The sequence below is a fragment of the Lynx canadensis genome, chromosome D4, assembly GCF_007474595.2.
Source record: "Lynx canadensis isolate LIC74 chromosome D4, mLynCan4.pri.v2, whole genome shotgun sequence".
In the NCBI taxonomy this organism is placed as follows: domain Eukaryota; kingdom Metazoa; phylum Chordata; class Mammalia; order Carnivora; family Felidae; genus Lynx; species Lynx canadensis.
This window is the reverse complement of record NC_044315.2, coordinates 92210124-92266329: the sequence shown is the minus strand read 5'-3', so window position 1 is coordinate 92266329 and position 56206 is coordinate 92210124. Positions and strand designations below refer to the sequence as shown.

Below are 56206 nucleotides of genomic sequence, written 5' to 3'. Positions count from 1 at the left end.
AAGCCTGGGGGCCACTGGTCGCCTCCTCAGCTCCCCCAGGGCAGTGTGAAGGCTGTAGGGCCACAGCCGTGGAACCAGTGCCGGACGGCACCCGCCACGCTGCGGGAGCTCCATAAATATTTGCTGAACGGATGGGTGACTTATAATAACTCGGTTTTCCCTTCGCTCGCAGGCCTCCCGCAGAAGAACTCAGGCTCTCAGACTGGTTTCATCCTGGGTAAGAATGAACATGCCCACCCCCGCACGAGGATAATAATGCCCAGTTTGGAGCCATAGGCCTCTCCTGGTCACCCAATCATAGCTGCCCCGGGAGGCTTCCTGCGGCCGGAGTTGCAGTTTTTAAGGCCGTCGATATGGACACGCGGTACTTGGTTTAACCGTCTTGGCGCAGTGAGTGACAGACTGTCTTTGGGGGTGGCTTGAAGATGCCGTGATGGCCCCTCTATATTTTGGCACCCGCGCTGGGGAGCCCCATCCCCGTCTGTAACGGCCAAGGAGTGTTGGACTTCAGGGCCATGCACCGTCAGGCACTCACCCTACTCCCTACTGGTTTTAGATTGTCTACGGTTTGGGGCTTTTGCAATGATGTTTCAGCGACACATGTTGGACGTCGATCTTTTCAACTGTCATGTGAGTTGATCTGTGGGACAGATCCCCAAGACAGAGCCATTAGGTCAAAGAAGACAGGCGTAGGGGCGTCTGGGGGGCTCAATTGGCTAAGCGTCCAACTCAAATTTAAAAAAAAAAGAAAGAGGTGACACTCAGTAAGAAAAGTAAGTGTTCCGGCATTATAACTCGCCCTGGACCGGGTGCTCTCTCTGGCTCTGCGACAGTCTTGAGCCAGACCTCCCTCCCCCCACCCTGGGTATGTTTCCTGTTTCTCGTTATGTCGTTACGGTCCTTTGTTTAATGACTTTTATAAAGACTGTATTTTTTTTTTTTTTTTATTTTAGGGAGAGAGAGAGCACAAGTGGGGGAGAGGGGCAGAGGGAGACAGAAAGAGAGAATCTTAAGCAGTCTCCGTGCTCAGCGTGGAGCCCGACTCGGGGCTCAGTCTCACGACCCCAGGATCATGACCTGAGCCGAAATCAAGAGTCGGACGCTTAACGCGCTGAGCCACCCAGGAGCCCCCTAAAGTCTGTTTTCTTTGTTATTTATGGTCTCGCTGAAATCCCTGGTCAGTTAGAAAGAATCAGGTTTCTAGACTGCCACATTCTTGAAATGATCCGTTTCTCAACCCGAAATTACCAGACAGGCAGAGAAAAAGACAGTATGGCCTGTACACGGGGGACATTGCCCCCGGAGAAGACAACAAAAGTGCCCACCCCCCCACCCTCCGTGTGGCCCCAACCGTCCCCTTACAGACTCAGTACAGTGTCGTGGGCCGTATTCCCTGTGCCGTACTTCTCGTCCCGTGACTTGCTTTTCCTATTACTGGAGGTTTGTACTTCACTCCCCGTCCCCTGTTTTGTCAATGCCCCCCCCCCCCCACGGGCAACCACCGGTTTGTTCTCTGCATTTAAGGAGTCTGTTTTTTTTTGTTTCTTTGTTCATTTGTTTTGTCAGATTCCATGTATAAGAGAAATCACATGGTGCTTGTCTGTCTCTGACTTGTTCCGCTTAGCACAATACCTTCTAGCTCCTTCCGTGCCGTCACGAATGGCGAGATCTCATTCTTTTCTGTGGCTGATTAGTACCCCATTGTGTGAACACACCACATCTTCTCTGTTCATCTCCTGATGGACACCCGGGCTGCTTCCACACCCTGGCTGTCGTAAACAATGCTGCTATAAACATGATGAAGCATGTAGCTTTAGAATTAGTGTTTTCATTGCCTTCGGGTAAATACCCAGAAGTGGAATTACTTCTGTTTTGAAATTTCTGTTTTAGGGGGCGCCTGGGTGGCGCAGTCGGTTAAGCGTCCGACTTCAGCCAGGTCACGATCTCGCGGTCCGGAAGTTCGAGCCCCGCGTCAGGCTCTGGGCTGATGGCTCAGAGCCTGGAGCCTGCTTCCGATTCTGTGTCTCCCTCTCTCTCTGCCCCTCCCCCGTTCATGCTCTGTCTCTCTCTGTCCCAAAAATAAATAAACATTGAAATTTCTGTTTTAGACTTTTCTCAGGAACCTCCGTACTGTTTTCCACAGCGGCTGCACCAACTCAAGTCCCCACCAACAGGGCCTGAGGGTCCCTTGGGGCCACATCCTCGCCAACACGTGTCGTTTCTTGTCTTTTCGCTACTGGCCACTCTGACAGGCGTGAGGTGATACCCCATTTTGGTTTTGATTCGCATTTCGCTGGTGATGAGTGATGTCGAGCATCTTTTCACGTGTCCGTTGGCCGTCTGGATGTCTTCTTTGGAGAAATGTCTGTTCAGGTCATCTGTCCATTTTTAACTTTTTAAAATTATGTTAGTATTATTATTATTTTTAACGATTTTATTGTTAAGTAGTCTCCACGCCCAACTCCAGCTCACAACCCCGGGATCGAGAGTCACACGCTGTACTGATGAAACCAGCCAGGTGCCCCCATCTGTCCATTTTTTTTTTTTTTTTGGCAGATAGAGTGTGTGCGCAAGTGAGGCAGGGGGGCAGAGGGAGAGGCAGAGGGAATCGTAAGCAGGCGCCGTGCCCAGCACAGAACCTGATCCCACGACCCTGGGATCATGATCTGAACCAAAATCGAGTTGGACGCTTAACTAACTGAACCACCCAGGCACCCCTCTATTTTTCTTGCTGGATTGTATTTTGGTGTTGAGTTGTATGGGTTTTTAAAACTATTTTGGATATTAATCCCTTATCGGGCATGTCATTTGCAAATATCTTCTCCCATTCAGTAGGTTGCGTTTTCATTCTGTGGATGGTTTCCTTTTTTGTGCCAAAGCTTTTTAGTTTGATGTCGTCCCAGCTGTTTGCTTTTGCTTTTGTTGCCCCAAGACTTAATTCAGCTGTTTCGACTATGTGGCTAAGAAGCCCACGAAAAGATCCTTGACATCATTAGTTATCTGGGAAATGCAAATCCAGATCACGGTGACATACCGCTTCACACCCTACGAGGCGTAAAGACTGCACGATGACTAGATTCCGAAAGTTAGACCACAGGAGATGTTGGTGAGAAAGCAGCGAGTTTGGAACTCTTGCGAACTACTGGTGGGAACGTAAAATGATGCGGCTGCTTGGAAACGTTTGGCAGTTCTTAAAAAAGTTAGCCGTGAAATTACAGTATGACCCAGAAATTTCCCCTCTAGGTACACACCCAAGAGAATTAAAAAAAAAATGTACGTTTACAGAAAGTCTTGCCTAGAAATGTTCGCAGCGGTACCGTTGATGGTCGCCGAAAAATGCGAACCGCTAAAACGTCCATCGACTGACAAGTGAACAAACAAAATCCATGCCTTAGAATATTATTTAGCCACAAAAGAAAGGAACTCCTGATCCATGCTACAATACAGAACCTCCCCACGAGCAGGCTAAGCGAAATAAGCCGGGCCAAAGACCACATGCACCTTCTGGATCTTCTAGGGAAAGGGGAGGGAGAGAAAAAGAGGAGGAAGGGAAGATAAAGCATAGGGACGCAGAGGTAGTGTGCGTGCAGCCCTGGCTTCAGGCAATACCAGAGGGCGTTCTGACTCTGAGCTGCCTCAGTTCAGCTGAGCCGGAGCTCAGAGGAGCTCGTCCCTGGGCCCAGAGGCAGGTGGCGTGGTGACAAAAGCAGCAGGTCCTGGGTCTCGCGTACTGACCCACATGTGTCAGCTCTGCGGTGTTAGGCAGCTCGCTCCACCGATCTGTGCCTCTGTTTCTGCACACCGAGAACAAGGACCATAATTGTGCTTCCCGCACAGACCACTGCAAGGACCGAATGAACACCAACACAGTGCCCGGCACGTGGTAAGGGCTCTGTAGGCGTCAGCCGGTGTCGCTTGGACGGCCTCCGCTGGGGCACCGGCTTCACTGGCTTCTCGTCTGTTAACAGGAAACGCCCTGATGTTGTAGCAATCACGGACTGGCTGGCCCCAGTCATATGGGAAGGCACCTTCAATAGACGGGTCCTGGGGAGATACTACGGGAGACAGAACCTCACCATAGGCTTGGCTGTCCTTGCTACTGGCAGGTAGGGGCCATCGGTTTGCCCCGTTTTATTCTGGAAAAAAAAAAAAAAAATACGAATGAGTGCCCGGGGACCTTCTACCTCCAAAAGGCTGCCCGGAGCTGCCCACAACCACCGTATGTGGCTGTCCTGAACAAAAACAAAGACTCGTTCCTTAGCCGGGTCGTTAAAGCCACTTGGCTGCCTTTTTACAGATACCATGGAGTTCACATTTTCTTTCTTCCCAACAGTCGTTCCAAAACTTTAAAGGCTTTTTTCCCCAGACTCTCCAGGTCAATATGTCCTTTCTCACTGACCAGTGCAGTCGAAACTATAGACCGGGCCTGTCTCCCCTTTCCTGCTGGGGGTCCTGGAGGGTCGGTGACTCATAAGTTAGACGTTTGGGGACGTGCGTTCCTCTCTCGCGAGCGTTCGGGGAGCGGCTTCCTCCGTGCGCGTGTGTGTTTTGCAGGACTGCGGACCGGTACCTGGAGCTGTTCATGCGATCAGCAAACAAGCACTTCATGAGCGGCTACAGAGTTGTCTTTTACATCATGGTGGACGATCCTCTCCGAACTTTCAAGGTCCTCCCCATCAAAGGAGACCGGTGGGGTGACTTTCACCTCACACGCATGAGTTCCCTGGCTGAGCACATACTAGGGCACATTGAGGACGAAGTCGACTTTCTGTTCAGCATGACCGTCAACAGGGTCTTCCAGAACGACTTTGGGGTGGAGACCCTGGGCGCGTCCGTGGCTCAGCTCCATGCCTGGTGGTATTTTAAAAACAAGGACATCCCTTACGAGAGGAGGCCCAAATCGGCAGCGTGCATCCCGTTTGGGCAGGGGGACTTCTACTATGACGGCTCGGTCATCGGTGGCAGGCCCCTGGAGGTCTTAACCCTCATTGAAGGTTACCTGCAAGGGGTCGCTCAGGACCACAAGGATGGGCTGAACAGCACCTACGAGAGGCACCTGAACAAGTATTTTTTCACGCACAAGCCCACCAAGCTGCTGTCTCCCGAATACAGCTGGACCGCGGCACTCCGGCCCCCCGCGCAGGTCTGGTCGGTCAAGGCCACGCGGCTCTCCCGCCGGTACTTCTGACCCGCCGGCTCCTGCGAACGCCCGGCGGCAGGTTCCCGGGGTCACGGGCGTCCTGACGCTTTCCTGGCTTCCGGGGCTGGCGCGTGCACACCACCCAGGGGAAGTGTTTCTCCTTGCCGTTTGGAAGTGTCCAGTTTGGTCCGTGCAGGATAAAGAATAAAAATGATTATTTAATGTCTACTCACAGTGACGTTGGGACCCATGTACTGTAGAGAGCCGGGACGTCATTTCTGAGAAATACAATGATTTATTTTTTTAAGTTTATTCATTTAGAGAGAGAGAGAGAGAGAGACAAGTCAGGGGGAGGGGCAGGGAGCGAAGGAGAGACAGAATCCCAAGCAGGGTCCGCACTGTCAGCACAGAGCCTGACGCGGGGCTCAAACTCACAGACTGCAAGTTCATGACCTGAACCGAATCAAGAGTCGGATGCTTAGCCGACTGAGCCACCCAGGCGCCCCAAAATGATTTTTTAAATGGAGAAAGATTGTAGCCCAGAAAAAGACATACACACCCCAAAGGGCAAAGGGTTAAAATACAGAGGAGACGTTGATCAGCTCACAGAATGTGCATGTGCCTCAGTAGCCAGGAGGGCTAAAAGCGAGGAGGGGGACGTGGGCGGCTCTGGAGGGGGAACTGCCCCCCGTGGGTGGTGGCATGCCATCGTGGAAGAGACCACTGTATGTTTAGGGCAGGGAGGGCTTAGAGAGTCCCTACGGGGGCTGGAGGGCCCGAAGCTTTTCTTTATGGGACAACAAAGAGGGTTAGGTAGCGTCAGGCCTGAATTGTGTCCCCCAGTTCGCACGTGGAGGCCCTGACCCCAGCACCCCAGCACGTGACTACCTGGAGACGAGGTCTTCACAGAGGTGATGAAGTTACGGTGAAGTCACGAGGTGGGCCCTGACCTTTTGAGACAGGAGATCGGGACACGCACGCACAGAGGGGCGACCGTGTGAGGACACAGGAGAAGACGGCCGTCTGCACGCCAGGAGGGACGCCTCGGGAGGTAGCAGCCCCGCCCCGCCTGGATCTCGGACTCCAGCCTCCAGGATGCGCGGATACGCGTCTGAGGTTTGAGCCTCCGGAATGTGGGTCCGTGTGACGGCCGGTGAGCCATACAGTGAGGGTGCCCCCAACGGCAAATAAAACACTGAAATCCTGAGGCTCGGTCCCCCGAGTAGAAGGCACGAGGCTGCCAGCTCGTCCCCGAGTCCACCTGGGGCCAAGCCCCGTGCCCCTTCGACCGCATCCTGCCACACCCACTCCTGTGTTTCGCCGAGTGGCTCTCACACAGAACTCTGTGAATGTCTCCAAACGGAGAAAAGAGATGTTCTGTGAGCCACAAGCCCCGCATGCGCGACGCTTAGCGTTAGCGATCTCAGGTCAGGCCTGAGAGGGGGCCGTGCGGTTCAGTACCTGACTCGAGCAAACAGAAGCGTTTCCCCGACGGGTGGGCAAGGCCAGGGGTCTTACTGGAGGGGCTCTAACCTTCTCCCTCTGATGAAATCACGGCAGATCCGTGAGTTCCTTGGCTTCTCTGGGACAAGGGCAGGTGAACGTGTTCATGCCTAAAAGTTTCAGGCCCAAGAGCAGGTCTGTCCACAGGACACAAAAGCCAGGGCCATCTCTCCGAGCAAGTGCGAGCACCCCCACACAGTGGGTGCTGACTCAGCTGTGGAAAAAATGGAATCTTGCCGATTTGGTAAGTAAAAATAGCGTATCTTTCTCTGGGATCCTTATGATGTCAAAGCTCCTTTTACGCCGTAGGGACGGGCTGTCTGTGTGTGTGTGCCACTTTTCTCACATAGGGGCCCCGGTCATAGGCTTGGATACATATCTTCACAGATGTGACGTGAACCCTTTATCGAGTTTGTCGACGACATTGAGTTCAGGTTTATACGTAATTTTGGCGAGGATGGTTTTGATGCGCCGAAAACATAATTACCATCTTTTCCCTTATGTGTGGGGTAGGATCTCATCCCATCCCATCCGTAGGGTAGGATGCACGGGGTGGGATTCCATCCCATGCTTCCACACAGTGTAGAACTCTCAAGGTTTCTTGCTTATTTGGAATCAATCAGGAATTATTTTGAGATAATGCAAAGAGTTAGGTATCAAAACTTTTTTTTTTCTCTAAATATCTTGGCCATTTCCCCCAACAATGTTTATTGAATAAATAATGCCCCTTAAGACAGGCCCTTTGTACACCACATTGAGTTATTATACTTGTTAGGGTTTGTTTCTTGATCTTTCTTTCTGTCCCTGAGCTAACTCCCCACAATTGTAATCGCTGTACGTTCATATTTTGTTAGAATAACACAGTATTTGCATGACTTCTCTGTCAAACATTTCAAAACTTTTGTTCCTTTTGGATTCTGGTTTGCAGTTTGGGGTAAGGATCCCACTGGAACGTTGACTGGATTGCTCGGATAGACAGGTTAATTTGAAGATTATTAGATATTTACGATGTTGAAGGACTCTGCAGGAATATCCCATATCCATTTTCTCAAGTCGTTTTTCAGCGTCCCAGAGTAAGGATTTAAAAATTTTTTTCTCCCCGTACGGTCTGCAGATTTCTTGCCGAATGAGCAGGAAAGCATCGTGTTTGAGCACCTGTTCGTCTCCAGGGGCTGAGGGAGCCACAGCCAGACATCCGGCTACCAGCTTGCCGTCGTGCCGGCCTCACGTGGCCGTGGATGTTGCCTTGCTGCGAGGCGTGGGTCTGGGAGGCCCTGTCTTTGTCCAGGGCGTATCTGGGGCGGGATCCGGTCATACCTGTCTCTGGCATTTCCAGACGGTAAGTATGGAGGCCCCTGACCCAGTTTCCTGACAGCCTGCCCTGCAGCGCGTGGTCCCCGGCTCACCTGGGCAGAGGGGGACGCCTTCCATCCGGGCACTGCCCTCGTAGTGGCCTTGACTTCCAGGGGACGGCGCTGGCATGTCTCATCTGTGGTGCAGGTGCACGGGCCTGTGTTGACCTGGCTCCTCTGGGGAGCACGGGCTGGTGCTGTGCTCACTCGGCGCCCTCTGACCTGGGCGGGGACTCGTTGCATCGGCTCACGGGGCCCAGGGCACCTCTCTGGAGTCATCCTAGCAGGACCCAGGTGGCGGGAGCAGGTCAGAGGGTACAGTCCAGCCCCTCGCAGGGTCGTGTCCCTGAAGGGACTCCACGGGTGGCCCCATCCGCCAGACTGCAGTGCTGTGTTCGCTGTGGCCCAGACTTCCGGGGGCCACCTGTCCCCTCCTAGAGCGTTCTCACGCCCCTGGGCCGGGCCGGGAGAGGCTGGGAGGCGGACAAGGTGGGGGCCAGGCCCAGGCTGGAGGGGCTGCCTCGGGGGGTTGGGAGGCACCGGAGCGAGCAAGGTGGGGGAAGCGGGGAGAGGCGAGGGCAGGGGGCAGGAGGGCCGGGCAGGTAGCCTCGGGCGGCCCTGACCTAGGCTTCAGCTGGAGGACACCGGGCTGTGGAGGGAAGAGAGCAGGATGGGGATATGCCGAGGCTTTGTCCGTCCACTCAGAAATCACGCAAACACAGCTCGCAGCCCGTCCCTCTCTGGGATCACCTTGCCTCCTGCCATCCAGCACCCAAGGCAGCCACGTCCTGCCATGGTCCCGGGGCCCTCACTTTGACCCCCAGACTCCACGACCCCGCCTGCCCCTCAGCCAGCCCCCCTCGTGGGTGACCCACAGCACGGCCGGGCTCCCCTGCTCTGGGCTCTCTTTTCCCAGCAGATCAGTGAACTGCCCTGTCGCCGCTGCCCTGTCCCCACTGCCCTGTCCCCACTGCCCTGTCCCTGTGAAACCGCACAAGGGCTGGACAATGTGTCTGTCTCATTCCATCTACATGCATCGCACCCCCAAACAGCCTGGCCTGTGTTTGTTGATGGACTGAATGACGCACAGGGAAGGGAGGGTGAGGGGCCCTGCTGTGTGGCCTTGGCCTTATTTCTAAGCTTCTCTGAGCCTCAGTGTCTGAACCCACGGAATGGAGACGGATATTGTGCCCGGGTCACCACGTTACAGGGCGCCCAGCGCAGGCCTGCCCACATGGGCCCCGGAGAGGCTGGCCGTGGTTTTCTGTGCCCTGGTCTTATGCTCCCAGCGCGGCCTGGCGTCGGGGAAGCGTCCACGCACTCACCATCGAGATTGAAGACCGGGGCTTTGTGCAGCCGGAGCTCCCTAACGTACTCCAGGTACTTCCCCAGCCACGTGGGGTCCCCGGGCGTCGTTCTGGCTGGAATCACAGGGTCGGGTTGGGGGGACGCCGAGAGCCCACGGGCCCCGACCTTTCTCAGGGCCCCTCCTCCTACCGTCTGGCTGGTTGCCGCAATCTAGCCTTGGGCCGCCTCCCCCCTCCGAAAGCAGGTCCACCCTGGGCAGCCCAGGTGCAGCCCTAGCCCCTCAGGGGAGGGTCCCCGGGGGTCCTCCCTTCGCCCTGCAGCCTGCTGCCTGCAGGACCTGGCCGCCCCTCCCCGCTGCCCGCCCCCTGGGCTCTGGCTCTGGTGGGGCCCATCCCTGGGACAGCCCCTCCCCTCCGTCTGGTCTGGAGGACGAGGTGCGCCCCCCTCCCCACGAAGCTCACCCTCCACACCCTCCCCCCATGACCCCCAGTCTTCTGTACGCGGCACTTCCACTTTCTGGAGCCTGATGTGACTCGGTGGCTTTTAGGCTCATAGGCTATCTCCCCGGCGAAGACAGGGGAGGGTTTCTGCTCTGGCGCAGTGTCCCCGCTCCCAGGACACAGGCAAAGCGGGCGGGAGATGGGCTGAATGAATTCCTGAGGGATTGAGCGGTGCGGGCAGGGATGCCCGACCTGAGGGGCGCCCACAGGGGTGCAGCTCTGAGTGGCCCGGGAGCCGCTGGCAGTGAGCACGGGGCCCGGCAGACGCCCCGGGGTCGGGGAGAGCCACCACCTACCCAGCAGTGCCCACAGGCTGGTGACCTCGCCGGCGTCCTCGAGGCGGACGTAAAGAACGAGGTTACTGTAGTCGGTGCCGACGAAGCAGACGTGTATGCTATTGCCTCCCTCCCCTGTGGGAGACCCCGGGCGGTGACAGGTGAGCCCTCTCTCCTCCGCTCCCAGACCCACCCCCCAGGACAGCGCTGGGCACCGGGAGGGCATCTCCCTCCGGCACGGCGCTTCCCCCGTGACCCTGGTGCAGGGCATCGGGCGTCCCCTGCCCTCCCCTCGCCCAGCACGGCACCCAGGCTGGGGGCCTGGGCCACTCACAGGAGCCTTGGAACTGGCCTTGGAGCCCAGTCGGGTGGACGGTGACGTTGACTCCTTGGCACACGCCCTCTCCTCTGGGGAAAGAGGAGGGAGCGTTCCGGGGTCACGGCCTCTCCCTGTCTACTGGCACCGGACGGTGCCGGCTTGGGCTCTGCCCCCGGGGGCACTGGAGGCGCCCTGGCTGAGGTCCCAGGTGTCCGCCTGAATCCCTCGGCTACCTGGGTTCCCGAGGGTCACCCAGCAGGGAGGAAGAGGGTGGGCCCCTGAGGTGCCTGGACGGGGCTAGAGGGTAGGAGTGAGGAACCAGGGGCTTCCTGGTTTCTGGAACGGAACCAAAGCCCCCGGGACGACTTACACCTGTCTGTCCTTGGCTCGGAGCCTCAGGTCTCTGGGTGGGTGGCCTGGTCCTGGCCGTCCCCGGTCACCTGGGCTCCACACGAAGACCAAGCCTTTTTGGCCCCCTGCCCCACGGTCTTCCTTTCTCACCTGGGGTGGGCGGGGGTGGGCTGGGTACCAGCAGACCCTGGGGCTGCACAGGCCAGCGCCGTGGTGTCTGTGGCCCAGCGCAGGCAAGGACGTGGCTCTCACTGTCGTCAAGGCCACCGGTGCAGAGTGTTGTAAGTGTCTCTGGGTTCAGCACGGCTCGTCACTGCCGTAGATGTTCCTGACCAACTGACTGCTGTGCTGCCCCGGCCCCTCCAGCTCACAAGGCGGGAAGGGACGCCGGCGGCCGAGGACCGGGACCCCGTGTGTCTCCCCATGGCCCCTGTCGTAAAGCTTTGGGGACTTCTAAAGTGAAACCTCCTACCTCTCAGGACGGTCTCGAGCCTGCAGCTCGGTGCCCCGTGTCCCTCCGGGTCTAACCCCTGGTCCTTGTTCCCTGGGAGGCCCCTGGGAAGACCACCCCGTGAGGAGCTGCAGGGGCCACGCTTACGTCCAGAACAAGACGAACGTCACATCCTCATCCCGGGTCCAGATGGAATGGAGGCCGAGCCTCAGGGGGTCGGCTGGGGAGACCAGGTGTGCACGGCTAGAGGCCAGCTGGATGGTCAGCCAGCGCCCCTCCACCTGCGGGTGTGCGGGGGGGGGGTCAGCGTGGGGGACAGTGGCCCGTCCCTGTTGCAAATGCCCTTCCCTGTCAGGCCGCCCTCTGTGTCCCCTGGGCCCCTTCCTGCTGCCTCTCCCTTCCCTGCCCTCTTCAGCTCCTCCCGTGTCTGGTCCAGGCTCCGTCCTCTGTTGGCCTGGACCTGGGGAGGGGGGACTGTCCTGGGGCCACCACCGAGGCCCGGGGTTGTTCCTGCCAGCCAGCACCAGCCACGACCCCCGCGGTGGTGGGCAATGGGCAGGTCCCTTCCCGTCCCAAGGGTGACAGTGCTCAGCTGGGTGCCTGGTGGCCTGGGCAGATGCTGGGCCTGGGCTGGGGATGCCCCTGCCCCTCACGTGGCCTCTCTCCTCGGCTCCTGCTGGCGGAGTGCCACCACGAGACACCAGGACCCTCATCCCTGTCCCAGGGCCGAGCTGGGACCCGACCCGGCTCGGTTACCTTCTGGGCATTAAAGCCTGGCTGTACGGGCACCTCTTCTAGCGTCTGCTGGGCACAAGCCAGGCCCAGGCTGAGGGCCAGCAGCAGGAGTGGCCCTCTCTGGGGGACCATGACCGCGGGGCCCAGAGCGGGGAGAGGTCGGGCAGCTCCCATCCCTTCCTCGTATGTGTCCTCCAGAGGCCTCTCGTCTGGACAGCTGCCCTGGCCAGTCCTGCCGTCTGGCCCGGGCCCCTGAGCACCCAGAATGCCTCCCACAGGAGGCCGTGGCCTCCCGACACCCACCTGTGTCTGAAGGGCGTGAAGGGTGTCATCTGACCTGGGGGGCGGGTGCTGTCAGAGCAGTTTACCTACATTGCTGGCTTCCTGGAGGCGTCGGCTCACCCCAGGGCTCGGCTCCCTCCTCCTGACCTGTGCTCCCCTGGGGGCTCCCACCTCCCATTCCTCCCTCCTCCTGGTCTGTGCTCCCACTGGGGGCTCCAACCCCCCAGTCCTCCCTCCTCCCGGCCTGTGCTCCCCCTGGGGGCTTCCATCTCCCAGTCCTCCCTCCTCCCAACCTGTGCTCCCCTGGGGGCTCCCACCCCTCAGTCCTCCCTCCTCCCGGCCTGTGCTCCCCCTGGGGCTCCCACCCCCCAGTCCTCCCTCCTCCCGGCCTGTGCTCCCCCTGGGGGCTCCCACCTCCCATTCCTCCCTCCACCTGGTCTGTGCTCCCCTGGGGCTCCCACCCCCCCAGTCCTCCCTCCTCCCAGCCTGTGCTCCCCCTAGGGTCTTCCATCTCCCAGTCCTCCCTCCTCCCAACCTGTGCTCCCCTGGGGGCTCCCACCCCCCAGTCCTCCCTCCTCCCGGTCTGTGCTCCCCCGGGGGCTCCCACCCCCCGGTCCTCCCTCCTCCCGGTCTGTGCTCCCCCGGGGGCTCCCACCCCCCGGTCCTCCCTCCTCCCGGCCTGTGCTCCCCCTGGGGGCTCCCACCTCCCATTCCTCCCTCCACCTGGTCTGTGCTCCCCTGGGGCCCCCACCCCCCCAGTCCTCCCTCCTCCCAGCCTGTGCTCCCCCTAGGGTCTTCCATCTCCCAGTCCTCCCTCCTCCCAACCTGTGCTCCCCTGGGGGCTCCCACCCCCCAGTCCTCCCTCCTCCCGGTCTGTGCTCCCCTGGGGGCTCCCACCCCCCGGTCCTCCCTCCTCCCGGCATGTGTTTCCCTGGGGGCTCCCACCTCCCATTCCTCCCTCCTCCTGGTCTGTGCTCCGCTGGGGGCTCCGACCCACCCGTCCTCCCTCCTCCCGGCCTGTGCTCCCCCTGGGGGCTCCCACCCCCCAGTCCTCCCTCCTCACCTCCCACTGTCCCAGGGGGTGTGGTGGGGAGTGACAGCTGGAAGGCACATAATCCCTGAAGACAGCGCTCAGCACGCCTGCCAGAAACCAGTCCCGGGCGACGTTTGTTCCTATTCATGATGAGCATGTCTCGTACCCAACACCCCCTCTCCAACCCCATGGCCACTTGGACCAGGCCGCCCACCCCCCTCTCCCGGGACCCTCTGAGCTGCACGACCCAGCTGGCTGGACGCTGTCCGATGGCCACCCCCCTCAGTCTAGTCCACAGTGTGGGGTTCTTTCATGCCCTCCCCGCTTTTTCTAAGAAGAAAGCAGCCTTTCAGGGAGCTGTGCCTGCTGGAGTCAGGCCCTATGTGGGTCAGGGCCGGCGCGGGAACCGGTCGGCCTGGGTTTCCCAGGTGGGGCTGCGGGATCCCCTTCCATCCGCCCTCTGGGAGCAGAGGCCACGCAGACGGGCACCCCCATCCCGGGGCTGTGAGGGGACGCCCCAGGGGCGGCAGGAAAGCCGGGGGACCCGTCAACCCTGGGCTTTCTGGGGACACGGCCGGGCTGAGCCCGGTGGCTGGTGGGGCAGGGGATGTGATGTTTCGGCTGTAGTTTTCCAGGGGTTTGATGTCAGATACAGCACGTGGGTGGGAACTCCTTCCGTAACTTGGGGTCCCATCCTTGGATCCGGTCCTGGTCTCCACCCCCAGGTGGCATTGAGTTGTTTCGGGGGTTAGGACCTCCCAGTCACACGGGAGGGCCAGAGTCCCGCTCCCAGAAATCGTCCTGGAATGCGCCCCCCCCCCCCCCGAAGCGGGCGTAGGGATCCGGGGGAGAGCCGTGGTCCGGGCGGCCAGGGGGCAGGTGTGAGGCCTGCGGGGAGCACGTCCCAGGCTGAGCTGGACCCCAGGGCCCGGAGCCCGGAGCCAGGCCGACGGAAGCAGCCTCGGAGCATCTGACCTCGTGACAGAGCCAAAGACGGGCTTTACCACTGAGCCCCAGACCCCAAAGGCGGGGAAGCTTCTGGAGCCGGACGAGGGCCTGAAGGACAGCGATTGTGTCCATCGGAAGGAGAAACAGGAGAACGGCCCAGAAACCCTGACCATGAAGGGGCTGGCGCAGCTGCGGGCCACAGCCTGTCACCGAGCGGGCCTCCGGCACACTCCAGGCAGCCGCGGGCACAGGGAGATGGAGACTGTGAGGTTGACAGACTTGTGGAACTTAGTTCCCGTCTGGGGGCTCCACACAGAGCCACACAAGTGACAGGTCACATGCTGCCCGTCTGTCGGAAAGGGTTGGCCGCCAAGCTGTGCGCTGGGGGGGGTGGGGGGGGTGGGGCTGGGTGAAGGGAGGAGGGAACAGTTTCCGGTGGGTGGAACAGCATGGGTGAGACCCCTGAGGCAGGCAGGGGACGGCCGACTGAGTGAGGAGAGGTCCGAGCGGCGTGGGAACGCGGACGTCTGCTGAAGGTGCGGAGGCTCCATGAGGTCACCGAGGCCAGGTCACAGGAGCCCCTGGACCACGTGCATAATGTGGATTTTGTCTGCGTGGTGGCGGCTGGTGGAGGGACACAAGCGGGGTGACATTTTGGCGATGTTCCTGGGCTGTGAGGCCGTGGGGGTCGCCCGCTCTCCCCAAGGCCAGGCTGGCGGGGAGGGGGAGGTGAGCCCACGCGGGAGGCCAGCCTCCGAGAAGCGGGGCAGCCAGCCGGCCTGGAGGGCCGAGGTCAGAGAGAGCCGGGAACGACAGTGTCCAGATGCATGGTTGTGGAAGCTGCTCACGGTGGGTGTCACGTACTTTCCCGGAACGGGCTCTGTCCTGTCCTTTCCAAAAAAGTGAAAAAACTTACGCAAGCTGGAAACGAAAAGACCTTTCCTCTGGGACAGAGAGGACAGCGCACAGAGGCCCGGGAGGCACTAGGGCGTGTGTTTGGGGGGCTAGACCAGACCTTTCCGTTCCTCTCTCCCTCCATCTCCCCCCATCATAAAGCCGTTGACATCAGAGTTCAAGGCCGGAGTGTCCGCTGAGCTCCGGGCCTGCTCGGACTCCGCCCCAAGGCTGCCCTTTCCTGTGGCCACCTCCTCTCTTGCCCTGGGAGCCGCAGGACTGTCAGCCCCCCACCCCATGGACAGGCCTGCTGCTCTTACCATCATGATGCCCACCTGTGTCTGATGGGGGAGGCGCTGCCCGGCCCTGCCTTTCTGGGGCCCGCCATCACCCACAGACACAGTGAGACCACCAGCTCCTGACCACAGAGAGGTCACTCGTGCCTTCACCAAAGGAGTGTCCCCGCGGGCAACCCCGGGTGGGCCCTGGGATCTCAGGTGACAGCTCACAGCTCCTCTGGGCCTTCCTCTGCCCTGGGAGGGGTCTAGGGTGTGCATCCTGGGGTGGGTCTTGGGGACAGGACGGCCGTGCTGGACAGGACGGCAGGCACCTGGGCAGGTGATTCTGTGCTCACGCACGATGGTCACTGTGCACGCCTGGCCTTGGTGGCCCCGGGACCGTCACGGCCATGTCGGAGGCTAACCCAGAAAGCCCTGGTTGGCTTAAACGCGTGGCTGACGCATCCTGGCAGACTAGAGATCAAGCCCGCGCTGTGGGAGCCGCCGAAGGACTCTAATGAGAGTGATAGTCCAAAGTGGCTGCTTAGGGGAGGGTTCGAGGGTGGCCTAGAGTTTCCCGAGTTAAGGTGCCGCAGGACGTTTGAGCCACTCGGGTAGAGTGTCCCGCCAGTCTCTGTACAGCGCGGCCCAGGGTGTGTTTACGCACTAAGAGGGCTCGGGTGCCACCAAGTGGCCATCCTGGGGACATCAACGCCCGTCACCATGGAGCCACCAGTATCTTTTCCTTCTGTGGGAGCAAGTCTCTGCATTTGAGTTCAATCTTTCCGATTTCAAAGTGAGAAAACCCACGAGATGTCTTGCTTAGCAGTGAGCTGACACTTTCCCCTTGGGTTTGAAACTACTCATTCTGTGCGCGCTTCAGCTCCAGTCCTGCCGATGCTTCTGGTAGGTCACCGATTTCCTTCTTGCGTTAGGGTAACAGAGAGGGCGAGGCATCCCTCTGCGGCGACACCAGATCGTGAAACCCTGGAGGCCGATCCGTCATCAGTGTGGCTGGTGACTCCACCTGTGAGGTCCCGGAGCCACATGCCCCCTGAGGCCCCGGAAGACACAGCCCTGAGCTGCTCCCGAGCTTGGCGCTTAAGGCGGGAAACAGACTTCAATTTTTTAAAAGATAGGGACGGGCCACGGAAAGGACCACAACAGGGCTGTCTACGGGAGTGTGGGTCGTGGGGACTGGTGTTCTGTGATGTGGGAAACAAAGGCATAAGGAAAAGCTTAAATTTCCTCACTGCGTCCAGCCCCTGGACAAGTCCCTGGGACAGGCAGAGTCACCGCCCTCTGGGAGCCCAGCTGCCTCGATGATGACACTTCGCCAGGGGCAAAAGGCGATCTTAGCTTAACCTCATCCCGACCTCCGGGATCCTGTAAGTGTCCTTTATCGCGTAAAAATCCCTTCGGAAACGTCCTTCACCTCTACCCCCCAAGATATAAGGTAGCAATCAGACTCCAAGCGTAAAGTCCCCTGATACGCATCTGAAAGGTCTCATGACTGAGGGTTTGCTAAACGGTAATACGGTAATATGTGACCTTTTCCCAACAATAGTGAGCCCTCTCGGGGCCCTGGAAACCTTGCTCCCAAATCCCTTGGAGGCCTGTGCTGTCCCCAGCCCCCTCCAGACTTGGCGGTGGGTAAGCAGTCGCTTCTCACAGCTCTTCCTGCCCACGGACCTGTCCCCGTGCTTTAATAAAGCACCAAAGATGTCTCAAGAATTCTTTCATGAGACTTTTTGTCGCACAGGGCTTTACGACTGTTTGCTCTGAACCCCAATATCTCCGCATCCTTCTGGAGTGGAACAGGTGTCCCGTTGTCACAGCTCCCCACCCAACCCCCGACCAGGCAGCTCAGCTGAAGGGTTTCGAAGGGAGCAGCTGACAATTAGGCGGAAAGTGGGCAGTAGCAGAATCTCCAAGGTGCCCCCCGGCTAGTCAAGCAGAGCCGGGCTGTGATTTGGAGGGGAAAAAAGGCTCCTTCCTAGGAGGAAACCCGTGGAGAATGAGACAAGCAGAGGCCACTGTGTGATGGGAGCCTTGCCTGAGCTCGATCACAAATTAGGAAGGGTTTAGCATGGTTTTAGGGATGCCCCACTCCGGATTTTAAAAACTGGAGTTTTAAAAATTCTCCAGACAGCAAGGTCAGTTGGGTGTATTTGTGCGAATCTATTTCTGGGTCCTTTGCTCTGTTCTACTGATCTGTGGGTCTGTGCCTCTGCAAATACCACAGTCTTGATTGTTTGAGTTGTATCATAAGATTTAAAATTTAGGGGCGCCTGGGTGGCGCAGTCGGTTAAGCGTCCGACTTCAGCCAGGTCACGATCTCGCGGTCCGTGAGTTCGAGCCCCGCGTCGGGCTCTGGGCTGATGGCTCGGAGCCTGGAGCCTGTTTCCGATTCTGTGTCTCCCTCTCTCTCTGCCCCTCCCCCGTTCATGCTCTGTCTCTCTCTGTCCCAAAAATAAATAAACGTTGAAAAAAAAAATTAAAAAAAAAATTTGACAGTTTCCATTTTATTATTTTTTCTAAGTTATTTTAGATACTCTAGTACTTTGCCTTCCCATATGTATCTTAGAATAATCTTAACTATGTCTACAAAACACCCCCCTAGGATTTTGATAGGAATGGTACTAAAAAACATATATCAACTTGAGGAGAATTGACGTCTCTGCTATGTTGAGCCTTTCAACTCATAAACACAGTAAGTCTGCTTATTTGGATCTTCTTTGGTTTCCTTTAGCAAGATTGCATAGTCTCCAACATACAGATTCTGTATATGTCTCATTAGATTTACATTGAAGTGTTCCACTTTTTTGGGAGTGATTATAAATGGTGTGATATATATCTATATATATCTATATATATAGATATAGATATAGATATATATAATTTTTTTTGAGAGAGAGACAGACAGACAGACCATGAGCAGGGTAGAAGGGCAGAGGTGGGGAGAGAGAAAGAATCTTAAGCAAGCTCCATGCTTAGCGTGGAGCCCGACTCAGGATTCCATCTCATGACCGTGGGATCATGACCTGAGGCGAAATCAAGAGTCAGACGCTCAACCAACTGAGCCACCCAGGCGCCTACAAATGGTGCTGGTTTTTTATTTCCGTGTCCATATGTGCATTGCTAGTATGTAGAAATGTAATTGATTTTTGTATGTTTATCTTGTATCCTGCCACGTTGGTGATCTCATTAATTCTAGGAGATTTTGTTTTTGTTTTCGTTGATTCCTTAAGATTTTCTACATAAATAATTGTGTCATCTGCAAATAGAGATACTTTCATTTCTTCCTTTAAGATCTGTATGTCTTTTGTTACCTTTTCTTGACTTCTTGCCCTGGCTAGAGCTTCCTGCGCTCTGATGAATAAGAGAGTTGGGAGCAGGTGTCCTTGCCACTTTCCTGAGTATTCACCATCCATTCATCATTGATGAGAGTCTTCATCATTTCCCAGTAAGTACCACGTTTCTAAGTTTTATGTAGATGCCTTGATCAAGCTGAAGAAGCTCCCTCTATTCCTACGTTTCTGAGTTTTTTAAAAAAATCATGAAGGCATGCCGAATTTTGTCAGATGCTTTTTCTACGTTGATTGATGTGATCATATAATTTTTCCTTGTTAGCCTACTAATACAGAGGGTTACACTGATTGGTTTTCAAGTGCTGAAGGAGCCCTGCATCCCTGGCATAAATCCCACTTTGTTATGGTGTATAATTCTTTTTTTTTACGTTGCTGAATTCCATTTGTTAATATTTTGTTAAGAATTGCATCTATATTGATAAGAAACATTAGGCTGTAGTTTTCCTTTTTTAAAAAAAAATCTTTGTGGGCTTTTGGTATCAGAGTAATATCAGCTTCATAAAATGAACTGAAAAATGTCCTTTCCTCTTTTATTTTCTGCAAGAGGTTTTGTAGCATTCACACTAATTCTTTACAAAGTTAGTGTCATTCTCCTGTGAAATCACCTGGACCTGGAAATGTCTCTTTGTGGAATTTTAAAATTAGGAATTCAATTTTCTCAATAGGTGTAGGGCTATTCAGATTATCTAGTTCATATTGGATGAGTTGTGGTAGTTTGTATTTTTCTTTTTTTTTAATTTTATTTTTTATTTTTTAAAATTTACATCCAAATTAGTTAGCATATAGTGCAACAGTGATTTCAGGAGTAGATTCCTTAGTGCCCCTGACCCATTTAGCCCATCCCCCCTCCCACAACCCCTCCCGTAACCCTCAGTTTGTTCTCCATATTTATGAGTCTCTTGTTTTGTCCCCTTCCCAGTTTTTATATGATTTTTGCTTCCCTTCCCTTATATTCATCTGTTTCGTCTCTTAAAGTCCTCATATGAGTGAAGTCATATGATTTTTGTCTTTCTCTAATTTCGCTTAGCACATACCCTCTAGTTCCTCCCATGGAGTTGCAAATGACAAGATTTCATTCTTTTTGATTGCCAAGTGATGCTCCATTGTATCTATATACCACATCTTCTTTATCCATTCATCCACCGATGGACATGTGGGCTCTTTCCAGACTTTGGCTATTGTCGATAGCGCTGCTATAAACATGGGGGTGCATGTGCCCCTTCGAAACAGCACACCTGTGTCCCTTGGGTAAATACCTAGTAGTGCAATTGCTGGGTCATAGGGTAGTTCTATTTTTAGTTTTTTGAGGAACCTCCAGACTGTTTTCCAGAGCGGCTGCCCCAGCTTGCGTTCCCGGGTAGTTTGTATTTTTCAAGGAACTGGTCCATTTCATCTAAGTTGTCAAATGTATGTATACAGAAGCATTCATAGTATTGCCTTATTATCCTTTGATTCCTGCAGTGGCTGTGATGATATCCCTTCTTTCATTCCTGAGTTAAAATTTGTATCTTCTCTCCTTCGCGCTTTGTCAGTCATGCTAGATGTTTCCTTGCCAGTGTTTATGCTTTTCCTTTCTTATGATTATCTTACTGCGCTAAGACATTCAGCATGATGTTGAAGAGGAAAACTGGCAGAGGCCGACCTTACTTTGCTGTCAGTCTTAGGGGGAAGCAGTTAGTCTCTCACCATTAAGAATGATGTCAGCTGCTTACTTTTTTTTTTGTTTTGTCTGTTTTGTTTCATTTTGTTTTGTTAATGATCAGTTTAGGGATGTTAAGGGTTGCATTTTTGGCTTCCTCGTTGAGTGACTTCTGGCCAATGGTTGGGGGGGGGGGGGGGGGGGGTGCCGGGTGGGATGTGTGTGCCTTTCAGGGTGGAGCATTGAACAACGGTTTGAGGCCCTGTGGGTGTCTGTGTTTTCCCTGTAGCGTGGTGACCAACAACCTCCTGGGGGTGACTGTTTGATCACCTGGATCCTTGAGTGGCCCTGAGGTGCAGTATCCCTGCTAACCTGTGACGGGAATTGCACGTAAACAATCAATAAATCTGATGTTTGCAGCCACTGAGATTTTAAGTTCATTTGTTAATGCAGCATAAACCAGCTTCTGTTGAATGACTCTCTTGATATGTGAGAACTTTGCCTCATGAGAGGGTATGATATTTTTGAAATATGTATATATATTTTTTAATGTTTATTTATTTTTGGGACAAAGAGAGAAAGCACGAGCAGGTGAGGGGCAGAGAGAGAGGGAGACACAGAATCGGAAGCAGCTCCAGGCTCCGAGCTGTCAGCACAGAGCCCGATGCGGGGCTCAAACTCACCAACCGAGAGATATCATGACCTAAGCTGAAGTCGGACACTCAACCGACTGAGCCCCCCAGGCGTCCCGAAATATATTTAAAAAAATCAATTAAAAGTGCTTATATGCACATGTCACCCTTAATCTCTTAGCCAGTGAGTTTTTGGTATTTCCTAATATGGAAATGTCCTTCACTGTCTGGGTTAAATCATGATGTATTGAATTCATTGTTGGATTCAGCCTGCTAATAAATTATTCAGACATTTGTCTTTGTTGCAAAAGGATGGTTGTCCTCTCCTTTCTTCTCTTGTGCCCTCATCCCCCAGCTCTGTTATAGGAGAATCCAGCAATTTCCCACCCATCTATGTCTACACCCTGGAACGACTGCGTGATCCAGGAACCATCTGATGGCAGCGTGCTGGTTCTCACCCATACGTTCAGAAGATCTGGAACTGTTTCTTATTTTCTATAGTTATTGTTCTTTTAAAGTTTTCTTGGTAAAAATTAAACATAGAGATGTCATGCAACCCAGAAATTCCACTTGTAGGTACTTACCTGAAGAAAATGAAAACACTAATTCCAAAAGATACACGTACCCCATGATCACGGCAGCACCGTTTACGATGGCCAAGATGGGCAGCCGCCCAAATGTCCTCCATAGGCAAACGGATAAAGAAGATGGGTGTGTATGCAATGGAATATTACCTAGCCATAAAAAAGAGTGAAATCTTGCCACTTGTGACAACGTGGATGGACCTAGAGTGTATTATGATAACTGAAAGACAGAGAAAGACAAGCACCATTTGATTTCACTCATATGTGGAATCTAAAAAACAAAACAAATGAAGAAACAAACCGCAAAGCAAAACACGAAGACATAAATACATAAATACAGAACCACAAACTGGTGGTTCCCAGAGAGGGGGAGGCGGGAGGGAGTTGGACAGAAGAGGGGAAGGGGGTTGAGCTGTGCCAACTTCCGGTTATAAAATGAATAAGTCACGGGATGGCAAGTACAGGTAATACAGCCCATAATCCTGTAACAACCCTGTGCCGTGACAGGTGGTGAGCATTCTGTAGGGTACAGCTGCTGAATCACGGCAGTGTACCCCTGAACCTAGTAGCATTATGTCAACCGTTCCTCAATTAAACATGTTTTACAAATCTTGTTCGAGTTTTCCTTTTAGCCAATATTGGTAATCGATCTTTTTTTAGAAACGTTCCGTTCCATCTATATTTTAAAAACTTCAGGGGCGCCTGGGTGGCTCAGTCGGTTAAGCGTCCCGACTTCGGCTCCGTTCACGATCTCGCGGTTCGTGGGTTCGAGCCCCGCGTCAGGCTCTGGGCTGACAGCTCGGAGCCGGGAGCCTGCTGTAACATAAATGTTACATAAAATGTAACGTAAAATGACATATAACATGTATATATAACTGGGCACATATATAAACATGTGTATATATTGTTATATGTAAAGTTTGTTATTTGAAAATCCCTGTTTCTGTGGCTCTGTACGTTAAAGTCAGTGGAAAACAAGTTTCTTTCCACCTCTGCTGCCTTCGCCCAGACCACGACCCGGGGGAAATCTCTGTCGTATCATCCAGGGCAGAGCCACGCACTCACAGGCACATGACGCTTGAAGCCCCGGGACTTTCCGGTGGTAGCGATCGCGCTCAAGTTCCTGGAAGACGACCTGGAGGGTCACGGGCCGCATTTTGCAGAGAGCATGAAATTGGATCGGAAAGTAACTTACTGACGGTTTTCTGTCAATATTGACTAGGTGACGTGACCAGCGAGTTTTCATTTCTCATCCTTTGTGGAGTTTGGGTGCTGCCCCACAGTATGAACTGGCAGGCTGCCCCTGTGCCCTCTTATCTCCTTCTTCAGGTTGAAAAGAGCCCCCCCATCATGTGTGCTGGTCCCCAAATGTGATGGGCTGTTCAGGTGCAGAAGCCCGAACCCCGTCCCGGCCTGCGCCTCACCCCCCGCCATCCCCACTCATCCCCAGACACGCAAGGCCAGGAAAGACCCAGGCAGACTGTTCCCTGCTTTATTTCTTTATTGCTGGAGGGGGAGGGGCTCAGGGCAGGAGACCCCAGGCTGGGACCCCCCCACCCCAGGAGCCTGGGGGCTGGACGAACAGGTCCGGCAGGTCCGGTCCCTCCTGAGTCCCCCCGACGGGGCTGGAAGGGGTGTCGTCCTCTCTGGGCCCTGAAACGGACCAGGGCTCCCCTGTGATTCCTGGGGAGCCTGTCGGACCCTCGCCGGCCCCTCCCAGCCTGGGGGTGAGGGACGGCCTCTCCACCTCAGGCTGAGTGCTGGCCACCCCACGCCCTTGCCCAGAAGAGCCCATGGGGACGTCCGCGTGGGGGCTCGACCGGGACACAGGAACGACATCCCACAAAGGCCATTCGAGAGAGTGGACACAGAGCCAGCCCGGCCCCCGCGGTCAGCAGGAGAGACGCCGGGTTCCAGCCATTCCCGCAGAGGGGCCAGGGCCCGACGGAGGGGAGCTGGGGGTCCCCCGGGACGCCCCCCACCCGTGCACGTGCCCAGGACGTGGGGGCAGGGCTGCTACGTTACCCCAGGAGGCAGGTCGGGCAGGAGCTCACCTACCTAGACGCGGCACTGCTCTGTGGGAGGAGAGAGAGCCGGGGGGGAAAGGTCACAGGTCGCCGGGGCAGCCCTGGGCCCAGAGGGGTGGGAGGGGGACCCCGCCCCAGGGGCTCTGCACCCCCTCTCCCGGGGGCCCGGGGAATGGGGGCCACCGTGGGAGACGGTCGCGCCCCGGGCTCATGGCTGTCCGACGGGTGAGCCGCACGCAGGGTGAGAGCAGGGACGCGGGTGTGGGAGGCGGTCACCTGCCACCTGGGTCGGGTCAAAGAAGAGGCGGACGTGCACGGGCAGAGTCTGGAGGGCTCTGTCGAATTTCTCCATGACCTCGTTGTCGGCCTTCAGGGTCCTGGCTGTGGGGGGCGGTGGGTCAGTCCCTGGGCCGCGGGGCTTTGACGGCCTCGGGGAGCCCCGTCCAGGGAGCCAGAGCAGAGAGCACACACTGGCGTCCTGAGGTCAGCCCCCGGGGTGGCCTCCGGGGCTCAGCCCCCCTGCCCTCCAGGGTCCCCGCCCCGCCCTCCCAGGACGGCGCCGGGGGCCCTGCAGGGACACGAGGCCAGGACCCACGTCCCCGGGCGGCTGGGGCTCGCCCGCAGGGCTGATGTGCTGGCCAAGAACGCGTCTCTAACCGCACACAAAGCGCTCCATTCAGGCAAAGCGGCCACGTCTCAGCCTCCTGCTACCAGATCTTACCGGCTTGCGTTCCGTTCAGAACTTGACAGTTTTAATGGTGCTTTTGTGGAACATCACCCCCAACCAAAGCTTCTACTTAGCAGTCATCCTCGGGCCGAGGCAGGAACACTAAGCCCAGCCCCTCGGCCTGGATCCTGGATCCCCGATTCCCGAGGCAATGTCAGGGGACTTGGCCCCCACCGGGGGTCCTCAGCCTCCCCCCCCCCCACGCAGGGGGACCCCGGGCCTGCTCAGTGACGTACTCAGGCACTGGCACACGAGGTTCTGCCCGGGGGCGTCGGTGTTCTCCAGGCAGAAGAACAGGTAGTTCTCGTAGTCAGTGTCCAGCACGATGACCTCGTTCTCATCCAGATCTGGGGAGAGAGAGTCCCGGGTCTTCCCTCCAGCAGGAGGGAGAGCATGGGTCTCCTCAGGGCGGCCCCATGGCAAGGCCGGGGTGGGGGGCTTCTCCTGCACCCCCACAGGGCACAGGGGGCTGCGAGGCCCTGGCTGTTAACTGTGGACCCCCCGCCAGAAATGCTGTGCCTCCTGCTAGATGGGCTCACTCAGCACTCAACCCCGGACCCCCCACCCCCGTGTCCTGGGACCCAGAGCGGTTAAGAAGTGGGGCTCCACACTGATCTTGAATGAACGGGACACCTCGGAGAAGAGGGGCGGAGCCGTGGGATGCGTGGAAACGGGGGTGGGGGTGAGTATGGGCCGGAGGTGACGGTGGCCCTCGGGGGCCGTGGGGACTGCCACCCACACAGCTCTGTGCTGGAGCCCCTGGGGCCGGTCGGCAGCCGTCGCACGAAGCCAGGCTGGAGGGCTGGCCTAGGGGGGGCAAAGTGGGACGCAGCCCAGGCTGCTCGGTGGGGACGGCCGTGGAGGAAGCGGCCCCTCCCACGGGGCCTTCTCATTCTGGACCTGGTGAGGAATGCGGGAGCGAGCACGGGAGGGAATGACCCAACGGGGGTCTAGGAGTGCGGGAACCAGGGGGCAGGCCGGGCATCATGGGGTGCCCTGACCCATGGGAAGCAGGAGATGTCCTGGCGCAGGCGGCCTGGGAGGCGGTGCAGAGGACAGGCGGGTGCGGGTGCCTCCCAGGCCCGGCCCACAGACAGCGAGCTGGGTCTCATGGCCGTGGGGGTCAGAGAGGCCCAGCAGGGACCTGCCCACGGCCCTGAAGGCGGGAAGGGCAGTGAGAGCTGGCACTGAGGACCGTGTCGCTCTTGTCAGCACCCTGGGGCCGGAGCTCGGACCCCGCCGTGCTGCCCGGGAGCCGCCAGCGGGGGTGTCCAGGGTGGCCCGGGGGCCCGGCACTTACAGCTGATCTTGAACTCAGCAGGGACCGCGGTTTTTTCTGCCCAGACCTTCTTCTGCACACACCTGCCGTGCTCCCTGAAAGAAGGCCGTGTCTGTGGGCCGCCTGCATAGACCTTAGCGTGACAGAGCCGAGCTGCGGGTGGGGAGTAGAAGCCCGGCTCTGGCAGGCCTGGGCGGCACTCGGCAGGTGACCCGGCGGGACAGGGCCACCCCATGAGAGGGCGGAGGGAGCCAGAGGGAGAGGGGGTGGGAGCGCCCTCGCCCCAGCAGTCAGCAGACAATTGTGGGGTTTGTGTCCTCCTCTCTGCCCCCCACACTGACCCAGCTCTCTCCCGTACCCCCACAACTTCTCCAGGGCGGGCAGGGCTCGTGGCAGGAACCGCCCAGGCCCCCAGGGCCCCAGCCCCCAGCTGACCGGCCGGCCTCCACGCGGGCCTCTCTGCGCACTGACCTGCGGCCGCCCTGTGTGGTCGGCCCGTCGGCCCGGAGCCCTGGGCGGGGGCTCCGAGGCCACCGGGAACCACCCACACGGAGCCAGCTCCCGTCAGGACCCTGCCCGCCCGCCTTCCCTGGGCCCAGGCCCTCGCCGGCCCCCAGCCCGGGGGCCTCGGTCACCCACCATTTGCGCAGAATGATCTCCAGGTTGTCCCGGGGCGTGGGTCTCAGCTCCTGGACGTACACTCTCAGCGGGGCGGTCTCCGAGTCCAGGAGGGAGATGTCGCTGGCCGCCATGGCCATGGAGTGCCACGTCCCAGCCACCTGGGGAGGGGGCCTGAGCTGCCATCGGGGGCGGGGAGGCGGCCCCGGCCCCACAGCGGGCTCTCCCTCCCACCCCGGCCGGGGCCCGGTCTAAGTGGGGTGGCAGCCAGTGAGCTCTGGGCGACCCCCCCCCCAGCCCGCCACCGACCAGACGCCCCGCTGGGAGCCCCCACACTTGAAATAACATCTTAGGTTCCCAGGCGGCCTTAAAGGACGGGTCGTGCGAGTTCCGCGGAACCATCTGGACCTTGGGCAAGCGAGGGAAAGCCACCCTGAGGACAGGGAGGGGGGGGGGGGGGGGGGAGAGGGAGAGGAGAGGGGGCTCCCAGCCTCCTGGCTTCCACCCACACTCTTAAGAGGCCGAGGCCCCGCCCCCCGCCCGCCCTGCAGCTCACCGCCCCACCCCCCCCAGCCGTCCTCAGACCTTCTGCAGGTCTAGGCCTTCCATGGTCAGGGGGACGGTGGCGGCCTGGAGGCCACACACGAGGGCCAGGCCCAGGGCGAGCGGGAGGCACTTCATGGCTGCGGCTGTGGTGGCGCTGAGCTCCCGGGACTGAGGAAGGCCAGGCCGCGGGCTCGGGCCCTTATACGGGGGCCGGGGGCCTGCGAGCCATGTGGTTCCCCGAATCCCCCGTGGCTCATCCCCAGGCCCTCAGGGGGCTTCCTCCACCTGCACAATGGGAGGCCTTCTTCCTGCGGAGCGAGCGGGAACGGGACGGTCCCTGTGTCCCTGGAGGGTTCCTGGTAGGCCCCCGAGGGGGGAGGGTCCGGGGTGTGGGTCCAGGCTGGTCGCCAGTATCGGGAACACTTCCTGGATCGTGATCTTTGAGAACAACAGGTCAGAGTCGGCACTGGGGACAGCTGTGTCCTGGAGGGTGTGCCCCGGAGCCCAGCCAATGGCCGGAGGGCCCCACACCAGCCCCAGGGTCCGGGACATTGTGACTGCGGGTGGCTGTCTGTCCCACACGAGGAACAGACATCACCCCTTCACCCCCTCTCCTCCTGCAGGCGCCCACCACCTCCCGGTGCCCCCACGTGCCCGGCTGGTCAAGGCCTCCCAGGTCTTTCTCCTTCAGTTTCATTCTCTCTCCTGGGGCATCAGCGACTCCACGACCCACGGCCACGGCCTTGGGAGGATGGGTTCTCCTCCCGGTCACCCCACCACCTGCAGGAAGGGGAAGGTGCCACGGGTTCAGGCGGGGTCCGAGGACGGGCCTGGCCGGCAGTGGGCGTTCTGCCGAGTCACAGGAGTGGTCGGGGACCACGGTGATCGGCGGGGTCACCCAGCCCACGGGCTAGGTCCCTCTCAGGGTGGGGCGCGCGTGGGGGCAGCACGAGGGGCGTCCATGGGTACGTGCCATCAGGAAGCCCACGGGTCTGCCAGGCCGCACCTCTGAAATCCCCCGAAGCACTTCCTGTGGCCCCTCGTGCCCGGGAGCTCCAGGTGTGCGGGCGTGGAGGGGAGTCGAGCGGTTACAGAGGAACGTGTCCCGCCGATCAGGTTGCAAACCAGCACCCACAGGGGGACGCGCGAGCCCCGTGCGCTGAGCCAAGGGGGTGAAAGGCCACCACCTGACGTTCAGACGGTCAACTGCCCGTCCCCGGGAGGCGAGCATCGGGATGGAGGAGGAGCGCGGAGGGGGACAGCCACCTGCCCTGTGCCCTCTCCCGATGGGGCGTCTGGAGGGCACCTCCCCCACAGGTGGGGGCCATCCGGGTGACCCACAGGCAGCAGCAGCAGCTCGGGTGGAGGCCCAGGGCTCTGCTCTCTTTCCTGGAAAGGCCACATGTCCCTGCATGTCACTGTGCCAGGAAAGAGCCCACCCCGCAGACAGATGGCAGGTCCCGGGCCACGGGGCTCCGGTTCTAAGGGCGGGAGAGGCGGTGGCTCAGGCCGTCAGGCCGGTGTGGCCCTCTTGTGACAGCTCGTGCAGACCTGCCTCTCGGTGTCCACGATCCTCCCCGGCAGGTGGCCGGGCTCAGTGTGGCTGCCGCTCCCGGGGGGGGCTCTGACCGCGGACGTGGGGGTGTCTGTTGAAACTCTGAGGAGTGGCCTTGAAGCCAGGCGGGGTGGGGTGGACATTTTTGCTGCCTGTCGGTGGAGGATCTGGAATGGTCCAGATGAGGTGGGCGTCCAGCAGCACCTCTGTGGGGCGTGCGCCAGGCACCGTGACCCTTCCGGGCCCTCCCCACGCCCTCCCCGCAGTCCCCGTGACAGCCTCCGGGGTTCAGCGTTTTCCTGTTTTCCGGGGAGCAGCAGGGAATGCACTGGGTTGAATGGTGTCCCCCAAAACTCACGTCCAAATGTGACCTTATTTGGAAACAGGGACTCTACAGATGTGATTTCTGTGGATGAGGCACACGTGGGAGTAGGGGTTACTGTCTCATGTCCTTTTAAGAGAAAACAGGGGCAGAGAGGGGACCCAGGGAGAAGGACCCAGCTGCGAGATGCGAGGCCGTACTTGGCTTCCAGGACAGGGTCGTGGGGGTGTCAGCCTGCAGAAAGCAGATGTCCCGTTTTCTGGTGAGTTTGGGAAGCGCTGGCCCCGCCCTCCGCGGGTGACATCCCTCTCGCGTTCTCGGAGATTCCCCGCGTCCCTGCCAATATGGTGCTGCAAAGGGTGCTGTTCGGGACGCACCTGGTCATAGTTTCCAGAATACTCCTCAGAATGCTATTTTAAAAAACACAAAGAGGGGCGCCTGGGTGGCTCGCTCGGTTGAGCGTCCGACTTCGGCTCGGGTCATGATCTCACGGTCCATGGGTTCAAGCTCCACATCAGGCTCTGTGCTGACCGCTTGCTCAGAGCCTGGAGCCCGCTTGGGATTCTGTGTCTCCCTCTCTCTCTGCCCCTCCCCTGCTCACGCTCTGTCTCTCAAAAATAAATAAACTTAAAACACACACACACACACACACACACACAAGGAAAAAAAAGTGATCGCTGGCCTCAGGCGGTTGGCGTTGTCCAGTCTGAGGGGAGACCCAGGCCCCGGCATCCAACTTTCCCAGATCGCTGCCCCAGTGAGTGGGACATGGGAGGGGACTGGCCCCAGGCCCTTGCCCTCCTGCTGGGACCCCGAGGTCTTCAGAAGTGGCCGGAAGGCAGGCCTGTGACAGCAGAAGCAGGACATTACTTTTCTTAGGATGAACTCTTGGGGCCAGGGAGGGGCAGTGGGCTTTCACGCAGCTGAGGACATGCGTTGATGCCCCGCCCTGTTTCCCCGGGACCTGTCCCTGCAGCTGGGCCTCAGTGGGACCAGCGGGCAGCGTGGCACCACCAGGGCGAGTCTGAGTTTTGCCGGGCACGAGTGTGGTGGCCGGCACCAGGTGTCCCCAAGCATGCACCCTCCTGGGTTAACTTCCATCTGGAAAGAACACCTCTCCCGGCGGGGGCTCCCTCCCTGCACAAATCCTAGACAACCCAACCCCCACCCCCGACACCGGCACCACCGCTGGGTCCCGGGCGCCGCCTCCCTGAGCCTCCAGAGCCCCGGGGACTTGAGGTGCCCACACTCACTAACGTTACTCACGTCAGTAGCACAGCAGGTAAAACACAAGTCGCTAAAATAGTCTCAAATGTGTCACCAACAGTGTGGCCAAATTACTGTCACCATAGAAGACCGGATGGCAGTTCCTCAAGAGAGTAAGCAGATTTCACAATTACCGTGTGATCCCACAGCTCCGCCACGGACCCCAAAAGATCTGAAGGCACATTCTTCTTTTCAGTTTACTTCCTTTGAAAGAGCGAGAGGGAGACAGAATCCCAAGCAGACCCCACGCCGCTCGGCGTGGAGCCTGACGCTGGGCTCGATCCCACGAACCGCGGGACCACGGCCTGAGCCGAAACCGAGAGTCAGACGCGCCACCGACTGAGCCCCCGGCGCCCCTGAGAGCAGATCTCGGAGAGATATTTGTGCCTCCCTGTTCACGGCAGCGTCTTCACAGCAGCCGAAGGGGGGAAACGGCCCACGTGTCCATCGACGGATGAAGGCATAAACCACGCGGTCCGTCCACATCATGGAAAATTATTCCGCCTTCGAAAGGAAGGAAATCCTGACAGCTGAGACCACGTGGACGGAGCTTGAGGACATTATGCCGAGTGAGATATGCCAGACGGGACAGATCGAATCCCGTAGGATTCCACTTACGTGAGGGACCCAGAGGAGTCAGGTCCGTGGAGATGGAAGGAGGGGGGGGCCAGGGGCTGGGGGAGGAGAGGTATTGCTCTATGGGTGCAGAGTTTGTATTTGCAAGATGAAAAAGTCCTGGAGATGTGTTTTTACGGCAGTGTGACTGCACCCAGCATTATCGAGTTGTGCGCTTCCGAATGGTTCGTCTTAGGGAGAGAGAAAGGAGGAAAAAACCCCACAGACACAGAAAGCGGGAGGGGGCCGGGGGGGGGGCTGCACGGTTTGGGGGGAGGTCAGTGTGTAAGGGGACAGAGTGCAGTCTGGGAAAATAGACACGTTCTGGGAACGGACAGAGGGACGGCTGCACGACCGCGTGAATGCGCCCGATGCCCCCGAACGGTGCCCTCGAAAGTGCTAAACTGTTGTGATTCACGCTACGTGTATTTTGCTGCAATTAACAAAAAAAGTCTAATTGCCACGCACAGCCTCCCCCGCCCCCACCCCCCCCCCCCCCCAGCGCGCTCCCGATCCTTTTGGAAGCATCCATCTCGGGAGGGGGTGTCACTCTTGTTTCCTCGGAGGCCGCCTGAGCCCCTGCTCTTCCGCAGAAAGGCCATGCGGCCTAGCCTGCTCCCTCCATCTGGAACATTCTGTGGTTTGCATCAAAGCTCAGTGCCCGGTGCTTGTGCAGCCTGGTTCTGAATGAGCCCTCGGGGCACGGGGTGAGCTGCCAGCGGCCCCAGGAGCGCACACAGTCAGCGCCCAAGGAGGCACCGTGGCCTTGCCGGCTTCCATAGATGGTTTCTGTATAACGGTTTGTGGGCACGGTCTTAGAGCAGAGAGCAGAGCGTCAGAACTGCTTTGGGCCGGGGGAGGGCGGCTGCCGCCTGGGAGCAGGTGCCGGCACAGGCACGCCCAGGACCCACAGCACAGACAGAGCCACTGGTGGACGGAGCGATCGAATGCCTCCGAGGCCCCGGTGTGGGGACAGGACAGCACAGCGGACCCCCCGGGAGAAGAAACGGGTGAAGGTGTTCTGAGTGCCCTGTGCAGAGGCCGGGGGTCAGGCCCCTCCCAGACTCAACGACGTGGACCCCCAAGGTCCTTGCTGAGCTCAGTCAAGGACGAGGAGAGACACCGCACAGAACAGCCGGGTGAAAGGGCCACAGGTGTGGAGGAGGCAGAGACCGAGGCCGGGAGGCTGGGGGGCCGGGGAGCGCCCACCAGGAAACGCACCCGAAGAGGGGACCCTCCACAGTTATTAAGCCCATCGTAGCAGTGATCTGAGTGTTGCCCCGCGACATCACCAGCTCCGACCGCCTCACCGCCCTGCTCTCCTCTGACGTGTTCGAGTACAGGGTCCAAACCCAGAACGGGAGGCAGGGTACTCCCAGCCCGTCCCACGGACCCGTTCAACCTCTGTGTCACAGCAAGACAGGGAGCGGCAGCCTCCCCCGGAAGTAAGTGCATAACGCCCTGCTAAAGGGCAGAATGTGGCACCCAGCAGCGGACAGAGCATCAGAACGAAATCGGTTTTTACCTCCGGCCACCGTGAGGACCTTCTGACACTGCAAACTGCACACCGGTGCCATTCGTAACCTCAACAGGCTAAAGAAGAAAGACGACTTGGTCAGCTTAGCTTATGCAGAAATCACACTGCTTATAGTTTACCAGCAACCCTGGCTCAAAAACACAGCCCGGCACAGGACAAGACAGGGCAGGGCAGGACAGCCCAGGACAGGACAAGACAGACTAGCACAGGACAGCCCAGGACAGGGCAGGACAGCCCAGGACAATGAAGTAAAACCTTTCAGCAAAACAGGAATGGAAGGGACGTCCCTTGACCTAACAACGCACACGAACGCCCAGTCCCCAGCACGAATCTCTCGCTCCTACAAATGCTGCCGTCGTTCTCTTTGTGCTTCTTTACATGTAATTTGTCTGTTTGTCTCCATCACGGATTTCATTTATTTATTTATTTATTATTGATGAGACAGAGACAGCGCGTGCACGCGCACGCAAGCAGGGGAGGGGCGGTGGGGGGGACGGAGAACCCCAAGAAGGCTCCGCACCGTGCAGCTCATGAGCCATGAGATCACGACCTGAGCAGAAACCAAGAGTGGGACGCTGAACCGACCGAGCCCCCCAGGCGCCCCCGGTCCCAGGGTCAGGCCACGTGAGTGCGCTCTGTCCTGGTGGCCCTTTCTTCGTGTTTCTCTGAGTTCTGTGAGCTGCTCTGGAGACTTCCTGCCCCCCGCCCCCCCGCGCTCGCTAGCCGGGCCGTCAGAGCCCGCGGGTCCCATGGGGGGTTCGCCTGGCGTCAGCAGGGGGGGCGTCCCGGGGTCTGGACGTCGGGGGTGAGAGCCGTCCGGCTCTGCGGCTGTTGGGGCCGCGCTCTGTGTAAGCGGGTTTGTACCCGCCCGTGGCTGACCGCGTGGCTCCATTTCCTGCACTTACCGCCCCCGGCCTCCCGCATCCCTCGGCCACTCGGGGCAGGTGCAAGCCCCCGGCTCGGAGCCTGGGGTGTCTGTCTGTCCGTCCCCCTTTCAGGCCTGTCAGCCTTCGCTGGGGGCTTTCTGCAGCAGCGCTGTGTGGCGTGTCCATGGGACTGCCGTGTGTCCGGTGAGCGGGTGGCCTCGTGCTCAGGGACCTGTCATCAGAGCAGTTTCCTTTGCCCAAGGAGGTGTGGTTGGTGCTGCGGTAGCGGGAATGTCCGCTGTCCCGCGAATGTCCGTGGGGTGCCCTCTCGTCTTCTCCCTCAGGCTGTGATGCTCCTGGTGTCCCGTGTGCCGGGTGACCTCCGGCTGCTCCCCGGTCACTCTGCCTCTTCTGTCGGAGACCCCGGGTCCTGTTGAAAGCGTCCCAGCAGCAACAGCGGCGGCAGCTTCCGGTTTGGGGGCAGCACGCGGTCCCGCCAGTCTGACGTTCACAGCGTGCCTTTGCCGGCGTGGCTGGCGTGGGGCTCCCGTGGCCCTGCCGGCGCTTCCTGAGGGGCAGGAGGGATTCTCCAGCTCAAGGCCATGGCCCGGCTCCCCAGGGGAGGGTCGTCTCAGGCCCGGTGTCCTGAGGAAGGGGAGTCCGTCCCGGCGGCTCACGGTTGGAGGGGCCCCCGTTGGTCCTTCTGGCCACAGGCACTGGGCTAGCCTGGTGTCATGGGGGGACCCCGGTTTGATCCAGGTGGGCAGTGGGCCACCCTGGGCTGCCTTCTGTCCTGGGGGGGACCCAGAACTAGCTGTCACTGCGCTGTCCTCGGATCCCCGGGTCCCAGAGCAGACCGCCCTGCTCGCCCGCCTTCCAGGGCTCTCTTTTTGGAGTTTATGTTATTTTCAGGGCTCGTGATCGTGGTGCTTACTTTGCTGGCTTCCAGGTAACCATGGCGGTGGCCGGAGGGGCCCGGCGGGAGGGGCAGCCGGCCCTGAGGTTGGGGCCTGAGGCCCGAGGGGTGTCAGAGTTGTGGTCACGGCAGCGGGGCCACACCACCACGCGGGGTGTGCAGCCGAGCTCAGGGTGCAGGAGCTGTCCTCCCCCGTGTCCTACCTCCCACTCCCTGCATTTGTTCCTTCAGCCGTCTCCGCTTACGGACGAGACCAGACGCGGAATGGACGGCAGGGGCCGGGCGGGCTGGCCTGTGCTGCCCTCTTGACTCCAGCACCCGCGCCTCGCCAGCACGTGGCCCTGGTGACCGCGGACGCGTGTGGCACAGGGGTTCCGTGCCCGGCGCCCCCAGAAGCGAGCTCACTTCCTTTCCACCCACCCCGGGTGGGCCGGATCCCATCAGTGGTGCCTCCGGGCCCGAACCCGGTGTTGCCCTCAGATGGGGCTTTGTGTCGCGTTCAGAGCTGGGCTGGAGCCACACGGCCTGGGTCAACGTCCAGGTCCCCCTCTGACCGGGCTGTGTGGACCTGGAGGCTAGTTCCCTCGGTGTGGACGGGAGTGGCTGCCTTCCAGGGCCTTGGTGACGGTGGAAGGAAGGCCTACATTCAGCCCCCAGCAGGGGCTCAGGGTGACCACAGGCCGGCCCGTTTCCTGTTCCCGTTTCTGTCCGGGGCAGGGGCGGGGGGGCAGGTCCCCTCTGCAGTGGCTCCCTGGGGGACCCCAGAGCCCTAACAGGAGGCCGGGGGGGCTCTGCTCTTTGATGCTGGTGTCTGTGGGCCTGTCGTCCACACCGCAGGCCGTGTGCCTTCTCGGCCCTGGAGCTCCAACCACCCCCCCAACCCTGACCTTCAGGCTGGCGGGAGGGCAAGAGGCACCAAGGAGACCCCTGAGACGTTTCTGTGTCAGGAAAGGTAACGGAGCAGTTGGAACCCCAGCTGCACGGCCCCCTCAGCACGTACAGCTTCCACGGTCGTGTGACCAGAGACGCCACACGTGGTAACAGGACATCGTGTCTAACACCCCGCGGGGACCCCCCCCATCCCCACACGCACAAGGCCAGGAAAGACCCAGGCAGACTGTTCCCTGCTTTATTTCTTTATTGCTGGAGGGGGAGGGGCTCAGGGCAGGAGACCCCAGGCTGGGACCCCCCCACCCCAGGAGCCTGGGGGCTGGACGAACAGGTCCGGCAGGTCCGGTCCCTCCTGAGTCCCCCCGACGGGGCTGGAAAGGGTGTCGTCCTCTCTGGGCCCTGAAACGGACCAGGGCTCCCCTGTGATTCCTGGGGAGCCTGTCGGACCCTCGCCGGCCCCTCCCAGCCTGGGGGTGAGGGACGGCCTCTCCACCTCAGGCTGAGTGCTGGCCACCCCACGCCCTTGCCCAGAAGAGCCCATGGGGACATCCGCGTGGGGGCTCGACCGGGACACAGGAACGACATCCCACAAAGGCCATTCGAGAGAGTGGACACAGAGCCAGCCCGGCCCCCGCGGTCAGCAGGAGAGACGCCGGGTTCCAGCCATTCCCGCAGAGGGGCCAGGGCCCGACGGAGGGGAGCTGGGGGTCCCCGGGGACGCCCCCACCCGTGCACGTGCCCAGGACGTGGGGGCAGGGCTGCTACGTTACCCCAGGAGGCGGGTCGGGCAGGAGCTCACCTACCTAGACGCGGCACTGCTCTGCGGGAGGAGAGAGAGCCGGGGGGAGAGGTCACAGGTCGCCGGGGCAGCCCTGGGCCCAGAGGGGTGGGAGGGGGACCCCGCCCCAGGGGCTCTGCACCCCCTCCCCAACCCGGGAATGGGGACCAATGATGAAGGATGACGCTGTTCTGATTTCTACAGAACCACTGATGGGTCCCAGAGCTGGGACAGCAAGCCCAGGAGGGGGCGACCGAGGGCAGAGCTAACCCTTCCCCTGGGTCAGGTCCAGGATGATCCGGATGTGCACGGGCAGAGTCTGGAGGGCTCTGTCGAATTTCTCCATGACCTCGTTGTCGGCCTTCAGGGTCCTGGCTGGGGGGGCGTGGGGGGGGGCAGTGGGTCAGTCCCTGCGCCGCGGGGCTTTGATGACACTGGGGAGCCCGAGGTCCCCCCCGTCCAGAGAGCAAGTGCAGGAAGGACACACTGGCGTCCTGAGGTCAGCTCCCGGGGTGGCCTCTGGGGCTCCGCCCCCCTGCCCTCCAGCGTCCCTGCCCCTCCCCCGGCCCAGTCCCAGGATAGCACCGGGGGGTCTGCATGGACACAGGACAAGAGGGCCCACAGCCCCCGGGCCGTCAGCTGTCCTGCCGCATCAGGACACCGTGAGTCAACTGGCCAGGGAGCGTCCTGCTGGCCCAGAGCCCACGGTCCCCTCGGGAGCCCTGGGAGAGAGCACCTGAGAACAATGGTAGGGTTCCCCGTGTGGACGACTCCACATCGGATCACACCCCAGGACCTTTGCTAACGTGAGCCATGGAGGCCAGGAGGCAGCCCTGCTCCCTTTCTCCCACCGGGGCCCCCGGGGTGCTCATGAGCCACGCCTTGGAGGGTGGCCCCGGGGCGGCTACGCACCCAGGTACTGGCACATCATGCCGTTCTCCATGCCGGGCGCTGGGGCCTCCATGCAGAAAAACATGTAGTGGGTGTAGTCAGTGTCCAGCACGGAGATCTTTCTTTCCCCCTGGTCTGGAGAAGAGGCCGGAACAGAGACCTGAGATCCGGCCCACGACCCCCCTCGCCACCTCGGGCCTCCCCTTCACCTGCCGTGCATTTCCACGGCCCACACCTGGCAGGGACCCCGCAGGGGGCCCTCCGAGCGGCCCTGGCTGCGCCGGACCGGCACCCCCTGCACTTGGGCCGAGACCGTGGGCATGTCTTTCAAAATCTGCACGGCAGCAAAGCCTTCTGGGATTTTCTGCCCTGCTTGGCCCAAGGCTCGTCCCCACTTCTGGCTGTGCCCTTCAACCTTTCAGATATTCGTGCACACGCTCAGGCGCTAAGACCCAGGTGACCCCCCCCCCCCAATTCCTGTGACAGGTGCCCAGGTCCTGGGAGCGATGACAAAATAATCCAGAACCGGAGCCCCACTGGAGTCGCGGCTCTACGTGGACATCAATGGGCAGAAGGAAATGGAGAATTATCGCGGTGGGTAGGGCCGTGATGTCTGTTTTTCAAAGGTGGGGAGCCAACGGAAGCGTGTGGGGACCCCAAGTCTGTGGGGCCGTGGGCCTGGCAGGGCTCGGAGCAGGACAGCGGCGGGTGGGCCAGCAGTGTCCCTGCCGGGCACCGCCCAGCTCTTCGGAGGCTCCCGTCACCTTCCCAGGATGACCCGAGGTCCTGCTGGAAAGCCTGCTCATAGCTTAAGAATGGGAGGTGCTGGGGTGGGTGCTCGGTGGCCGTCCTTGGTGGCAGAGGAGGGCTGGAAGCTAGGGGGTGGGCCCGGGGCCCACCCCGGATGAGGCCTCTAGGCCCAGGAGACAGGGCCCGGGCAGAAAGGCTGGAGTTGAGGCCCAGAACGTTCCAGAAGCAGGTTCCAGGATTGACCGGCAAATCCACAGGGTGTTTGCCCACCGGTCTGGTTTATTTGGGTATTTTTAAGGAGCCACAGGCCGCTGGTCCCTGAGCAGGGGAGTTGCCGCAGGCCTGCCCTCAGGCGTTCCCTGCGAGGACCGAACCTGCCCGGGTTCGCAGGGAACCAGATGCCTCTCCGCCATCTTCCTACCTGAGCAGGGAGCCGAGGGGCCTGGAGGAGACTGAGCCCCAGAGACGGGGGGGCTGGTCCCCAGGCCTCATCCACCCACCCTCCCCGGGAGTGCCCTTTGCGATGTAGGGTAGGAGAAGCTGGGCCTGGCGTTCAGGGCAGGCCACACACCCGTCTGACTCTTCCCTGCCGTCAGGACGTGGCGGGGGCGGGGGGTGGGGGGTTCAGAGCGGGAGGGAGCACTCTGTCCACGGCACCTAAGGGGGGCTGACCAGGGCGTGGCCCCACGGGCACGGGGTGGGGGCACTTACAGTCGACCGTGAACACGGCTGGGTCCTCGGTCCTCTGGGCCATGATGTTCCCCTCGATGCATGCGTGGTTTTCCCTGAAAAGCCAGAGCGGTGGGGGTCACCTCCGAACCCCAGTGGAGGGACAGGAGCTGGGCTCCAGGAAGCGTCCACAGACCCTGAGGACACCCAGCCCTGGGCCGGCTGTGAGCAAGGCCATGAGGTGTTGGCCCAAATGTGAGTGGCCCTGTGGCCTTGAGCAGGTGACTCGGACAAGGTGACAATGGGGTAGACGAAGCCAGCCCAGAAAGCTGCTGGGGGTGGGGGGCGGGGGCTAGCTCAGAACTGACCCCGTCCACGGGGGGATTGGTCACAGCGCCTCTAAGGATCTCATCACCGATCACAGTGAGAATTCCTTGGGTCCCCGGCCCTCTCTCCAGGGCAGACAGGGCTCGTGGCAGGAACCGCCCAGGCCCCCAGGGCCCCAGCCCCCAGCTGACTGGCGGCCTCCACACGGGCCTCTCTGCGCACTGACCTGTGGCCGCCCTGTGTGATCGGCCCATTGGCCCAGAGCCATAGGCTGGGCCTCCGAGGCCACCGGGAACCACCCACACAGAGCCAGCTCCCGTCAGGACCCTGCCCGCCCGCCTTCCCTGGGCCCAGGCCCTCGCCGGCCCCCAGCCCGGGGGCCTCGGTCACCCACCATTTGCGCAGAATGATCTCCAGGTTGTCCCCGGGCGTGGGTCTCAGCTCCTGGACGTACACTCTCAGCGGGGCGGTCTCCGAGTCCAGGAGGGAGATGTCGCTGGCCGCCATGGCCATGGAGTGCCACGTCCCAGCCACCTGGGGAGGGGGCCTGAGCTGCCATCGGGGGCGGGGAGGCGGCCCCGGCCCCACAGCGGGCTCTCCTTCCGACCCGCCTGCTGGTTTGTCCCCTACACTCCGGGGTTTCTCGAGTGGGATCGCGATTGTGGTGCGTCAGGACTCAGGGCGCATCTGAGGACCTCCTACCGTGTGCCAACACCCCAAGGGGTTCTTGCATATTTGCAATAGCTGCCCTCTCCCTCCAGCGCTGTCCTGGGTGAGCTCCTTTTCGGAGTGTGGCAGAGTCATGGGTGACTCCACCCGGGAGTGAGAGGGAAACAGGCAGGTGGTCGGAGCCAGCGTTTGGGGGGACAAAGGCCTGGCCTAGCTCTATGCCTCGTCTGGTCTTCCCTTAGATTTCTGCAGTCAGGCCTTCCTGCCCTCTGTAGGCCCCCCAGCACCCACCCCACACGCCCACACCTGTCTTATATCCAGGTCCTCTATGGTCAGGGGGACGGTGGCGGCCTGGAGGCCACACACGAGGGCCAGGCCCAGGGCGAGCAGGAGGCACTTCATGGCTGCGGCTGTGGTGGCGCTGAGCTCCCGGGACTGAGGAAGGCCAGGCCGGGGGCTCGGGCCCTTATACGGGGTCCGGGGCCTGCAAGTCAGGACCTCTGGGACCCCAGCCATGCGGTTCCCCGAATGCCCCGTGGCTTATCCTCAAGGTCCCGAGGACATCATCTTCCAGGACAGCCTGAGGCCCTCTTCCAGTGCCACTGACTCCCCCACTCCAGTCCAAACAGGAAGGCCCCTGTGTCCCTGAGGCCTGGACGGTTCCTGGTAGGCCCCAGAGGGGTAGGTCTGGGGCGTGAGTCCAGGCTGGTCGCCAGCACCAGGAACACTTCCCAGGTCGCAATCTTGGGCAACAACAGGTCAGAGTCAGCACTGAGGACAGCTGTGTCCTGGAAGGTGGGCCCCGGGGCTCCACCAGTGGCCAGAGATCCCTATGCCAGCCCCTGGGTCTGTAGACATCATGCCCGTGGGTGGCTGACTGTCGAGCACAAGGGGCCCACCTTGTCACATTCCTGGTCCCCTCCCTGTGTGATGCCCAGTTCACACCGTTGTTCTGAGCTTGCGTGCCCTTGGGCTGGACATGGCCACGTGCTCTGTTGAGGACCCCACAGCCACCTCGCTCCTGCGTGGCCACCTGGGCTCACAGGTCATCATTCTGGGGCCAAAGGCTGCAGTCCCAGATGTTTGGGCAGGCCAGTGGCATACAGAGTGCACAGAGGACCCTGCCCCCTCCCAAAGCCCCCCTCAGGCAGGTTCTATGTGCCCCTGAAGCACGGGCAGTCAGCTCACCTTCACTCCCTCTGCGGGTCTGGGGGTGGGGTGGAGGCTGTCATGGGAGTGGGAATTCAGGTAGGCAGAGAGGGGGGCTCGGGTCCCTGGGCCCAGGTGGACAAGTGCGTGGCCGGCAAGTTGACCAACTCCAGAGAGGAAGGAGGACGTGGGGACGCGGTGGGCAGGGAGGGGCGGGGACCTGGGACTTGGCACCCTTTCCGATCTTGCTTTTGCTGTCTGTGTAAGTAATAAAATTTCTGAATCTAAAAAGGGCTCATTGTTTCTTTGCCAGCGGAATCTGTCAGCCTCGCTTGATATGTGTATCTGTCACGTCACCAATAACAGTAATGAATCCACATTTGTGTAGCAGAAACAATTGTTTCTGCGTTTTGAAAGTTACCTGTACTCTACACAGGAAACCTCTGCAGTATTTATCCCAGGGTTGACTGTTCAAGGGGCTCTACTGAGGTAGTGTTGAGACAGCAAAGATTCCCAAAACAGGTCACACAGCACTCTAAATGGTGTTTGAGAAAAGGAGTGACGGATGTTAAATAGATGGGTGGATGGTATACCGATGGATAAATGGTGGATGGATGGATGGATGGATGGTTAGTGGATGGATGGTAAATAACTGGATGGATGGATGGATGGATGGTAGAAAAATGGACGAATGGCTTCCTTAACTCCTATTGGACAGGACATTTAGCGTCTCATTCTCACAATTCCTCCAACTCTCCAAGGTGCTCTCGTGTCCTTTGTCACTTTTGACACCTCCCAGCCAGCTTCCTCTGCAGGTGTCAAGAACGAGATCTAATGTGCCAAGTGCCTGACCTATATTGACCCACAGTTAGTGGCCAAGGCTGGCCTAGAGTCCAGGGCTGTTGAGGTCAGCCAGAAGCAGGTTCTGGAACAAACGTCACTTCCAGCTCGCAGGGCCCTCCTAGACCCGGTGCGGGGCCATCCGCCTGAACCCAGAGTGAGCCCAACACCTGCCAGATTCTGCAGAGTCCTCAGGCACTTCCTCATAATGGGTCTTTGTGTCTTGCTGGCCCCATTTTTGGCCCCTGCTGAGACTTCCCAGTAACCCTGAGTGGCAGCTGGGTCTGATCATTAACTGAGTAGGGCAGGAAGGAGGTGAACACCAGTTCAGTCTCAGGGCTGCAAGTGGTAATTAGGGCTTTCAGCTGGTGCTGATAAATATTTACAAGGAGAGAGTCAAAGTAGGACTCAGAGTCCTAAACTGGTCCCTGTCATTCCCAGGCTTTCTCCACTTACCCAGATACGCTTGGTACCCAGAGGACAAACCAGGGGACCCTTCATGTTTTAGGATGATCAAAATTCGATTTTCCCCTCCAAAATTGGATTATGAGCTAGACTAGTCAGTGGTTCTTTTTACAGCAAGAACATAGAGATTGTAGGGCAACTCTCGAGTGAAAGAGAAAATTGCAGAGTATTTAGAAAATAAAAATGAACACATAGCACATCAGATTCTGAGGGATCTGGGAAAATCTATTGTCCTAAAGATGATGTTAATAAATGAAAAGAATGAAAAGGAATTGGTTAGCTCGACCACTCAAAAATTAGGGGTGAAAACAACATAACCATAATAAAGGATAAGGAAGATAATATTTACATTTCTGCAAACATAAAAGCAGAAATTACTGAATTAGCAAATAGGAAAATGGGAGGGGAGGTGTCTGTGCTGATAGCAAAGAGCCTGCTTGGGATTCTCTCTCTCCCTCTCTCTGCCCCTCCTCCACTTGCGCTCTCTTCCTCTCTCTCTTTCTCTCAAAATAATAAATAAATAATAAAGAAACTTAAAGAAAATAGAAAAACCATTACTTGGTCAAGTGGTGGTTCTTGAAAAATATCAATAAAATGGGGAAGCCATTAGGTGCCTTAGTCAAGATAAAAAGGAAAAAGAAAAAAAATACATCAAATATGGGAAATAACCACAAAAGGAGAAAAAAGTAAAGAACCGTTAGAAGGGAAATTTTTACTTAACTTCACGGAATAAATGAAAAGTTGGATGAAACCGACAATTTTCTAGAAAAGTGTTTTCTGCCAGAGGAGAGGGAGCCGTGCCCAAAATGTGTGAAGGGGAGTGGGAGGCACAGGCTCCCAGTTACGGAATGAATAAGTCACGGGGATGATAGGTGAAGCATGGGGGACGCATGGGGGACATAGTGATGTTGCAATAGTGTGTATGGTGATAGATGGTGGCCACGCTTGTGAGCACAGTACAACATGCAGAGATGCTGAATCACGATGTTGTGCACCTGACCTGAACCTAACGTAATGTTGTGGGTCAGCTGTGCTTCCAAAAGGAAACACACAGAACAAAACCACTGGGGTTCTGGCACGTGGACAGCCCAGGAGAATGGATGAGAAGCCTCCGAACAGACCAAAATACACATGAGAATCACGAATGTGGGAGAACTCAGTAGTTACAGACGGTTTCGGGAGAACAGGGTGGATAGTTGGAAAATACTGTTTGAGTGCTAACTCATGAATTAAAGCAAGTGAATTCTTGATGGAGAAAAGATGAAATATTTTCAATATGAAATTTATTGTCAAATTGGTTTCCATACAACACCGAGTGCTCATCCCAACAGGTGCCCTCCTCAATGCCCATAACCCACTTTCCCCTCCCCCCCCCACCCCCCAGCAACCCTCAGTTTATTCTCAGTTTTTAAGAGTCTCTTATGGTTGGGCTCTCTCCCTCTCTGTAACTTTTTTCCCCCTTCCCCTCCCCCATGGTCTTCTGTTAAGTTTCTCAGGATCCACATAAGGGTGAAAACACATGGTGTCTGTCTTTCTCTGCCTGACTTATTTCACTTAGCATAATACCTTCCAGTTCCATCCACGTTGCTACAAAAGGCCAGATTTCATTCTTTCTCATTGCCACATAGTATTCCATTGTGTATATAAACCATAATTTCTTTATCCATTCATCAGTTGATGGACACTTAGGCTCTTTCCATAATTTGGCTATTGTTGAGAGTGCTGCTATAAACATTGGGGTACAAGTGCCCCTATGCCTCAGCACTCCTGTATTCCTTGGGTAAATTCCTAGCAGTGCTATTGCTGGGTCATAGGGTAGATCTATTTTTAATTTTTTGAGGAACCTCCACACTGTTTTCCAGAGTGGCTGCACCAGTTTGCATTCCCACCAACAGTGCAAGAGGGTTCCCGTTTCTCCACATCTTCTCCAGCATCTATAGTCTTCTGATTTGTTCATTTTAGCCACTCTGTGTGAGGTGATATCTCAGTGTGGTTTTGATTTGTATTTCCCTGATGAGGAGTGATGTTGAGCACAAAAGATGAAATATTGAACATCCAGGAATTCAACTTTAGAATAAGAAAAGCCTCTCTAAAGATGATCGAAGCCCTGTGACGGTGATCGGAAGCCACAAAAGGAAACGCCGGTGAGTTTAGCCACATAGAGGAAACACCTTAAAATGACACCACTAGCCAAGCAAGAAAAGCAATGATAAACTGAGGAAAATTATGTTTAACTCTTTTAACTGATAGCACAAATAAAATCTAATTTCCTTAATACATAAACAGCTCCTACGAATCAATAGGGAAGTACCAAGAACTCAATAGACAAAAGATATGATTTGCTCCTTCACAGAAAAGTATTTTGAATTAAGTAAAAATGAGAACGAAATCTATTAGAATATGTGGACACAGCTCAAGCAGCACTTTGAAGGGAATTTGTGGCATTGATGCTTATTATTAGACTGCCGGAGACCAGCTCCAGCAACCAGGGGTTCCCGAAGGAAGAACGGTGTCAGTGAAAATCAAACAAAACTAAAATAAAAAACTGGAAAATAAAAAACTAAAATAAAAACGGACACAGTCAACAGCAGTGTGTTGAACTGGCCAATTTATTGCAGTAAACGTGGCATTATATATACTAGTGATTTCCTTGTAACGTACGTCATCTATGTTTTTCTAACGTTACCCAATTCTAAAATTGTTCCATTGTATAATCACCCAATAAGGAATAACATGATTGTTTTATCATAACGTTCCCTCCTGCCCTTTGCTTGTTGATTGATTTCTTTTATTGTTTTTATTATGTATCTATGTTTATCTATAATTTATAAAGTATTTGCGTTGCTGTTTTCATGAAAGGTCATTTATCTCTCAACACCTCAAGTGGAACAGTTACAGGGACACGACCTCTTAGTTGTTTCCCTGAACCATTCGTGGTTTTGAAGAACAAAAGCGTTCGCCTGGGTCCGAGGTGCCAGGAAGGGGGCCAAGAGGGCCTTAGAAACCCACGCCTTATACATTCTCAGAGAGACAATGCACCTAGGAACCAATGAACCATTCTGTACTTTAACCGACGAGGTTCAATCATCATCTGGAATGCCTCCTGGGGGCCAAGCGGGCCTAGGGGTCAGAGTGACCTGTGTCCATAGATACACTCCTTAGTTACCGGAGTGGGGCTTTCGGATCCATATGTCTCTGCTTCGATGGCCGCCTTTGCTGGCAAATGCACGAGGCTATCCTTCCTGTAAGTAGAGGAGTCTCCATGGGGAATGGCCAGGGCTAAACGTAAGGCCGCACAATTTCTTGTGGAACTTTATTTTCTCTCCTAATGGTTCTTTTCCCAGAGGGCCTGTTGAGGGCGATTCCCCAACAGACAATACCCCAGGTACTTTTAAAGCCAAATTACCTAGGGGCGCCTGGGTGGCGCAGTCGGTTAAGCGTCCGACTTCAGCCAGGTCACGATCTCGCGGTCCGTGAGTTCGAGCCCCACGTCAGGCTCTGGGCTGATGGCTCAGAGCCTGGAGCCTGTTTCCGATTCTGTGTCTCCCTCTCTCTCTGCCCCTCCCCCGTTCATGCTCTGTCTCTTTCTGTCCCAAAAAAATAAATAAAAAAAAAAACGTGGAAAAAAAAAATAAATAAAGCCAAATTACCTAAAAGCGGGAGTACCAGAAGCTTCCCTGTCGGCGGGCCGCCCTGCAGTCACCAATCCGTCCACAGCCCAGGCCCTGCCACTCAGGCTGGGAGAGCTCGGCTTCCAGCATTAGACCACATAACATGCTCAATTTAAAAATCTAAGTCTGTAGCTTAAGTAACTAGGAGAACAAGTCAAAACCAGTGTAAGCAAGAGGAAAGAAATGATGTAATAGCAAAAATCGATGACATGGAAAACAGAAAAGCAATATAGAAAATCAACCCAAATCATGTTTGATCTTTGAAAAGATGAGGAAAATGGATAAACCTCTAGCCAGACTAATCAGGAAAACCCAGATAGCTGGCGTGTATCACTATTAGGGATGAAGAATGTGACACCAGCACAGATCCTACGGACTCTAGAAGAATATCAAGGGAGCATTTTGAGTAACTTTATGGAAATAATTTTGATAACTTGGACAATTGCATAAATTCCTGGAAAGATGCAAAGTATCAAAGCTTATTAGAGAAGCAATGCATAGCCAGAATTGACGTAGATCTATTGCAGAAATTGAATTTATAGATAAAAATCTCCCCCACCATCAAAATCTCAAACCACAGTTGGTTTCACTGTTAAATTCTGCTAAACATTTAAGAAAGCAGTAACGTGAATCTTGCAAAAACTCTTCCAGAAACCACAAGCCGAGGGGTGGTTTCTCACATTATGAGGCTCGCACCACACAGGTTCCAGCTGGCTGTGTGCCATTCACTAAAGAAGACTTAAGTCTCCTTCGAGTTGAAATGCCACTCTTACCTTCCATTAAATTTCTTCACAAATTTCCCGCCAGTCTACTTTGCTCCACTGACCTTTTCATTTATTCCAATGACAACATGAGTCCTTCCCTGTCCCTTGTCCTCGTAACTGTGCGTGGCAAGAGGTTGGCTCCGCTGTCCCCAGCCCCCTCCTTCCTTCCCTGGTACCAGATCGCTCTAAATGAGTCCTCGATCAGACCCACGCCTAAAGTTCCATCTGTTTCAAATTGGATTCCAGCTGATAAGAACACCCGTATTGTCACCAACACAAATGTTACTACTAGGTTGATGTTAAGATTTCTTTTTCCCTAGAATATAGTCCACACAAGATTGAGTACGAGTAAGTGGGGCACTGTCGCAGGGGCGAGACCCCCAGGTGGGCACACAGCACAGTGAACATGGGGTGACCAGAGAGTGTGGCATCCGGCCAAGATTTCTCGATGAGGCTACTCATTCCATCACTGTCCATGTTCCCTAATCTTGGAACTGACCACACCTCATGGCAGATCGATCTCCGTATGGCATTAAAACATGTCACTGGGAAAAAAAAAAAAAAAAAAAAAAAAAAAAGGTTGGGAATTTTTCTCTGAAATGGTCAATTTATAGAAGTTAGATTCATTTGTTTCTGCTTGTTTATCATTTTATGGCTTGCTGCCTTTCAGTTTTTATTTTTGTCTTACATTTAAAATATTTAAGGTATGAACTGGTTCGAAACTTAAAATTGCATGAAAAGCTGCACCCGCCAATTTGTTGCCTGCACACCTGCGTTCCTCGCAGTAGATCACTAACTCACTGATGTGTGCTCCTTCCTGAGTGTCTTCTCACGGGTTCCTGCATACGTGCTCATGGCCGTCCTTTCCCACGCAGAAGTTAGCACGTAACGGCAGACGCTGGAAACCTCCCCATGTCCATTTAGAGAATTTACAGGAAGGAGTTTTAACAGACTTCACCACCTACAGAGAAGCCATTCCCCTTCGCCTTCTGTTACCTGAACCTAGTTTGTTCAGAGATGTCTTCTGGGTATGAAATTCACCCCGATACCCCCCTGTTAGATCCCAGGGGCGACTATGCCATTCAGGGTGGGGTGTCCTGGGTGGCTGTGTGCTTTGACGCCGGGCCGGCTGACCCATCGGGCAGGTAGATCGGGAGGCGTACCTGGTGCCTGCCCCCTGTGCGGTCGTAGGGGTGAACTGGCCATCTGTGAACACAGAGCAGGGAGGAGCCCCTTGGTGCCGTGCAAGGGCACTATTCCTGGTAGGGCTTTCTGTCACTGTGCTGTCTCTGCCAGTCTCTGTCAGGCGTGAGGTAATGGAGCTGCCCACTGCTGACCTTCTGTCCCTGAAGCACCTGTCTGTGCCCTCCTGATGCTGGTGGCCGGGGAGCGGGCGGGGGCTCTGCACCTATCGGTCTGTCTGTCTGTCTGTCTGCCTGGCAGAGGGACCTGTCTACTTTTTCTCTGGTCTTCTTTGATTTATTTTGGACGCTTGCATTTGCTGTGGAAGTCATCCATTTGGGGTTTCAAGTATATTAGGCTAGAACCAAATAGACAAATCTCTTATGATTCTTTTAATAAAATTTCTCTTGATCTGTGGTGGTCATTGATTGTTCTGGAGTTTGTGGGTTTTCCCAGCTGTTTCTGACAGGTGAGCTAACTGAACGGGTGCAGCCTCACCCCGCCCTCACCGTGGGGCACAGGCACCTTTATTTTCCTCACTTTAATGCTTTCTTTCTAACTTGAGTTGATTGTAGATTCATTTATTTTAGCTTCTTTTACCTAACTACCGTAAGGATTAAGGACTCCTCCTGGCCCATCGATTCTGATACTTTGCGCGTATTTGACAAATTTTGCACAAGCAGGTTCTCCTGTTTTGTTGGTGAGAAACCTGGGCCCCCCCCCAGATGCTGCCCGGGTCCCACCCGGAGCCCCCAGAAGTGCCAGCAGAGCCCGTGTCCCCACACACTCCCAATGACACACTTCGAGGAGCAGAGGTCATGAGGCTTTATTTAGAATCCTCAGAGAGCAGGTGCCCGGCCCCCAAGCACAGGGACCAGGAAGGAGGAAGGGGACGGGACCAGGTCTCTGGCTTCCTCTTTGAGAGGACAAGGAGACGTCTGCCTTCTGGAGGAGGGGACCGAAAGGTCTGCTTGCTCCTGTGTGGGAGGTGAGCAACGAGGTCACGAACACAGACGAAGGCAGAGCAGCGTGCTGTTGGGGACAGGGGACCGGGTGGGGCCAAGGACATCCCCCTTAGTAATGTGGCACCAGGCCTGCAACTTCTCAGCCTTCAATGCCACCCAGCCACGACCCAACCCCCTCCCCGCCCAGTTCCCCCCCCCACCTCCTTCAAACAACAACCTGACCCCCAAAGAAAGCACGAGGTCCCAGAGTGGGGCACATGCCTGGACCTAAGAGGTTCTAGGACAGAGCCGGGCACTTGACTGGCATTGCCAGCCCAGCCCCCGCGGTCAGCAGGAGAGACGTCGGGTTCCAGCCATTCCCGCAGAGGGGCCAGGGCCCGACGGAGGGGAGCTGGGGGTCCCCCGGGACGCCCCCCACCCGTGCACGTGCCCAGGACGTGGGGGCAGGGCTGCTACGTTACCCCAGGAGGCGGGTCGGGCAGGAGCTCACCTACCTAGACGCGGCACTGCTCTGCGGGAGGAGAGAGAGCCGGGGGGAGAGGTCACAGGTCGCCGGGGCAGCCCTGGGCCCAGAGGGGTGGGAGGGGGGCCCCGCCCCAGGGGCTCTGCACCCCCTCCCGCGGGGGCCCGGGGAATGGGGGCCACCGTGGGAGACGGACGCGCCCCGGGCTCATGGCTGTCCGACGGGTGAGCCGCACGCAGGGTGAGAGCAGGGACGCGGGGTGTGGAGGCGGTCACCTGCCACCTGGGTCGGGTCAAAGAAGAGGCGGACGTGCACGGGCAGAGTCTGGAGGGCTCTGTCGAATTTCTCCATGACCTCGTTGTCGGCCTTCAGGGTCCTGGCTGTGGGGGGCGGTAGGTCAGTCCCTGGGCCGCGGGGCTTTGACGGCCTCGGGGAGCCCCGTCCAGGGAGCCAGAGCAGAGAGCACACACTGGCGTCCTGAGGTCAGCCCCCGGGGTGGCCTCCGGGGCTCAGCCCCCCTGCCCTCCAGGGTCCCCGCCCCGCCCTCCCAGGACGGCGCCGGGGGCCCTGCAGGGACACGAGGCCAGGACCCACGTCCCCGGGCGGCTGGGGCTCGCCCGCAGGGCTGATGTGCTGGCCAAGGACGCGTCTCTAACCGCACACAAAGCGCTTCATTCAGGCAAAGCGGCCACGTCTCAGCCTCCTGCTACCAGATCTTACCGGCTTGCGTTCCGTTCAGAACTTGACAGTTTTAATGGTGCTTTTGTGGAACATCACCCCCAACCAAAGCTTCTACTTAGCAGTCATCCTCGGGCCGAGGCAGGAACACTAAGCCCAGCCCCTCGGCCTGGATCCTGGATCCCCGATTCCCGAGGCAATGTCAGGGGACTTGGCCCCCACCGGGGGTCCTCAGCCTCCCCCCCCCCCCCGCAGGGGTCCCCGAGCCTGCTCAGTGACGTACTCAGGCACTGGCACACGAGGTTCTGCCCGGGGGCGTCGGTGTTCTCCAGGCAGAAGAACAGGTAGTTCTCGTAGTCGGTGTCCAGCACGATGACCTCGTTCTCATCCAGATCTGGGGAGAGGAGAAGAGCCAAAAGGGAGACGGAGTCCTGTCCAGCAGGAGCCCCCTACGGGTGTGGTTCCTTGTCCTGCAGCCCCCAGGGTGCTGCCCACGTGCAAGCGTGGCCATCGGCAGCAGGAAGTGGAAAGTGGGAGCACAGAGCCGGGTGTGTCCCCTAGGCCAGGCGTGTCATGGGTCAGGTGGCGGGGACAGAACAGTCAGATGCGCACATAGCGGTCGGAGCTGTGCCCGGGGCTGTGAGCAGGAGAGCTCCTGACCAAGCACTCAGGCTTGGCAGGGAGGGGCCGGAGGTAGGGGTGAGGTGGGGGTGAGGCATGAAGGAAGGAGAGAGAGGAGGAGGGTCAGGGTGGCCCAGAGCAAATCTTCAGCGTGAGAAAAATAGAATTTGCTGACCGAAAACCCACAAGAAGTTTCTGTGCCTCCTTTGTTTAAATTTTAGCACTTAGCTCTCCATTTGTGGCTTTTTACAAGTCACAAAGGCCTCTAAATGTTGCAGTTAGTAATAAAGAATTCGGTAGAAGATCCTTAAACCTGCCCTCCACCCCCCGCCCCCCACTCCAGCGGAGTCCAGGAACTCAGCTGCGCACTGACCGCAGTCGTGGGGCCGGAAACTCTCCCTGCCCCGGTTCTGTGGTCAGGCTGGGTAACCAGGCCTGAAAGGCTCTTGGCTCGGGGCGTGGACAGGCCCACGGGTCAGCACCCCACTAGCCACTCCAGGCAGCCCCGAGAGTGGGACCGGACCGGCACTCTCCCACCTCATCCCCGCCTGCAAGGACAGGCACCACCCAGGGACAGTTGTGACCAGCCTTGCAACTCGCACCCGGCCCTCGGGGACACTTACAGTTGATGTTGAACTTGGCCGCACACTCCGTTTTCTCTGCTAAGACCTTCTTCTCAACACACCTGTTGTCCTCCCTAAAAGGTGGTAACACTGGACTTGAGTTGTCCTCTCTGTGATCCCTCATGGCAGGAACCGCCCAGGCCCCCAGGACCCCAGCCCCCAGCTGACCGGCCGGCCTCCACGCGGGCCTCTCTGTGCACTGACCTGCGGCCGCCCTGTGTGGTCGGCCCGTCGGCCCGGAGCCCTGGGCGGGGGCTCCGAGGCCACCGGGAACCACCCACACGGAGCCAGCTCCCGTCAGGACCCTGCCCGCCCGCCTTCCCTGGGCCCAGGCCCTCGCCGGCCCCCAGCCCGGGGGCCTCGGTCACCCACCATTTGCGCAGAATGATCTCCAGGTTGTCCCGGGGCGTGGGTCTCAGCTCCTGGACGTACACTCTCAGCGGGGCGGTCTCCGAGTCCAGGAGGGAGATGTCGCTGGCCGCCATGGCCATGGAGTGCCATGTCCCAGCCACCTGGGGAGGGGGCCTGAGCTGCCATCGGGGGCGGGGAGGCGGCCCCGGCCCCACAGCGAGCTCTCCCTCCCACCCCGGCCGGGGCCCGGTCTAAGTGGGGTGGCAGCCAGTGAGCTCTGGGCGACCCCCCCCCCCCCCGCCACCGACCAGACGCCCCGCTGGGAGCCCCCACACTTGAAATAACATCTTAGGTTCCCAGGCGGCCTTAAAGGACGGGTCGTGCGAGTTCCGCGGAACCATCTGGACCTTGGGCAAGCGAGGGAAAGCCGCCCTGAGGACAGGGAGGGGGTGGGGGGGAGAGGGGGAGGAGAGGGGGCTCCCAGCCTCCTGGCTTCCACCCACACTCTTAAGAGGCCGAGGCCCCGCCCCCCGCCCACCCTGCAGCTCACCGCCCCACCCCCCCAGCCGTCCTCAGACCTTCTGCAGGTCTAGGCCTTCCATGGTCAGGGGGACGGTGGCGGCCTGGAGGCCACACACGAGGGCCAGGCCCAGGGCGAGCGGGAGGCACTTCATGGCTGCGGCTGTGGTGGCGCTGAGCTCCCGGGACTGAGGAAGGCCAGGCCGCGGGCTCGGGCCCTTATACGGGGGCCGGGGGCCTGCGAGCCATGTGGTTCCCCGAATCCCCCGTGGCTCATCCCCAGGCCCTCAGGGGGCTTCCTCCACCTGCACAATGGGAGGCCTTCTTCCTGCGGAGCGAGCGGGAACGGGACGGTCCCTGTGTCCCTGGAGGGTTCCTGGTAGGCCCCCGAGGGGGGAGGGTCCGGGGTGTGGGTCCAGGCTGGTCGCCAGTATCGCGAACACTTCCTGGGTCGTGCTCTCTGAGGACAGCTGAGCCTGCCGCCTCTGTGCTCCCCAGTTCTGTGCCATTTGGCAGCCGGGACCCAGGCAGCACCCCCATTGGGAAGCCGGGGTCACCACGCTGTGTCCAAACGACCTTGACAACTTCACCCTGGAACGACCTCCCTTTTGTGTCCCCAGCAGCATCTGGGTGACTGTAGCCCGCACAGAGGCTTGTCAGTGGGCACAACCACGGAGACGGGTCTCCCTGCCCCCGGTCACCCACTCAGCTACCAGGAAGGAGATTCTAATGCAGATACGACCCCAGTGTCTTCTCTGTAAGACAGAAGGATGACCCTGGAGCTTGTGCATTTTGGGGGAAGCAGTTCTGGACCTAGAGGGGGCTCCCTGAAATCTCTTGGAGAACTTTTCAAGACGGTGCTAGTCCTGGGCCCATCCAGACCCACTGAGGCAGGGACGGCCCCACCTTGCCCGTGTGCGGGACGACCCCCAGATGTGGATACGGGTTTGGACGGCCACTGAGGCGTGCTCACGCGTGGTAACTGCCACGTGTGGTCACAGCACATTGCTTTGTTTATAATACCATGCTAGCAGAGTGCAGACTCTTCTCATTACAGAGGCCAAGGAGGCATGTCTGGGGTTGGCCCTGGAATGTTCCGCCAGAGACAGAAGGAAAGTGACAGGTCTGTCTGTGGAGCCCGGACAGCTGTGAAGCTGAGTGTAGGGTCCAAGGGGCTCACCCGCCACCCAGTCTTCTCCGCACACGTAAGTGTTTGCAACATTTTATTTTTTTTTCTTTTTTTTTCAACGTTTTTTTTTTTTTTATTTATTTTTGGGACAGAGAGAGACAGAGCATGAACGGGGGAGGGGCAGAGAGAGAGGGAGACACAGAATCGGAAACAGGCTCCAGGCTCCGAGCCATCAGCCCAGAGCCCGACGCGGGGCTTGAACTCACGGACCGCGAGATCGCGACCTGGCTGAAGTCGGACGCTTAACCGACTGCGCCACCCAGGCGCCCCTGCAACATTTTAAATAAAAACGCAACCCACGATCACTCCTACGTGACCGGCTGGTGAGTATTCACTGCGAGGACGGAGTCCCCAGATCAAAATGGATTCCGGTCCCCAGGGTCCTGTCACTTCTCACTCTGGTCCCTGAGCTCTGGCAGCTCCAAACCCCTTCCCTGATCCCTGGTTCTGGCCAACCCCATCTCCGCACAGCCACCCCGGCCCCCGTGTCCCCACCGGTGGCTCAGCTCACGCAGGAGGGTGCCCTCTGCACACCAGACAAGGCGGCTCAGGAGGCGACTCTGTGCGCAGGGACCTGGGCCAGCCCGGGGACCCGAGGCAGGAGCTGTTCTCAAGTTTAAAGGGGGCCTTTGCCAAGGGCGACAATTCAGCCCGAGATGCAGCCCTGGGCCTCCGGGGGTGTGTGTGCCCGTGTGTGTGTGTGCCTGCCGGGAGCCAGAGCAGTGGGTAGCTCACCTCAGTGACCCCTGTGGCCACAGTCCAGCGTCCGGAGGCCCAGGGCAGCCTGCTGACCGGGCTCTTGCGAGGGTGGGGCTGGGGGCGTCCCCGCCTGCCCGCTGCCCCCGTTCCGGCACATTCTCAAGCCTGATTATCCGGATCCAGTGAATTCTGTGAGCTGCAGTCATCTGATTGAATTTAACTTCCGCCTCGGTTACCTGGCTTGTCCCTGGCGTCTGTGCTCAATCACCCCGATCGGCCCAGATACAGGACGAACGCGGCCCCCACGGCGGCTGCACCCCACGGTCTGTACCAGAGCCGGCGTCCGGGGCCGGGGCTGTCAGGACACAGGGAAATAAAACGTGAAGGGCGACGGAAAGCCTGCAAACCTCACCTGACCCAGAACAACCGCCCGCAGGGGCTCCCACGAGTCCACACACGCGCGTGGTCACAGCAGCACCGGCCACACCCGCGGCCACACGCCACGGCGGGGGGAGCCTCGGAAACGTCGCGGTGCGCCACGTGCGAGAAGCCAGACACGAGAGGCCGCCCGCGGAATGATTCCTCTCCTACGAAGGTCGGGGACAGAGCGCAGATCCAGGGTGTCGGGGCTCGGGGAGGGGGGCTGGGGCCTCCTTTGGGGCGATGAACACATTCTGTGACCAGAGACAGGTGGTGGCTGCACAGCATCGTGAGTGTCCCAAATGCCACTGGATTGTTCATTTCCGTGGCTCATTTTACGTTGTGTGACTGTCACCTCAATAAAAGACCAAGGACGAAATCCATCTGTCTGGACTTGCGAGATGGAGTGGCAGGTGCACTGGGGCAGTGATGGAGAATTTTCCAGAATTCTCCAGAATTTTCCAGAACGGAGCGCAGACATCAGTGCTCAGGCCAGGTGTAAGAGGAGGACTCTGCCTCCGAGCAGCCGCTGCTGAGGACCAGCAGGAGGAGCCGTAGGTGCAGGGCATCTGCCGGGGGCTGGAGGGAAGGTGTGGGTCAGGGAACAGGCGGGCCCCACAGGAAGTGCAGTTTACAGGACTCAGTGAAGATCTCACTGTTCCGCCCCCTCTCACCGGTGACTGTCCTCCCTGGGACACTCCTGGGTCTGGGCCTCCCTGCAAACCACTGTCCAGCCTTCAGGCAGGGCCGGGTCATTGGGGAGGGAATGGTGCTCGGGCAGGTGCCGGGCTTGGCTTTCCAGAAAGGAAAATACCTCCAACGGGGTGTCTGCCTCCTCCCCCACCGGGGACCCAGAGACCAGGCTACCGGGCTCCACCGGGGCCCCCCAGGAGCTGGGCACGGGCCCCCCACCTCCTTGTTCTCCAGCTAGAGGGAGGCCTCCTGGGACTGTCACCTGTCAGACCTTACACCCCCACCCTGAGTCTCAGCCCCAGACCATTACAGACACTGGGCCCCCGGCCCCGGCTCCCTGGAGCCCCTTCTCTGGGCCTTGGTGCAGCCACGTCAGAAGGACCAGCTGCTTAGGGACAGGTCAGCACCAGGTAGATAAACGGTGACAGGCCTGGAACCCTAGGACAGGAGCGTGTGGCTGGGGCGGCATCCAAGGGGTCTCCCTGCCAGGTACCCAGCTTGAGGGCCTCGTGTCTTTGCAGGGAAAGCGGGGTAAGGAGCATTGTCATTACAGAAAGCCAGACATGCAAGGCCAAGGCCAGTGAGGCCGGGCCCTCAGGCACTGCTTCTGGACGCAGCAGGGACCCCTGCCCCGTGTTTCCTGCCTGGGCCCCCGCAGTCTGCATTTGGGGCCGGCTGTGTCCCGGAGAGGCCCAGGGATGCCCGCGACGTAGGAAGCTGCACTGACCCTGCGTGGACGGAGCTGCCCTCATCTCCCCGCCTCCAGGGGAGCCGGGCCGGCTTCACCCTCCCGCCAGGAGAAGGGAGACGCTGGCCCCCGCGGCTGTGTGTCAGGCCTCTGGATGCAAAGCTGCCCAGTGACTTTGGGAGCCCGCAGGGTTGGCTCCAGGGCGTTCAGACAGCGGCTCCCTCCCGGCCAGCCGCGTCCAGCCAGGCCGGAGGGAGGGGGCAGGAGCAGAGGGCGCCCCGGCTGGGCTCCCAGTGTCCGGCTGCCCCCATCTGTGGCCCGGGGCAAACTCCTGCCCGCCCTCACTCCTGCCCGGTCTCCAGCCAGCGGGGAGCTGGGGGGCCAGGAGATCCCCCTGCGTGTATCCCCACATCTGAAGCCTGTCACCCTCACACCCCTGTCCCCCAACCTCAGGACCACCCAGGACCTGAGCTTTGTGGCGTCGGCCCCGCGGGAAGCCCCCACAGGACCCTTGGGCAGAGCCGCACCCCCACCCCTCCGCCCACACCCCCACGCCCCTTGGGCCGCCGCACCACCGCCGAGAACCAGGACGTCGGGTGCCCTCCCGTCCTCCCTGGCCTGGATTGGCCGCCCTCCCTGACCCCAGCCCACGCGAGGGGCCCCACACACAGGCACAGTCAGCAGTGATTGCAGAAGCTCTTTATGTGGGGACAGGAGAGGGGTGGGGCAGGGAGGGGGGAGGGGAGGGCGGCAGGGGGGCGGGGCGAGCCCAGGCCCGGTGGGCAGGGGTTCCTTCCACGTCCTGCAGGACAGAGGGTCCTGGTGGTGCCGCCCCGGGGCTGCAGTGGATCCATTCCTCACGCCTCCGGCTCTGGAAGGGGGAGTGTCAGTGAGGCCGGGGGGGGGGGAAAGGCCTGGGGGGGGCACTGTGGGGTGCAGGTGTGGGTTCACAGGGGCGCCGCTGCAGAGCCAGTCTGAGCAGAGGGGGAGGGTCCTTCTGCCATCTGCCCCCAGCCAAAGCTCTGTGTGCACGAGGGGCTGGGCCACGGTGGGACCTCAAAAGTAGCCCCATTTCGTCCTCATCTGGCTGTGCTCCCGGCAGATCTGGGGGCCTCAGGCGGGTCATGGCACCTCTGGCTCCAGTATTAGTGAGCCGTGTGACAGAGATCCTGGTGACAGGGCAGCAGAGGGGATGCAGGAAGAGGGGAAAGTGACAGCTTGCCCTGGATCAGGGTGGCCTGGCAGCTCTCTCTGGGTGGGCCGGGTGTGATCAGGCAGACCCTGGGCCCCTGGCCTCGACTTCCACATATGAAGCCAGTGGACAGAGAAAGAAAAGGAGTCCCTCCACGTCCCTGAGTGACACCTGGGGACAGATATCCGAG

At 58.4% G+C, this 56206-nt stretch overlaps 5 protein-coding genes across 5 annotated transcripts in view; 1 reads left to right on the top strand and 4 right to left on the bottom strand.

Annotated features, from left to right (window-relative positions):
* The window catches only part of GLT6D1 (glycosyltransferase 6 domain containing 1), a 6214-nt gene extending 1026 nt beyond the window's left edge, over window positions 1–5188 (top strand). Inside the window, exons 2-4 of the mRNA XM_036064330.1 lie at window positions 173–217; window positions 3969–4106; window positions 4555–5188. Coding sequence (XP_035920223.1) covers window positions 173–217; window positions 3969–4106; window positions 4555–5188 — 817 coding nt within the window. The remainder of the gene's footprint in view (window positions 1–172; window positions 218–3968; window positions 4107–4554) is intronic.
* A 3430-nt stretch (window positions 5189–8618) lies between these two features.
* On the bottom strand, window positions 8619–12066 carry LOC115508141 (beta-lactoglobulin). Its single transcript, XM_030306543.1, has 6 exons — window positions 11956–12066; window positions 11347–11480; window positions 10413–10486; window positions 10100–10213; window positions 9321–9416; window positions 8619–8644 (listed from the first exon to the last, which is right to left on the bottom strand). The coding sequence occupies exons 1-6, from the start codon at window positions 12064–12066 to the stop codon at window positions 8619–8621; spliced, it is 555 nt and encodes a 184-aa protein (XP_030162403.1).
* Window positions 12067–23082: 11016 nt separating this feature from the next.
* LOC115508131 (beta-lactoglobulin-3) lies at window positions 23083–26927 on the bottom strand. The gene is made up of 7 exons (XM_030306530.1): window positions 26832–26927; window positions 26268–26407; window positions 25650–25723; window positions 24586–24696; window positions 23899–24003; window positions 23654–23670; window positions 23083–23248 (listed from the first exon to the last, which is right to left on the bottom strand). Exons 1-6 carry the CDS (start codon window positions 26925–26927, stop codon window positions 23654–23656), a joined length of 543 nt encoding a protein of 180 aa, XP_030162390.1. The 3' UTR covers window positions 23083–23248.
* An 8066-nt stretch (window positions 26928–34993) lies between these two features.
* LOC115508130 (beta-lactoglobulin-2) lies at window positions 34994–39360 on the bottom strand. Its single transcript, XM_030306528.2, has 7 exons — window positions 39151–39360; window positions 38570–38709; window positions 37891–37964; window positions 36451–36564; window positions 35809–35913; window positions 35564–35580; window positions 34994–35159 (listed from the first exon to the last, which is right to left on the bottom strand). Exons 1-6 carry the CDS (start codon window positions 39358–39360, stop codon window positions 35564–35566), a joined length of 660 nt encoding a protein of 219 aa, XP_030162388.2. The 3' UTR covers window positions 34994–35159.
* Window positions 39361–47726: 8366 nt separating this feature from the next.
* On the bottom strand, window positions 47727–51290 carry LOC115508134 (beta-lactoglobulin-1). Its single transcript, XM_030306534.1, has 7 exons — window positions 51195–51290; window positions 50638–50777; window positions 50266–50339; window positions 49305–49415; window positions 48619–48723; window positions 48375–48391; window positions 47727–47892 (listed from the first exon to the last, which is right to left on the bottom strand). Exons 1-6 carry the CDS (start codon window positions 51288–51290, stop codon window positions 48375–48377), a joined length of 543 nt encoding a protein of 180 aa, XP_030162394.1. The 3' UTR covers window positions 47727–47892.
* Window positions 51291–56206: the final 4916 nt, after the last annotated feature.

Coding starts and splice junctions, on each gene's coding strand:
- LOC115508134 (XM_030306534.1), bottom strand. CDS start 51,290: ATGAAGTGCCTCCCGCTCGCCCTGGGCCTGGCCCTCGTGTGTGGCCTC. Junction 49,416..50,265: donor GGCCAAGTTCAACATCAACT/GTAAGTGTCCCC, acceptor TCCTCTCCCCAG/ATCTGGATGAGAACGAGGTC. Junction 48,724..49,304: donor CCTCGTGTGCCAGTGCCTGA/GTACGTCACTGA, acceptor CGCCCCCCACAG/CCAGGACCCTGAAGGCCGAC.
- LOC115508141 (XM_030306543.1), bottom strand. CDS start 12,066: ATGGTCCCCCAGAGAGGGCCACTCCTGCTGCTGGCCCTCAGCCTGGGC. Junction 10,214..10,412: donor AGGCCAGTTCCAAGGCTCCT/GTGAGTGGCCCA, acceptor GGTCTCCCACAG/GGGAGGGAGGCAATAGCATA. Junction 9,417..10,099: donor CAGCCTGTGGGCACTGCTGG/GTAGGTGGTGGC, acceptor CTGTGATTCCAG/CCAGAACGACGCCCGGGGAC.
- LOC115508130 (XM_030306528.2), bottom strand. CDS start 39,360: ATGGCTGGGGTCCCAGAGGTCCTGACTTGCAGGCCCCGGACCCCGTAT. Junction 37,965..38,569: donor GAGATCATTCTGCGCAAATG/GTGGGTGACCGA, acceptor CTGGCTTTTCAG/GGAAAACCACGCATGCATCG. Junction 36,565..37,890: donor AGCCGTGTTCACGGTCGACT/GTAAGTGCCCCC, acceptor CCTCTTCTCCAG/ACCAGGGGGAAAGAAAGATC.
- LOC115508131 (XM_030306530.1), bottom strand. CDS start 26,927: ATGAAGTGCCTCCCGCTCGCCCTGGGCCTGGCCCTCGTGTGTGGCCTC. Junction 25,724..26,267: donor GAGATCATTCTGCGCAAATG/GTGGGTGACCGA, acceptor GCCTTCTTTCAG/GGAGCACGGCAGGTGTGTGC. Junction 24,697..25,649: donor TGCTGAGTTCAAGATCAGCT/GTAAGTGCCGGG, acceptor CTCTCTCCCCAG/ATCTGGATGAGAACGAGGTC.